This window comes from Pinus tabuliformis, chromosome 6, assembly GCF_031772625.1.
Source record: "Pinus tabuliformis cultivar Carrire ecotype Pingquan chromosome 6, CPIR1, whole genome shotgun sequence".
In the NCBI taxonomy this organism is placed as follows: domain Eukaryota; kingdom Viridiplantae; phylum Streptophyta; class Pinopsida; order Pinales; family Pinaceae; genus Pinus; species Pinus tabuliformis.
In genome coordinates this window covers 144256617-144328705 of record NC_142292.1, presented here as the reverse complement: position 1 = coordinate 144328705, position 72089 = coordinate 144256617, and the positions used below count along the sequence as shown (strand labels likewise).

Sequence of the window (72089 nt, the reverse complement as noted above, 5' to 3'; positions counted from 1 at the left end):
AACAGCTTCTCCAGTAGAGTGAAGACTCAGTCAAAAAAATCCAAGGTATTTATCAAACTAGTTTTTTGAGTTACTCTTGAAGACAGTCAGTTATTTTAGATACACAGTCAAATGGTGAGGTCAAGGAAGAAAGTCTCCAGTCCTCCTAAGGATGTGTCTCCCTCTACTACTAAAATAGAAGACAATCAATTTGAAAGCATTCTATTTGAGGCTCCAAGGTTCAATGGGAACTTTAATATATGGGAAACAAAAATGAGGACTTTCTTACAGTCTCAAGGGATTGAACTTTGGGAATCAGTGATTGATGATAGGAGGATGGATAGAGAATCCAAGGAGTATAATGCAAAAGCAGCAAAGACAATCTTGAATGGGCTACCTGATTCTATAAAGAAGAATCTGGGAAAATATTCATCAGCAAAGGATATATGGGAAAAAATTCATGACCTTCACTCAAAAGGAGCACTTACCATGACCATCAATCAAAAAGGAGATCCTGAACCCATCATAAAAGCTGAAAATGAGAATGATGACATCAGGGTTGAAGCAGACCTAGAAGATGAAAAAAATGAAAAGGAGTGTGTAAAAGAACTCCTCGCTCGACTTATGACTGCTATGGAAGAGATTAACAATTTGAAAAAGGAAAATGAGGCACTTAAGAAGATAGCTCCAATTGGTAACCAAGATCAAACAAGGAAGAAAGTTGACCTCATCAAGATTCAAGTACAAGAAAGGGATGAAGTGCTTGCCAAACTTAAGAAGGAATTTCATCAAAGCAAAAGGAAGCATCATGAAGAAGTCATATCCATGACAAATCAATTGAATAAAGCAAAGAAGAAGGAAAATACCTTGTCAAGTCAACTTGAGCAAAGGCACAAGAGCGTGAACAAACTTGAAGAAGGGATCGGTCAGTACAAGGTATAGCTTTCCTCCCTTAAGTCTCAATTACAAGAAGCCAGGAAACAGGCACAAGAAGCTGAGAAGAGAATGGAGAGCAGTGAAGCAAAGAATAAAGAAATCTTCAAAATGAAGTCAGATATCATCTCCCTTAAAATAGTAGCAGCTGAAGCTACTCGTAGCTAGGAAGAAACTGAGGAACAACTTGCAAAGAAGAATAATGAGTGTGAAAGATTGGAAGAAGAGATTTTCCTCCTCAGAAAAAAGGTTGAAGGGATGAACAAAATCATGAAGAGCTCTCAAGCCTTGGATGACATGCTCAGCTATCATAGATTTCCATCTGATAAATCAGGACTAGGGTATGCAGGTGAACCCTCAAACAAGAATGAAAATGCTTTAAGAAAAAGAGATGTGAAGAAGCCATAAAGAAATTGTGGTGCTCCTAGTTCCAGCAAAGGCAAGGAGAAAAATGAAGGCTACAATAGAATAAATCCTATTCCAAGAAGAATTCTTGCTCCAAATAGAAAACCAGCTCCAAAAAGAAATGTAGATGATGTCAAAGAGGCAAGAGGCAATGATTATCATCAAAGGATCTCAAGGGAGAAAGGCTTCAGAAGTACATCAAGAAAACCTCCAACTCAAAGGTACCAAAATTCATTTTTTGGTTATTGTTATTCTTGTTCAAACTCTGGTCATATGGCAAAATACTGTAAAGCATCTCATAGAGATAGATGTTATAGTCTCCGACAACCTCCAAAAAACAATTTTATAGGAAGAAATCATGAAATCTTATTCATGAACAACGTAGAATGCTTCAATTGTCATAAGATTGGTCATATGGCACGTGATTGTAACTTAACATGGGATCTTACACAAGCTAGAACAGTGCAAAAGAAGAAAGTTACACAAGTATGGAGAAGGAAGGAAATACATTCCGAAAGTCCCTTGAGCTCTTCAGCCAATCTAAGTTTTTTTTAGAAGACTTTGCCAAAAGGAGACGATGCATATAGTTAGGGGGGGCCTGTAATTCTTGATCATTATCGCTGAAGATATTAGCGAACGGGTCCTTATGAAATCCTTGCTGAAATATATTAACAGCCATTCTTTGATGAAGATCCTCTTATAGGGGAGAGATATGGAATTAAATCTGCCATAGGAGCAGAGAAGAAAAGGCTGTAGGATATCTTGGAGATGCAAAGATTAGAAATCTTGCGTGAGGCAGAAAGAAAGAGGATATTACATTATTGGAGTGCCTGAGCACAGTAGTGAGAGCAATGAAAGGAAAGCTGATACGAATAGGTAGAAAGTTTTGACTTTTTTGAGAAAATGTCTGGGTATGACTGATAACCCAGCATTTGAAATTAAAGGGGAGTGTTGAAATTATAATTTCAACTACCGCATACTATTTCTCAAAACCACCGGTCTTCCATCGCACCGCTTTTCACTGAGCGGTGGTTTTCCTCTGAAGGGCAGTGATTACAATTAGCTGCGGACACGTGGACAACAGTTTTGTGAAAATGGTTTTCCCCGAAGCGTAAATTTCAGTTAGAAGGGCCGCGCGATATTGCGAGCAGTCGTCCAATCAATGATCAGCAAATCTATGTTTTGTGGTAGTAGGCACATGTTTCTTGGTTATCAGGAGGACCTTTCGTGCGAGGTTGCAGCCAACAGTACTCTACGGTTAAAACAATAAATATACAGCGATGTTGAAGAATTTAATGAAATGTCTTGTGGTCAGTAAATGTTGGTAAAGTCTTCAATTTTCTTTAATGCACGGGAGTTTTTCATTTTAGGGTAAAAGTAAAACAAACTTTATTATTGTTGTTTTTTTATGGAATGAAAAAGGGAGCAACATTGTGAACTGAAATGCGCAGCAACGCGAGCTTATGAATGAAACTTTTATGCACAGCAGTGTAGAGATTGAAATGTATTTTTTTTGTTCATGATATATGAAATGAGATACACACAGCAGTGTGAATGTAAGTGTTGAGCAAATGAGGGGGAGCTCGCAGCAGTGTGAAGCAGGGTGAATGTAATGTAATGTGCAAGCAATACGCAGTAGCGTGAGCATATTTGTAGTTTGTTGGTGAGAAAACAAAAGGGAATGTGCAACAGCGTGATGGTCATTTTTTGGTTGAGTATGTATGCAATGTAATGTAATACATGCAGCAACGTGTATGTTTTGTTTTTGTTTTTGTTGTGAAAAAAAAGGGGAGACGCAGCAGTGCGTATGGAAGGAAACAGAGACAGAGTTCCTTTTGGTGTAATGCACAGCAGTGCAAATATAGTGCTCCATCTCCGTGGTGGCTTTTAGATTGGCTGTTGTGTGACAATATAATCTGGTCATGTTCAGGGGCTTTCCTGCTTAATGCATTTTATGTATGCATGTGTTCATTTTTGTTGTTTTGTATGTAACGAGAGAGGCCAATACACACCAGAAGTGTGCGAATGAAAAGGGTTGTTGTTTGTTGAAAAAGAAGAGCACAATACGCAGCAGCAGCGTGAAGGGGAAAAACGCACAACAGTGCGAATGTATGTTATTTTGTTGGATGAAATGTAATGCTCCGTAGCAAATATAAAAGAAATTTTTACACAACAATAAATGTATGAAAAATTTACACACAACAGTGTAAAATTTTCAAGAAGAGACAGAGTAATTTTTTTGTGGAACTGAAGCGTTCCCTGGTTGAAATCCCTCTGTTAAGAGGAAGATGCTTTTTTAATAGCAGTTGTGAAATCCCTCTGTGTGAGGAAGATGATTTATGTAATAGTTGGTTTCCTGTTAATGAATAGAAGTTTTTTTTTGTGTTGCTGAAACTCTATTCTCCAGCAAACAATTTTTTTTTGGCTTCCATGTGTAAAAACAAAGTATTATCCTCTGTTCAGTTATTTTGTTTTGGAATTAAACACAAAATTCCCAACAGTGGTATTAGAGATTGTACAGGCTCTTTGAAGGGGTCAAAAAAGCTGAAGGAAGGATTCCTTGCTGTAGCAGCTTCTCCAGCAGAGTGAAGACTGAGTCAAAAAAATCCAAGGCATTTCTCAAACTAGTTTTTTGGGTTACTGTTGAAGACAGACAGTTATTTTAGATACACAGTCAAATGGGGAGGTCAAGGAAGAATGTCTCCAATCCTCCTAAGGATGTGTCTCCCTCTACTACTAAAATATAAGACAATCAATTTGAAAGCATTCTATTTGAGGCTCCAAGGTTCAATGGGAACTTTAATATATGGGAAGCAAAAATGAGGACTTTCTTACATTCTCAAGGGATTGAACTTTGGGAATTAGTGATTGATGATAGGAGGATGGATAGAGAATCCAAGGAGTATAATGCAAAAGCAGCAAAGACAATATTGAATGGGCTACCTGATTCTATAAAGAAGAATCTAGGAAAATATTCATCAACAAAGGATATATGGGACAAACTTCATGACCTTCACTCAAAAGGAGCACTTACCATGACCATCAATCAAAAGGGAGATCCCGGAACCATCATAAAAGCTGAAAATGAGAATGATGACATCAAGGCTGAAGCAGACCTAGAAGATGAAAAGAATGAAAAGGACTTTGTAGAAGAACTCCTCGCTCAACTTATGACTACTATGGAAGAGATTAACAATTTGAAAAAGGAAAATGAGGCACTTAAGAAGATAGCTCCAGTTGGTAACCAAGATCGAACAAGGAAGAAAATTGACCTCATCAAGCTTCAAGTACAAGAAAGGGATGAAGAGCTTGCCAAACTTAAGAAGGAATTTCATCAAAGCAAAAAGAAGCATCATGAAGAAGTCGTATCCATGACAAATAAATTGAATAAAGCAAAGAAGCAGGAAAATACCTTGTCAAGTCAACTTGAACAAAGGCACAAGAGTGTGAACAAACTTGAAGAAGAGATCGGTCAGTACAAGGTAGAGGTTTCCTCCCTTAAGTCTCAATTACAAGAAGCCAGGAAACATGCACAAGAAGCTGAGAAGAGAATGGAGAGCAGTCAAGCAAAGAATAAAGAAATCTTCAAAATGAAGTCAGATATCATCTCCCTTAAAATAGTAGCAGCTGAAGCTACTCGTAGCAAGGAAGAAATTGAGGAACAACTTGCAAAGAAGAATAATGAGTGTGAAAGATTGGAATAAGAGATTTTCCTCCTCAGAAAAAAGGTTGAAGGGATGAAAAAAATCATGAAGAGCTCTCAAGCCTTGGATGACATGCTCAGCTATCACAGATGTCCATCTGGTAAATCAGGACTAGGGTATGTAGGTGAACCCTCAAACAAGAATGAAAATGATTTAAGCAAAAGAGATGTGAAGAAGCCAGAAAGAAATTGTGATGCTCGTAGTTCCAGCAAAGGCAAGGAGAAAAATCAAGGCTACAATAGAAGAAATCCTATTCCAAGAAGAATTCTTGCTCCAAGTAGAAAACCAGCTCCAAAAAGAAATGTAGATGATGTCAAAGAGGCAAGAGGCAATGGTTATCATCAAAGGATCTCAAGGAAGAAAGGCTTCAGAAGTACATCAAGGAAACCTCGAACTCAAAGGTACCAAAGTTCATTTTTTGGTTATTGTTATTCTTGTTCAAACTTTGGTCATATGGCAAAATACTGTAAAGCATCTCATAGAGATAGATGTTATAGTCTCCGACAACCTCTAAGAAATAATTTTATAGGAAGAAATCATGAAATCTTATTCATGAACAACTTAGAATGCTTCAATTGTCATAACATTGGTCATATGGAACATGATTGTAACTTAACATGGGATCTTACAGAAGCTAGAACCATGCAAAAGAAGAAAGTTACACAAGTATGGAGAAGGAAGGAAATACAGTTCAAAAGTCCCTTGAGCTCTTCAGCCAATCTAAGTTTTTTTTAGAAGACTCTGCCAAAAGGAGATGATGCATAAAGTTAGGGGGAGCCTGTAATTCTTGATCATTATCGCTGAAGCTATTAGTGAATGGGTCCTTATGAAATCCTTATTGAACTATATTAACATCCATTCTTTGATGAAGATCCTCTTATAGGGGAGAGATATGGAATTAAATCTACCATAAGAGCAGAGAAGAAAAGGCTGCAGGATAGCTGTGAGATGTAAAGACTGGAAATCTTGCCTGAGGCGGAGAGAGAGAGGATATTACATGATTGGAGTGCCTGAGCACAGTAGTGAGAGCGATGAAGGGAAAGTTGATACGAATAGGTAGAAAATTTTTGAGTTTTTTGAGGAAATGTCTGGGTATGACTGATAACCCAGCAGTTGAAATTAAAGGGGAGTGTTGAAATTATAATTTCAACTGTCGCGTACTATTTCACAAAACCACCGGTCTTCCATCGCACCGCTTTTCACCGAGCGGTGGTTTTCCTCCGAAGGACAGCGATTACAATCAGCTGCGAACACGTGGACAACAGTTTTGTCAAAATGGTTTTCCCAGGAGCGTAAATTTCAGTCAGAAGGGCCGTGCGATATTTCCAGCAGCCGTCCGATCAATGATGGGCAGATCTACAGTTTGTGGTAGCAGGCACATGTCTTCCGTGTGAGGTTGCAGCCAACAGTACTCTACGGTTAAAACAATAAATATACCGCATGCTGAATGATTTAATGAAATGTCCTGTGGTCAGTAAATGTTGGTAAAGTCTTCAATTTTTTTTAATGCACGGGAGTTGTTCATTTTAGGGTAAAAGTAAAACAAATTTTATTATTATTGTTTTTTTATGGAATGAAAAAGGGCGCAGCATTGTGAATTGAAATGCGTAGTAGCGCGAGGTTATGAATGAAACTTTTACGCACAACAATGCAGAGATTGAAATGTATTTTTTTTGTTCATGATATATGAAATGAGATACACACAGTAGTGTAAATGTAAGTGTTGAGCAAATGAGGGGGAGCTCGTAGTAGTGTGAAGTAGGGTGAATTTGATGTAATGTGCAAGCAATATGCAACAGCGTGAGTATGTTTGTAGTTTGTTGGTGAGAAAACAAAAGGGAATGTGCAACAGCGTGACGGTCATTTTTTGGTTGAATATGTATGCAATGTAATGTAATACATGTAGCAGCGTGTATGTTTTGTTTTTGTTTTTGATGTGAAAACAAAGGGGAGACGCAGCAGTGCATATGAAAGGAAACAGAGAGAGAGTTCATTTTGGTGTAATGCACAGCAGTGCAGATATAGTGCTCCATCTCCGTGGTGGCGTTTAGATTGGCTGTTGTGTGACAATATAATTGGGTTTTCCTGCTTAATGCATTTTATGTATGCATGTGTTCATTGTTGTTGTTTTGTATGTAATGAGAGAGGCCAATACGAACCAGAAGTGTGTGAATGAAAAAGGTTGTTGTTTGTTGAAAAAGAAGAGCACAATACGCAGCAGCAGCGTGAAGGGGAAAAACGCACAGCAGTGCGAATGTATGTTATTTTGTTGGATGAAATGTAATGCTCCGCAGCAAATGTAAAAGTAATTTTTACACAACAGTAAATGTATGAAAAATTTACACACAACAGTGTAAAACTTTCAAGAAGAGACAGAGTAATTTTTGTGTGGAACTGAAGCATTCCCTGGTTGGAATCCCTCTTAAGAGGAAGATGCTTTTATAACAAGAGTTGTGAAATCCCTTTGTGTGAGGAAGATGATTTATGTAACAGTTGGTTTCATGTTAATGAATATAAGTTTTTTTTTGTGGTGCTGAAACTCTGTTCTCCAGCAAACAATTTTTTTTGGCTTCCCTCTGTAAAAACAAAGTATTATCCTTTGTTCAATTATTTTGTTTTGGAATTAAACAGAAAATTCCCAACATGTTGCAACTATCCACACGCTAGGAAAGTGCTCATGAGGTCGCGGTTAATAGGTTTCTCGAGTCAACGACTTTCGTTGAAGCTACCACAACTTGCTGTATCATGCCATGACTGATTATCAACGACTCGATGGTAGATCTCCTTCACAAGAACTCGGCGCAAACTCCCTTCTCTGCAACTCACCTTCATTTGCCACAGTTCAACTCTTATGGCAGATCGACCGAAGAGATCCCTTGAAAGACGACTCTCCACTGGTATCACCAACAACTCGGGTCCTCCAAATGATGGAATATCGGTCCACAAAACAGATTGGATCCACAAGATAGATCAAACACAAATCGGCTCTTAGCAGGCATGACCTCCAGCGCTCTACTGCTACACTCGACCTCTCCACGCTCTACTACTACACGAGAAATAGGAAACTGCACCCTCCTCATCGCTTTAGGTTACGCTCATGAGCGTTCAAACGACTCAATGCAGCTACAACTAAATGAACCTATCTTCAATTCGAGGCAGCAGTGTCCACCGGTTACACAACGATCTCCAAGGGCAAGCTTTACGTCAAAAAAATAACAGGCTCCATGCGTCCCTTGAAAGCCATTCACACAGCTGGGACAATTCAACGCAGATCTTGTCGAACAAATACACAAAAACTCTTCAATCCACGACACCTAGCAATAGAAGCGCTCAAGGCAGATCCACTCAACGAACCAAGATCCTCCCGCCAGCACAGGAACTTTCTTTACAGCTCACCTAAGCTCTGATACCAATCTAAAAAATAGAGGACAAGAATTTGGAAATGGTGACTTGCAGCTCTACAGTGAGACACGGCTCACTTTGAGAAGATGCCCACACTCTCTAATACTCACATCAAACCAATATCTTATTACATATATAGAAACATCAAACCAATATCTGATTACATATATAGAAACACAGTAGTGCTCAACAATTTGAACAGTTTCTTGGGAAATAGGATCGAAAGCTAATTAAAAAACACAATCTTAACCAGACACTAACAAATACCAAATAATTCTAATTCTTAGAGTTTCTCCATTATTATGTGAACAATTCTCTCGTGGGACATATCATGGGACCTACCATACTTATTCTACGCCCTAGTTCCTCTGGTCCAGCACTCTTCATTTTGGGAAGAAAGACAAGACTCTTGCTTCCTAAAACCCTAGAATAACTGGGGCCAATTATTTAAGTTTAGCCTACACAATTTCCTTAAATTGAATTTATTACCAGTACATGCAAGGGTAAGAAGATAATTTACACCCGTAGCATCGGTTTTGTAACCCTTAGTTACCATAACCACAGTGATACCATTCTACCTATGTTGGCAATTCCTTTCTTTCAGGACACTTCCAACTTTAGAATTATAGCAAGAGCTCTAATCTTAACGTTCACCCTCCAATTATGGCAAGGGTAAATATTATTTCATATTTTAACAAGTTAGAAAATACATTTACCAAATCTAACATACATATATCCATGAGTGTGACATAACAATATCAAATAATAGATATACAAAGAAATTAATTCAAAGTTAATTATCTAGTCTCCTCATAACAATCCCAAGTTAGAAAATAAATTTACCTGTTCTAACATACATATATCCATGAGTGTGACATATATGATATCAATATAATAGATATACAAAGAAACTAATTCAAAGTAAATTCTCTAGTCTCCTCATAACAATCATCTCTATTTTCCATACATAGTTAATCATTATACAATCTAGAGAAGCTAAATACTTATCTATATTTCCTTCGGTTAAAGTCTTTCACGTTTCCTTCTATTCATGAACTGACCATTACAACCGCCAAGCTCTCTTTCTTTTTGTCAGAAGACAATCAAAGAATTTTTCTCAGATCTCACCTCCTGAACCTTGTATCAGCTCAATTTTCTGGATTCAACGAGTCTTTCTCTCCTATTAGTTAAAATTTCAAAAATAGTGTCTTTTTTCTCCCATAGTATTCCTTTAAAAAATTTACCTCATGAAATTTTTATCCACTCAATGTATTATTCTATGCTGGTTTGCACAACCTACCGTTAAATACTGGCAAAAAATAATGCTTCCTTCGCTTTTTTGGGAATAAATAATTCCAACTATTTCTGAGGAAAGTTTTTTTTTTTTTCTTTTCTGTTTTGGTTCTTAGCTTTTTTGGGAATAAATAATTTCAACTATTATATTTATTCCAAGTATTTTCTAAGCGTTAAATCTGACAACCTTTAGCACATTTCCAAAAATATTGACATATCAAAAATTAATTTCTTCTATCACTAATTAAAATAAATATTTACATTAACATGTCAATGCTAGCTAATAATTAAATGAAAAATCATAAATAATTATCGAAGGTATTACAATAATACTCTATCACTATCAGCTTCCCGTTACAGAAGGTATTACAATAGTTGTCTCAATCACTATCACCTTCCCATTACAGAAGGCCAGCGCAGTTGATGAAGGGTGGTGGTCAGTGAAAATTCAGTGTATTGTTATTTATTTTAAAATTTTATATAATTCATTAATCAGTGACCAGGTCATACATTTGTCAGTGAAATTTTGATTTCAGTATGGTGTATAAATCATTCCCTCACAATGTATCATGTAGATGTTAGAGCATATTATGAGGGAAAGGAATTGAATTCTTATTAAATTTGGAAACAAATATTAAATAAATGAATATAAATTTCTGGTAAGACCTAATTGGATGAAAATGATTGGAATTTTATATAAAATGGTATTTTTGGTCTGCCATTCTGAGAAAAGACTACCTTCATGTCATACTCTTCTCATAGACAATTTCTTCATTCTATCTCATTCCTTTGAATGCAAATAAGAATATCTTATTGCTCCATTGTTACCAAATCGTTTCTTCCACTCTTGCAAGTTTACTAGAGCTACAATCATCTTAAGATAAAATAAATCTCTTTCTTTGATTATCTTCATAATTCAATAGTTATCTTCCTTAAATTCTCAATGGATAAGATAGGAGATATATGTCTATCATAATTTTATTGGACTTGATGAAATGGAGGAATCTATTGATTATTAATATGTCCAAGTAAGTTACATGTGGTTGATCTTAAATCTGTTTTGCAATTTAAGGATACAAAAATATGAACCTCAAGAGTATAAATTGATTAAAATTTGTGAAATTTACTATTCTCATATGATTACAATAATAATAGTTAAAAGCTACTCTTCACTAGAGGCCCATCTCATCTTTTAAAGGAATTAGAGACACATCTAAGACCACTTATGAAAGAAGCTTAAAAACACTTATCTCTTCTATTGATATGGTTCTATGTTGTAGTTGGACATTAATAAGCTGAAAATTGTTAGGTTGCTTTCATGTTTACTAGATAATTTAAATCTGATGTTATTGAAAATAAAATGTGGCATATGCACTCATGCTCCCATGCTCCATCAGGCATCCACTTCACATCTCAATAATCCGCTGATCCGTTGATTGACTATATGGTCTGTTCGTATGGAGGAAAGTTACTTCCATTGCCATGAGTGTGGAGGAGAGTTACTATGCATGCTCGTGGCAGAGAGAATCCATTGTTCGTGAAGTAAAGAGTTGTTGGAAAGTAATGGTTGTTGTTTGATTGAGCGATGAGACACTCTTGGAGTCAGCTAGAAAGTGAGTGTGTATTGACTCTGTGATGTAATCATGATGTGGCTGCATATTAGGTTCCTATAATACTAGTGATTTCACCATTAGTATTTTTTATTGTAGCCCTTAGTGTTATTGTTGTGCCCCTATTGTCCCCATATTATTATTGTGCCCCATAAAAGCCCACTGTTATTATTGTTGTTCCCCTATATTATTATTGTTATGTCGGCTTTGATTATATTGACACCCCTTAGACTCCTATATATAGAAAGGAAGTTTTCTCATTTGTATAATCCAAGAATTATTCATTTGTGTAATGTAAAGGAGGTTTCCCTCTCGAAGAGGCTGATTTTGAACTCATTGATATATCTTTTCTTCTATTTTTTGAGCTGGATACATAACATTTGGCATCAGATCTTTCGATTCTAGGGTTTTGCTACTCCAAATAGGTCATCATGGAATTTTCACTATAACTTTTTTTATATGATGTTTTAGAAGAGGAAATGAAAACCCATTTGAGCCGAAATCCCGATAAACCTCAGTTCCAAATTTCAGATATTTTCTCGCTATATTTTCAGAGATATGATCTAAGAAATTTAAGGTTTTTGCAAGCTCTCGAATTATATCTCAAATAGGTGACCTCGAGAAAATCATCATAACTTTCTCTCTGAGCATCAAATTGAAATTTCGTAAACAGTTGCAGAACGATGACGACCTTTAGTTTTCTATGTATCGGTTTCAGGTCTTAAGGTCGAAAAAAATGACATGTGGCACTTCATACAAGTTCACTCTATTGAACGAGTCTATAAACAGGTCATCGTGGGAGATTTGGCATAAATCTTCCTTGGGGAATCCAACATTGATAAGAATTACGGGGTTGGAAAGAGGACTTAGAGGGCTACTGCAAGATGCAATTTTAGACATTGGAGATTCAAAATTACAGAGTCACAACAGATTCAATATCGAGCTCCTACAAGGTTAAAAAAAGTTTATAGTTTTTTTTTAAATTTTGCATAAGTTTGGTTAGAAAAATTAGTTTTAAGCAATTCAAAGGGCATAGTGAAGCATTATTATGATTAATTTATGCCCCGAATAAACGAAGTGGAAACACCTTGTAAGAGACCTTAATCCTCTAGCATGACTGGTGAAGAAGAGGAAGAAATGCAACATCATATATCAAAATTATGAGACCAAGTGCAACAAAATTCACTCTCACAAAAAGTAACGAAAGCTAAGATGGATAGATTAAAGAAAGACATGGATGCTATGATGGATGGTTTAAGAAAAGGCATGGAAACAAAGATGGATGGAATAGAAGAAAATCTTAAAGGAAAATGGAATATTTGAAGATAGGCATGGAAGCTAAGATAGACGGTATAGAAGAAAAACTTAAAAGCAACATGGAAGATTTGAAGACAGATTTGGCAAATTTGGTAAACGAAATTCTTACTAATGGTGAAAGGGTTGTAAAGGAAACTCATGAGGAGAAAAAAAGAAATGTTAATCATGATTTCATAGACTCTAACGGTGGATTGAAGACCCACCATGTTCCAAAGATCGATAGGAGTAAGTTTTATGGAAAGGATCTTGTAACATAGATACTATAGATGGAGCAATATTTCGATCTCCATAATGTGAAAAACACACAAAAGGTATGCATTGCAACTTTATATTTGGAACCATATCAGTTTGTATGATATCGATAACTTTGCTCTCGTAAACAAATTATCACTTGGGCAATTTTTATGGAAGAAATGATAGCACATTATGAGGATACAAAAAACAACACTTGTTTTAGTCAATTGAAATCTCAAACAAAAGTGTTCAATGATGGAGCACATTGAGGACTTCCAAAAATTGAATATAAGGGTAAAATATATTCTAGAGGAGAATAGGATTGATGTGTTCATAGGGAATTTAATGGATTAATGGCAGAAGTGTCCTCAAACATGTAATTTTATTAATCAAAAAAAATAATTACATAATTGATTTTGCAAGAGTTTACACTTGAACAACCAAACACTCTTGCAATGAGCTATTTATAAGCTCCATGTCCTAACTACCTCTAATTATGGATCACTTATTAAATAACAAGTGTCCATTTACAATAAATTCTATTCAAACCAACTAGCTAACAAATCTCCTAAAATAGAGCCTAAGATACGACACATTTGGAGAGATATATCTAGTTACAACAATATGCTAATTCTAAATGTCTCCATTAAATAATTAAATATTCTAGAATAATAACTATTAATTTAATATCTTAAATTAATAATTATTTTATTCTAATTTTATAACCTATGATAAAATTGTATTTTTGGATCATCTAACATGGATAACATCAAACATGAGGTTCGCCTTTGGGAACTTGATTCATTGCAAAAGGCATTCATGTTGGCAAGAAAAATGGAAAACAAAATTATGGAAACAAGGAAGCCTACTACTCACAACTATAAAGATGGAAGTGTTGTTTCCCATAGCCTTCCACAATCTTCAAGGTTGACACCACAACAATTAGAACAAAAAATAGCAAAAGGGCTTTGTTTCAGTTTTTATAGCAAATACACTAAAGGTCATAACTGTGCTGAGAAGAAATTATTTTACATAGATTGTGAAGAGGAGGAAGAAAAGGAACAATAAATGTCAAAAGAAGAGGATATACACCAAGAAAAAACCCTAGAGAAAGAAAAAATGAATCTGACCATATCTTGTAATACATTGGCCAAAATTACCACTCCCCAAACTATAAAGATAGAAGGACATATCAAGAATAAAAAGGTAATAGTGTTGATTTATTCGGGTAGTACCCATAATTTTATTCATTGTAAGATAGCAAAGGAATAGAATTGCTTCCTATATCGAGCAGCAGAGTGTCAAATGATGGTTGCAAGTGGAGGAACCATAAATTTCTCTGGAAAGTGCCATAATATCAAGTTATCCATGGGATAATATGTATTGAATATCCCATTGATTTCCATTCCAATGGGTGGTGTTGATGTTGTACTAGGAGTCCAATGGCTTCAATCCTTGGGTAAACTAGCTTTTAATTTTCAAGAACTTTTCATGAAATTTTATTGATAAGGAAAGGAAGTTGAATTAAGGGGTATCACGCGGAAACCTGGAAATATAATAAGCTATAATGGAATGACAAATATTCTAAAGAAAGAAGAATGAGGAGTAAGCACAATTATAATCGCTAGAGGTTCCCACATCGAAATCATCTATTTCTCGAGATCTCAAAAAATTCTTAGACAATAATTCCAAGGTATTTGAGACTCTCAAAGGCCTCCCACCTATTCATCATCACGATCATGCTATTCATTTGATTCTAGGAAGTGCTCCAAGCATCAGACCTTACAGATATCCCTATGCCCAAAAGAGTGAAATTGAACATATGCTTGCATAAATGCTATAGGCTGGTATAATTCAACCTAGTCAAAGTTCTTTCTCTGCTCCAGTAGTATTGGTGCACAAGGAGGATGGGTCATGGTGCATGTGTCCAGATTATAGGGAGCTCAATAAACTCAATATTAAAGATAAATTTCCCATTCCTGTCATTGATGAATTGCATGGATCAATTTACTTCACCAAGTTGGATCTTCGTTCAGGATATCATCAAATTAGAATGAAGATTGAAAACATTCCAAAAACAAAATTTAGAACTCATGAGCGTCATTATGAATCTTTGGTCATGCCTTTTGGCCTTACCAATGCACCTTCTACATTTCAAGGTTTGATGAATTTCATTTTCAAACTCATCCTTAGAAAATTTGTCGTAGTATTTTTTGATGATATACTAATCCACAACAAGCCATGGAAGGATCATGTTCAACATGTAGACAGGGTGCTCAAACTATTGGAGGGGAAACAGTTATATGCAAAAAGCGCCAAATGTTTCTTTGAAGTACAAGAGGTGGAATAGCTAGGTCATATTGTATCTCATGAAGGTGTGAAGGTAGAGCCTAGAAGAACTAATGCCATTAAGGAATGGAAAATCCCCACATCCTTAAAACATTATGCGAGCATTTCTCGGGTTGACATTGTATTATCACAATTTTGTTAAGAATTATGGGTGAATAGTAGCACCTCCAACAACATTATTAAAGAAAGATGCATTTTCATGGACTCCATAAGCAACGAAGGCCTTTGAACATCTTAAAGAGGCAATGTGCCAAACACAAGTCTTACCTATGCCATACTTCACAAAACCTTTATTGTGGAATGAGATACCTCAGTAAATGGAAATGGTATTGTTTTAATGCAAGAAGAAAGACCCATTGCTTTCAAAAGTCCTCCAATTAAAGGAAATTTACAAAAAGCTACTTGTGAGAATGAAATGTTGGCAGTACTACATGCACTTAAGAAATGATGACCCTAGCTAATGGGAAGACACTTCAAGGTAAAAAAGGATCATGATAGTCTTAAATATTTTTTAGAACAAAGATTATATTTAGAAGAGCAAAAAAAATGGGTCATAAAGATGTTGGGTTATGACTTTGAAATCATCTACAAAAAAGGAAACGAAAATGTTGTGGCAGATGCACTTTCAAAAAATGATGAGGATGTGGAAGCATTTCATCGCACCATTTCTATTATCCAACCAGATTGGATAAACGAAGTAAGGGATGAACGGAAGAATGACGAAGAAGTGTGGGAACTCATTCCAAAGTTACAACAAGATCCTAGTCCATCTGATACATTTAGTTGGAAAAATGATTCTTTATGGTACAAAGACCACTTATACCTATGTAATAATTCCCAACTCAGTCAAAATATTCTTATGGAATTGCACAACTCTCCCTTACGAGGGCACTCAGGATTTTTAGAAACTTATCACAGGTTTAAGAAGAAATTTTTTCCAGATGAGCTTAAATCAGATATTCAAAAGTTTGTGGCAGAATGTTTGGTTTGCCAACAAAATAAGATGAAAAAATTAAGAACCTAGGTTTATTACAACCTTTATCCATTCCAATCCAACATTGTTAGGAGGATTCAATGGATTTTATCACAGGCTTACCGAAGGAAAGAGTGTAATCATGGTGGTAGTTGATAGAATTACCAAGTATGCACACTTTTGTGCATTATCGCACCCATTTAAAGCCAGTACGGTTTCTACTACATTTATGGAAACAATTCAAAAGCTACATGGAAACCCAAAGATTATTGTAAGCGACAAAGATCCCATTTTCACTGGAAATTTTTGCACAAAATTATTTTATTGTCTTGGTAATCAGCTCATAGCTCATCTTATCATCCTCAATCTGATGGGAAAACTGTGATAATAAACAAATGTTTTGAAGGATATCTGATAAACAAACACAATGGTTCAAATGGTTGCCTCTGCTTGAATGGTGGTATAATACTTCCTTCCATATTGAATAAAAAATGATAATATTTATGGCACTTTATGGATATCATCCACCGTCCATCACATCATATTTAAGAGAAAATTCTAAGGTTCAAGCTGTGGAAGATCACATCGAGCATCAACAACAAGTTCTCCAACTCTTAAAGGATAACCTCACTTTGGCGTAGAATGGAATGAAACAAAAGGCATATCAACATCGCATCGAAAGAAGTTTTGATGTAGGTGATTTGGTATTCCTATGGCTACAAACATATAAACCAATGTCACTCAAGAAAGCTAAGAAGGATAATAAATTATCACCAAACTATTGTGGTCCGTACAAGGGGTTACAAAAGATTGGCACTATGGCATACAAATTGGAGCTTCCTAAGTGCACCCAGTTTTCCATGTTTCTTGCTTAAAGAAGGTTATAGGTGAAAAACTTCCATTTCAAACAATATTTCCAGAACTTGACGAAGAAGTAAAATCATTTGGAACCTGAAGTAGTGACAAAAACAAGAACTCAACAGCTACGAAATCGATCAATTTAAGAGAATCTCATAAATTGGAAGAACTTACCCACTGAAGATTCCACCTCGGAGGGTGAGAATGTTATACAGAAGCGTCCAAAGCTACTCAAGCATTGAGGACAACACTTTTTTTAAGGAGAGGGGCATGTTAGGGCCTTATAATACTAGTGATTCCCCCATTACTATTGTCATTGTATCCCTTATTGTTATTGTTATGCCCCTATTGTCCCCATATTTTTATTATTATGCCCCATAGAAGCCCACTATTGTTATTGTTGTGGCCTTATTTTATTATTGTTATGTGGTATTTGATTATATGGTGACCCCTTAGACTCCTATATATAGAAAGGAGGTTTTGTCATTTGTATCATGTAAGAATTATTCATTTGTTTAACGTAAAGGAGGCTTCCCCCTCAAAGAGGATGATTTTGAAGTCGTTGATCTATCTTTTCTTCTATTTTGTGAGCTGGTTACATAACACTACAAAATTACGTGAATAAAAAGAGGTTCACGGAGAAAAGCGAGCATTGTTGGAAGTTTGTTGTCAACCATTATAGGTACTGACATAGAGTGGTGGATTGTGTGCCACCTGGAACTGTTTTGAAGCTATTTGTGGTAGTGCACAAACCACTGGACACAGAGAATTGTTCATTGTTCGATACCTTGAAGAAATTTTTGGATCAAACCTGTGGTGTGGTAGATTTATAAGCCTGAGGAGAAAGCGACCCATGTGCGAAGAAGTGACTTGGAGAATTTGTAGGTGTTGTGAACAACGTGGAGTTTCCTGGAACAATGTTGAATCAGCATGACGTGAGAAGGCACATTGAAGCATATGATGAGTGTTGTGTGATGGAGAGGTTGTGCAAAATCAGTGATGTGTTGGAAACTGCCGACTGGAATTATGAAAAAAAATTCGTTGTTGAAAAAAGGTTGTAATTGGGTGTTGCACTATTGTCAAAGCAGTGTGTTGACTATTTATTCAAGATGTTGGGAAGGATCATGTGTGTTGAGTGTAAGATTTCTTGCCTTTTCTCTAATATTTATCATCGAGTTGTATGCCAGGCATAATTGTTGGAGAACATTGTGGAATTAATGGAGCACTGGGTCTCCATCGATTTGTTTATGTTTGTGAAAAGGTTACTGATCGAGACCTCTTGTTCTTGTGTTGGGAATTGATATGAGGTGAGGAAGACTTGGTGTGTGTGTGTTAGGTGTTGAAGCTGACTGGAGTTGTAAGTGTGTTCGAGTTTGTGAAAAAGGTCTTGCTAAGTGTGAAGCCGTAAATGAGAGCCAAGTGTTGGAGCCGGGGTTGCTCGGAGAACTCATGGATGAAAGAATTGAAGAACTGAAAGTGATATATGATAATGAAAATTTTCAGGTGAAGATTGGTTCTAAATGTTGCAAGAAAATAAGTTCATAGATAAACTGCTCAATGGAGCATTAGTACAAGTTGAAGATCAAGTTGGTGAGCCACAGGGAATAGAATATAATGTTTTGGCAGAGAAAGATGAAGGAAGGATAACTCTCTTAAAGGAACAGGGTGACAAGAACCAATATGATTCTCTTTATAAATCTAACATTGCTTTTATGTGTACAATTATTTGACAAAAATTGAAGAGAAAAAATTGTGGAGTAGAGGATTTTTTCTTCTCAGTATTACAAATCACTTAAATAATATTACAGTGGAAGCATGACTAATAAATGACTCGAGTGAAACTTGACCTAAACTTAAACTGGACTAAGTGAAACTGAACTGGGACACTTGGAGTGACTGTTTTGACACCTAACAAGTGGTTGGAATTATATTCTCCAACACCCCACCTTAATTGCAACCACATAAAAATTCAATTAAGATGTCTGGCGGTCTATGTCAGAGCTAGGCTTACAATTTAAAAATTTGACTTCAATTATATTTACTTTTCTTCTTCTCTTCTTCGAGATCATGTAGCCTCTGAATTGTTTCAACTTTTTCTCTTTGTTGTATCCTTCAAACCTCAGTTCCTTCATTTGTTGGTGCAGATATTTCATTCTTCTAGATTGTCTAAGCATATCCTAGACTTCTTCAAAAAACGACTTGTATGTGGCCTACTGCCACATGTTATCTTCTCTAGTGGTCTTTTCATCATTAATCTACTGCAACATAATACCATAATACAATTTCATCTTTTCAAGACTCTAATACCTGAAAATTTCATTGATTTTCTCATCATCGATGTTGTCTTCAACATTCATTTCTGTAACTTTTATGCAGAGTTCATCAAGGCATGGTCTTGCAAGCCATGCTTCAAGGAAATTTAACACTTATTCATAATCGTTCTGTGTACCAGCACATTCGAAATCAATGTTAGCATTTTGAAGAACCACATTGGTTATGTTCCTTTTGCTTTGTAATGAGTGCTTCCTTCTGTTGCACTTCCAACTCTTTTTCTGCCTTTGTCTCTATTTTCTCTTTGTGGGCTTCCTTGTTTGCCTCTACCTTTATCTCTGTATTTGTCTTTATCTCTTCCACATCTGTACTAACCTATGTTGATACAAATAGGTTGTCTTCCACTAACTCACGTGGGCTTTTCTCACTAAATAACATAATGTCTATTTGATGTTTTTGTTGCATCACCCACAACCATTCATCATTAGCCAACAATTCTTCATCAAATTTTACATCAACAATATTAATTGTTGGATTCATCATAACATTGATTGCTCCAATGGAAGCTTCATTGTCCTCATCAAGCTTTGTTGCTAAATTCACCAAACTTTCATAAGCAAGATCTGTTATTTAATTCACCAACATTTCATTAGCAAGCTCTGTTGCTGGATTTACCAAATCATCATCCACTTCTGTTGTGCACAGTGGGGTTCGTGAGCATCTACGTTCTGCTTCTCTCTTGCTTCTGCGACTTCTTCATAGACATCATCTACTTGTGGCTGAACATAGTGGGATTCAACAAACTTTTCATCTTCAACTTCAGTGCTCCCCCTGTTACAGGGAAAAGTGTCTACACAGAACTGCTTATCCCACTAAGGTGTGATAGCTACCTTAAAAACAAACAACGTAAAGCTACTTTTGTTTTTCCTTTATGAAGTATAGATGAGAGAAGAACAAAGAAGACCAACCTCTGTCTTGTGGTAATCTCCTGGTTCGATTCTCCTCTCTCTTGATAGTATTTCACTACTTGTTCACTTTCACGCCCAGCTTCACAGAGTACCTGTAAGATCACAGTAGCATAGCACTATACAAGAACATGGATCTATAATCATAAACAATCTAGGATCAGATGTAAATTGACCATACAAATGCAGCAAACATAAGTGACACAAGAGTATGGAGGAAAACTTAAATAGCTTTTATTGATAAACAAGAAAGAGCCAAGGGAGTTACAACCAGTTGTTTTGACCCAACATCATCCTCTCAGGAAAGAAGCCCCTCTTCACGTCATACAAAGCTTAGTTCACCCAACAATTTGATATTGTCTCAAAAAACCAACAACAATTCCTTACAATATGCAAAATTCCAGCCTCTGGATCTCTGGGATGAGGGATCCATATATAAATATATGTAAGGGAGATGAGTCACCTCGTGATTTGATTAGTGTCTTCCCTCTGATAGTTCTTGCTTCCACTTGGAGATTGATGATCGCTTAGTCATCCTTGGTCGAATTCAAAGAGGCAAGTGTCACAGGAGAAGTTTCTGGAAGTTTCCATGCCTCTCCACCTCCCGGAATGACACTGCCATTTGTCACTTCTCACCCATCGCACCCCATATAAGGGATTTTTGAAATGAAACACACCCACACAGTGTGTTTAGGTGAGATGCAACGCACTTTGCTTATGGAGCAGCTGAAATGATCCTGTTTTGACCAGTTCTGAGCAGTTTTTCATGGAGAACTTCTCGGAGAAGATGTAATCAGTTGACCTTCTTCCTTTAGGGGTTAGAACAACACTTTTAGGGACTTAGGAGCCCTTGGTTTATGGAAATTTCATGCTTGGGGTTGTAGTGCCCAAAAATGTATGTAACAGTTTCCCCCTAAAGCATGAGGTCGTTAATCTTTTGATGTCGGGTGAAATGTTTTATTATGAGGATCCGAAGTTCTTTCAAGCTAAGAGGAGACCTGTAATAAGATACAATACAATACATTATCTTCATAATATTTTCATGATCTAGCTGAGGCGGGCATTCCCATGCTCAGCTTTATAAAATCATTTTCATGTACATAGGACAGACAATCGTCTGAGTGTAGACTGATGATTCTGGTAGAGCCATCATCCCTTTGATTGGATGATTATCTGTGTACATTTGATGTCTTTATTTCCCTGAATATATATCGCAGCCCGGATGGATGAAACTAGATACAGGGTCTTCAATCTCGTCCGATCTTCAATCAAAGTACAAGTCTATCCATGTGAGAGATGTTCTGGAGTTGAACATGGAAAGACATCACCTAATTACCAGCCAATGATGTAAGTTGTTAACAGGCGCGAGAGGAATCACCGATAATGATAATGACCCTCAAGGTACTGCAGTACAATTCATGTGGTGTGAATAAAGGACTTGGCGTCGAACACCACGCAAAATCTTTCGGTCAAAGGCTATTGATGTAAACCTGTCGCCGAAAGTGAGAAACTTGCCATTGAGGATGCATGCAAGCTTCAAAGTAGTGAACGGGGTGTTCCTAGATCGACCTCTTGGATAATGAGCTGATGTCGACAAGAAGTGATCTGTCACAGGAGGGCCTTAATGAATCCCACATCAATGACACAGAACGGAGAAAATGATTTTAATGGAGGTGAAAACAATCTGATGACATATGGTTCAGGGTGGCGGTCATGAAAGAATGGAGTATGAATGTATTGTAGCGGGTGAGACACAGGTGAATTCTCTGAATGACTTCTCTTGAACATATCGGCGACATTGACATGATGGATTGGTAGCATTACCCCAAATGTGGATGGTGTGATGGGACCATGGCGATGTGACCGGTGAATGAAACAACCCAACCCGACTTGGATGTGGAGTGAAAGTGTCATGTTCAAGAGTGACTTGCTACCAATAAAGTTTCTTCAAGTTTTCTTTCCAATTTTCCCCAGTCTTTGCTAACCAATACCTCTTTATTTTTGTCAAGCTTGGGGAGGATAAAATGTGCTTGTTCTATGATTTGCCCTTCGGGCAAACCCATCGCTATGCTTTAATGAGCCTAGCGATAGTGAAACTCGTTCTTGTATGCTATGGACAAGTTTGTCACTATTAAGTTTTAACGAGTTTAGCGACAAAGATAACTCGGTCCTTTTCAATTTTAGAGAGTCTAAAAAGGAACGTATGGGAAACTCCAAAATTCCTTTTTCGTCGTCTAATCCCTTGAGTCTGAAAAAGTATAAAACAATACAGAAGGGATGAATTTTCGATAATTTTAACGAGCCGAACAAAACAAGCACTCGATCTTTTTGTGTAATAATCCCTCAGGTCCAAAAAGATTAAAATTTTAGGAGGGATAGCACTTCCGGTCCCTTTAACGAGCTGGAGAGGCCAATGGCTCGGCAATATTTTCATATTTTATGAATTAGTTGAAAAGAGCTTAAAGGAGACTTGTCTTTTTAGGAATGAGTGATAAAATTGGGTAGCAGCTGATTCCAGGTAAGGTTTGGAATGTTCCAATCACGACAGTGTTACAAGGATGGCTAGTGAGATCACTCTTCACAGCTGTTCCTCAAAAAGGGTAAACAATCAAATGGAGGTGAATGATCGGCCAATACAGAGTGGAGGTGATGATGAGAACACAACCAAGGCTTTTAAAGGCTGAAGTACTACATTCACGATGGTTATTTACCGGGAAACAGTTCATTTTTTAATGAGCTTAAACACGGGGGGAAACATTTGCTCATGGCTTATGTTTATTTTTTAATGAGCTTGAACTATGCGCTAAAACTGCTCGATTAATCGAGTCGTATAATAAGAATGTCCCATTTAAAAACGACAATTTTTAGAGTTTTGCCCCACATCCTTTTTTTATGCAAGTTAGGAAACGACCAATCCTACGAGTTTAAAGGGTTAGAGGACCTACAATTTAAAAAATAAATAGTCGCTCCTCGCTTGCATGCCAAAAGGTTTGCATGCCCCCAGGTATAAAATAAAGTCTCAAGGCCACCTTTTGTTCTACCGACAAAACATTTGTTTTATCAGGAAAGGTAATCCTCTTTCAGGTTACCAAAGATTGTTTTATTCACAGCGCAAACAAAACATTTCTGCGGTGATGTCTACCGAAATAGACAAAGGTGAGACAATCCACTCACATAACTTTGACGAGAGAATCTTGTTCCAGTCTAACCGCCTCTTCCAATCACGGACGGGGGTACAGTCTAGTCATATATTTCTCGCGGAAACCTACCCAATACCCGAAGTTTTCCTGTCGAAGCAGACCAGGCTGCATGCCCCCTCGGTTTCAGTCATGTCCCCCGAATCACTCGCGCTCATCAGGTGGACGGACTGGAGATTGATGAGACATTCCTTGTGTGAAAAGACCATTCAAGGATGGTATATGACTATTTGCTATGCGTGATCCGGGGAATGAAAGCTGGTCTACGAGCTTGACCACTCTTCCTTCGTGCAGAAAACACATTACTCTAAAGAGTGATGAGACAATGGCTCCCATGCAATAAATATAGTCTCGTCCAAGGAGTAGATTATAATCCAGGGTTCCTTGAACTACCATTACGTTCATGTGAACAGTTTTCCCTCTCAGTGTTATGGGCATATTGGGAAGGATCCCTAATGGTCGACTAGTTCCTTTGTCAAAGCCTGTTAGATTTCTCATCTCAGGCAAGAGCCATGGTGAACCAAGCGCTTTCCAAGCAGTCGAGGAAAGGATACTCACAGAAGCCCCTTCATCTATGATGGTACCAGCCATAACCATTCTATATACTTGATCAATAATTCAGAATGGTACACTAGCTGGTAAACGGGGTCTACCTAGTTGATTCCAGTCGAAGGAGACAACTAGGTTGCTTGGAGGTGGGACCGAATAGACAGCCGGGTATGATTCTGATGAACTTCCTTCCTACGATAAAGGAATGGGTAAATTTCCCCCATGTTCATCGGAGTCTCTGCTTACAAAAAGAATTTGGACGGTGTCATCCTTATTCTCTTCTGTGATTGTATCACCTGAAGATGGAACCTCTGAAGGCAAGACCGGGTCAACTGTCGTCCGACCTTTTGACTTTTGTATGGTATGGGTTCAGATGGTTTGTCTTCAATGATAGACGCTTCGGCCGACCACCTGGGCGAGTCAGCCGGCTTTTCAACTAGTGATGGACTTAGCAAGAGTTTTTTATATCCAGGAGGAAGTTGTAACGACGAAACCGGACGATCGTCCAAAACTCTTTTAGCCTCGTCTAAGAAGGGACAACGGTGGACGGCATGGTCGCCTGCGCACAGTTTACAAGGAAATCTATATTTTCATTTTTGTCCTGGGGCTTCACTTTCACTAGTCGATGGTGTGTTCTCAACATGATCATCAGAGGTTGATGACACCGGTTTGTGCAAACGAGGAGACCAATCCCTTAAGATCCGAGGGATGCAGGGACAATCTCGATGATAGTGGTCTCCTTTGCAAATGACACATGGCAATTTAGGCCTCGTCGGTGTAGTGTGTCGATTTTCGCTAAACGACGCTTGGTTGCTGCCTTTCGCTTTTGGCTCCTTCTTCTTCTTCTCTTTCTTGTTATTTTCCTTCCTCTTCTCAGGTACTTTATTTTTGGCTTTACCAACCCCATCAAGCAAAGAAGAAGGAGGAGAGGAAGAATTGGAGGAAGTAGAAGGTTGGTGGGTAACTCTGGATTCTTCTAGTTGCTGACTCGATTGTTCAGGAATTGCGGTGTTCTGAACGACAGAGGTTGAGAAGAGCCATACGGGCAAGCCGATTGTCAATCCTGGAAGCGACAATGTGGCCATATGGGGTGCACCAACATCTCCCCAAGAGGAGCAGGGACTAGGATTTCCTCCAAGGGGAATTCCTTGGTTGGTGGGTTCCATTTTCTCAACCTGAGATCAATGTAGGAAAGGGTGATGATTATTCTGTTTAAAATAAATTTTAGACGCTTTGACACAACTTGTTTTTTCAATTTTTAAGAGTCGAGAAAAAACAAAAGATGACTCTAGTCGCCTTCGATTTTTAATGAGCCTGAAGTGACAAGTTCTCAGATGGACCTTTTCCGTTAAGGAGTCTGAAAAGGAACGAAAGGGACTGCTCTGGAAATCTAGGTAGAGGGATTACCAAACCAATCACAAAACTGCAGAATACTTTTTACGGTACGACAGTCAATCTTCCCGAATGCCGTGTTCAATGCATTGCGATCGATAGGGCGGCAGACACGACTTCCTATGGATAAAGGATTAAGCCTGTTGTGGTCTCCCAAAATATACTCGACGGTGCGTGGGAGCACAAGTCCGTACTGGCACTTATCGTCTCAAAGTGGAGGAATCACCCAACCATCAGTGAGAACAACAGTTACTAGGCTTTACGACCCCGAAATACGTCTCTAGCCTAGACTTCTAAATGTTATGCGTTAGGTTCCAAAGCGTTGTTAGATTCACTGAATTTATTTTATAGTTGATCTTGTTTATGAAATTTTCCTTTCAGGTTCACCGCGAGATGTAGATGTGTAATTCCTAAAATGCAATCTAAGATGATAAACAATCTTTTATCTTCTTTGTGCAATGAAAATCCTAGCTACTAAGGAAAGAGAGGCAGTATTCTTTCACAAAGAGCAAAAAGCACACTCTAAATGCACTTTCCTAAATCAAACTAATCAAACAGTCTAAATGCAAATGCACATGCATGTATTTGTTTTCGGCTTTCTTAGTATGTAAATGGTAAAAAGAAAGTTAATGCACAAATCTGAATTACTTTTCAAGCGACAGTTATCAACAAGTTTCTTTTCGAAATAAAAAATGGAGGCAATCACAACACCTTACAATTTGGAAATGAATACTTGTTTTCGACACTAGAAAAATTACAAATTCAGACCAAATACAATAGTAACAGGATAATCGACTATCTACAGCAATCAAAATCTTTCCTATGCCTAAAAACGACACTTGCGATGCTTTCGAATCAAAGGACGATAGTACGATTACGTTACTTTTGCAAAGGAGAACTGAAAATGACCTCACAAACACACAAAAAAAATTACAGTTATTTTTTACAAAGGAGGCAGAATAATAGCAAAGAAAAGGGGTCTCAAACAGAGATATATTGATCACAGGCAGCAAACTTCATGAATAGAACTGGAAAGAATGAACTACAGAAACCAAATCTGAACAATGCCTAGTCTGATCAGCGCACCTGTAACACAGGGAATTTGAAATGCAGTGCACCTACTACACTCAAGAAGTGCACTGAATTTCAGATTCACAGAACAGTACCTGTGCTAGGCCAAAGACGAGACTGTGCTTGGGTTCCGGGTCACAGTTTGCAGTTCAGTTCATGGGTTTTGGCCAAGCAAATGGTAATCAGTAATGCAACAATCAGGGGTAGATCTAAGGAGGATCAAAGAGCTATCACAAAGGGCAATTAGAGAGTTTGTAGATCAGTTGTTTAATATATAAACAAATCCCGGAGATTGACTGAAGTGGCATTTATCTACTTTGCATTTGCATAGAAAATGTAGTTCGAAAGCTACCTGGCTCGACTTCAGGCTCTGTCTGTAAGTTTATAAAATAGACAACAAGGAAGATAAACAAACAAACTAATTCGTCCCCAGTGGAGTCGCCATTTTGTTACAGGGAAAAGTGTCTACAGAGAACTGCTTATCCCACTAAGGTGTGATAGCTACGTTAGAAACAAACAAAGTAAAGCTACTTTCTTTTTTCCTTTATGAAGTATAGATGAGAGAAGAACAAAGAAGACCAACCTCTGTCTTGCGCTAATCTCCTTGTTTGATTCCTCTCTCTCTTGATAGTCTTTCGCTACTTGTTCCCTTGCACGCCCAACTTCACAAAGTACCTGGAAGATCACAGTAGCATAGCATTATAGAAGAACATGGATCTATAATCATAAACAATCTAGGATCAGATGTAGATTGACCATACAAATGCAGCAAACATAAGTGACACAAGAGTATGGAGGAAAACTTGAATATTTTTTGTTGATAAACAAGAAAGAGCCAAGGGAGTTACAACCAATTGTTCTGACCCAGCATCATCCTCTCAGAAAAGAAGCCCCTCTTCATCTCATACAAAGCTTAGATCACCCAACAATCTGATGTTGTCTCAAGAAACCAACAACAATTCCTTACAATATGCAAAATTCCAGCCTCTGGATCTATGGGATGAGGGATCCATATATAGATATCTGTAAGGGAGATGAGTCAGCCTGTGATTTGATTAGTGTCTTCCCTCTGATAGTTCTTGCTTCCACTTGGAGATTGATGATCTCTTACTCATCCTTGGTCGAATTCAGAGAGGCAAGTGTCACAGGAGAAGTTTCTGGAAGTTTCCATGCCTCTCCAACTCGCGAAATGACACTGCCATTTGTCACTTCTCGCCCATCGTACCCCATAGAAGGGCTTTTTGAAATGCAAAGCACCCACACAGTGTGTTTAGGTGAGATGCAACGCACTTTGCCTATGGAGCAGCCGAAATGATCTCGTTTTGACTAGTTCTGAGCAGTTTTTCATGGAGAACTTCTGGGAGAAGCTGTAATCAGTTGACCTTGTTCCTTTAGGGGTTAGAACAACACTTTTAGAGACTTAGGAGCCCTTGGTTTATGGAAATTTCATGCTTGGGGTTGTAGTGCCCAAAAATGTCTATAACACCCCCTTACACCAAAACTCCTCTCAAGGGTGTTACAAGCCTCCTTGGTTGTCTTGGCATCTGAAATTAGGAAAACAATGTCGTCATCTACTGATTCTTTTATACATGTTCATGCAACGGCATCATTTTTCCTCTTCACTTCTGAATCTAAAAATATCTCAAACATATCTCGATGTCACTTTGACTTTCTTAGCCTCTTTGTTTTTCCCATTTCTACTTGGTCTTTGTTTCACATACATATAGAACCATGATTATCCAACACATATTACCTATTACCTGCCATGACTTCCATATTTTTTATAAGAAACAAAACCTCTTCACTATTTCGAGAAAAAAAAAATCTTAAGTAATGATGCAATTACTTTGCATTAACTAAAATGCACTACTTCACTTCCCCTTTTTCTAATAAAATTTAAAAAAAATATTATATATATATTTTTTATAATATCTTTCATTTCACACGGTCTTATAAGAACTTTTATAAGATGTGAAATATCTCAAAAATATATATATTTTATAAAAACCTTTTATAAGTTCTTTTAGTAAAATCTTTCATTAAACCTTTTTTATACTTTTATGAAATGAATTTCTAAAAACATTTTGACCGATTTTTTTAACCGAGGCTTTGATTTTTCACTCAAAACACCTTAGTGCGGTTTAGATATGCCTGAACATTGTATCCGCAATAACTGTACTAGACTCCCATTCACACAGCCGTGGATAATTACATGATCCCTTCCAAAATCTTCGAAACGGATGACCATTCTTAAAAAATATGAAGCCCCTTGTTTTAATTAAAAAAATTGAGACTTTAAAAAAAAAAAACCTTCAAAGAAATCCCCGACCTGAGGTATTTTGACTATTCTGCTCCACTTTACGGCGACTTTTATCCAATGCTCGTGCAAAAGACTTCGTCCTCTGGGAACGCTCTCCTCGATACCTTAGGGCGCCTCGATGCTTTGGAACGTTGCTTAAAAAAACAAATCGCTAAAAAAAAATTATTCTTCGTCGTTTGCGCAGCTTCGATGGGATCTGTTGTGCACAAGTATTTAACGCAGGGGGTGCAGAAATGTTAAAAATTCAACAGATTTTAAGTTTATGATTTTGTCTCCAACTTTTTTATTGGTTGAGCTACCAATATTGCAAGTTGAGCCTTACAACTGTACAGTTGTTGAGGATTTGCTTTTTCATTATTACAAATCACTTAAATAAGATTACATTCAAAACATCACTAATAAATTATTGAAGTAAAATTCTATGTAAATTAGACTAACTAAATTTGAATGGGAACAGTTGAAGTGACAGTTTTGACACCTAACAAGTGGTTGGAATTAGATTCTCCAACAATATTTACAGTGAAGAAAAAACTATAAAATTTGAAGAAATTGCAAGAATTAAGTCCCCAAAACCTTCAACAATGTTGAATACAAAGAAAGTTAAAAGGAGAAGCTCATCACTATATTATAGCAAGAAAGGTGAAGATGAAACTGCACCAACAAGCATGGGACCTTTAGCAATAAGGGAAAAATGAAATATTTTGTTGTAAACCTAACTAACACTTAGACCAGAAAGTAAAACATAAGTCATAATTAAAAAGAGGTGTGATGAAGATGGTGTTAGAACATCTTCATCACTACTGCACTCACCACTTTCCCTGTTGATAAATTTAATTCCCTATTTGTAAATTTAATGTGAGTCTACAGGAATCGGTAAGACATTAATTTCATTAAGTGGAAATCATTATTGATTTACCGTCTTATATATGTATAAATAAATAATCATATTTAGTAATGAAATAATCAATCTCTTTAATAGAGTCTTCAGGACATTGGTAACCTGAACCTGAAAATTCTTGGGTTGCTTTCCTATTTACTAGATAATTTAAACCTGATGTTATTGAAAACAACATGCGACATACACTCATGCTCCCACGCTGGCCACGGGGCATCCAATTCACACCTCAATAATTTCAACTGTTAGAAAACTAATAAACTTAAGGAGCGATTCTGCATGCGGAAAGAACTGAAAAGAATCACTGAAACTTAATGCCCAGGGATACGAATTACCTCCAGCCATTGGTGAAACTGTTGATGCAATCTCCTTCTGAAACACCACGCTCCAGCTGCACAAGCAAAAAGGAAAGAAGACAACTAGTCTGAAGGCACTTCCGAGCTCTGCTATCTCAGCTAGATGGTGTAGAACTGAAGGGGATTGAGATATGAGCTTGGGGACCAAACAGATGAATATATAGCTAAGCTTCCATCAAGCTTCTAATAGCTATTGGTTAGATGTCCCACAAATCAAGGTAGAGATCAGATCAAAGTGATGGACCACTTTAGTAGCTCCCAACTATAAATTTAGTAATTGCAGTTGATTTTCTTAACTTAAGGAAACTACTGTAGTTGGTTTCCATAAGTTAAGAAAAGCTGCAATTCCATAAATCAAAGTAGCTTTTGTGTAAAATCAATGGAGCTTAACAGTCTCCCACTTGGTCCATACTTCCAAACTTAATGTCTCAAAAACCATTGCCAATCTTTATTAAGTAATAGATACATGAATCATGGCGATAAGTCCTCTAATGACGAGTATTATCTTCCATGTATTACTATGCATTTATTCTTATTATAATTTATGTGGCAACAATATCTTAATGAATAAACCTTATGTTTATTCTTGGTCCTTCTTAAATGAATTTTCTCAAATCAACTTAAGGTGCACATAAATATGAGAAAAAACATCACAATAATTAAGAATTTCATTAAAATATCATTGTCCATACAATGAAAAACTTCATAATGGAACCAAGTCCCATATTCAATACATGATCCTTGAATTTAAATGGTGGCATGCCCTTAGTCAAAGGATCAGCGATCATTAACTCAGTGCTGACGTGCTCAATGACCACTTTCTTTCCTTTAACATGTTCCCTTATAGCTAAATACTTAATGTTGATGTGTTTATTTCGACTCCCACTTTTTTAGCCATAAGACCAGCAGCTGAATTATCACAATATATTCTCAATGGCTTAGAGATAGAATCCATAATTCTAAGCCCAGAAATGAAATTCTTAAGCCATACACCATGTAAAGCAGCCTCAAAACAGGATATACGTAAGCATGTAGTCTTTGGTCCCTTGAAGGTACCTCATTACTTTCTTTGCAGCTCTCCAGTGGTCTAAATCTGGATCACTCGGATATCGTCCCAACATTCCCACAACAAATGCAATGTCAGGTCTTGTGCAGACTTGAGCATACATTAGGAATTGCTGATCTCTTAGGTCTAGTAGATCTTCTTAATGTTGTACCATCATCTTCCTGAGAAGTATGTGGTTCAACTTGTTGTTCAAAAGTTCTTGGCAACTCTTGAACTCCTTGATCTACTGGAATATCGTCAGCAGCTTGTGGAAATTCAACAATTGGTTGTTCAACACCAGTTTGTACTTGAGGGGTGCTATGAATAATAACCAATCTTTCACTTGAAGTGGAAGGTTGAGATTCTGAATGATCTTTCTCAGAAACTATGTTTCTGGTTTGATCGCTCCCACTGATCAAGTCATTTTCAAGAAACTTTGCATTTCTTGATTCCACAATGCTAGTGCTCTGAGATGGACAATAAAATCTGTACGTATGTATGATTTCTAATATGTCTGAACTCCTATTGGCACCTTTCTTTGACTTGTTGGTCTGCTTTCCCTTTATGCAGTCCACACAAGTCTCAAGATCAGTAAAATCTAGAGTATTAAGTATTCCTTCATTTACCAATCTTTTAATTCTATCTATGGAGATATGACCTAGTCTCCGGTGCCATAATTTAGAGGAAACTTCATTAATAACACATCTTTTAGTGCCAGTGTGAACATGCATTGAATCATATGTGACATTGTTTTGTAAATTAATGCAGTAAAGACCATTAGACAAAATACCATTCCCACCATAATCAGATTTATAGAATAGAATGAAAGATTTTTCTGAAAAGTTTAAGGAATATCCAAAGGTACAAGCCTTGAAACTGAAATCAAGTTTCTAGAAAAACTTGGAACATAAAAAGTCTTTTCTAACTCCAAAACAAAACAACTACTTAAAGCTAAATAACATGTTCTTATAGCTTCCACATGCGAGCCCATCTTGTTTCCTGATAAGATGCTTTGCTCACTTCCTACTGACTTCCTTAGGTTTTGCAAACCTTTGCATGGAATTCGAAATGTGAATTGTTGATCCAGAATCAATCCACCATGTGTTAATATTAACATTAACCATATCAGATTCATAACAAACAAACGAGATTACTTCCTCAAGTTCGGGAATGTCAGAACGAATTTCAGAGAAATTTGCAGGTTATACTACTGCATCAAAATAAAGAATCACATTCACATGCTTATGTTGAGGCTTAATAAACTTTCATGTTCTACCAATGTAAAACATGCTAAAAAGAATTGAATCAAATGACATGAAAATTTCCCGTGGGTTAAATTTTCAATTCAAACAGATTCAATAAAACTTTATGAACTTTCATGTTTTACCAATGTAAAACATGCTAAAAAGAATTGAATCAAATGACATAAAAATTGCATGTGGGCTAAATTTTTAATTCAAACAGATTCAATAAAACTTTATGATAAAACTTATTAATTCATAACTCCTGTGGGTAGGTTATGAAATTTTATCCTAATTAATCACATAAATATAATAAAAATTCCTGTGGGATAAAATTTATTATATTCAGTGTAATTAATTACAATTTAATGTCTAAATAATCTTTATGTGATCTTGCCAATCAATATATAATTTTATTTAATTAAAGATGATGTGGCTATTCTCTAATTAATTAAAATCATATGGATAACTAGACATTATTTTGTTGCATAAACAAAACTTAATCAAAGAGAAAAATAATGTTTACTGAAAGGAGTAAGTCAAAATGACATTTTAATAAACTCCATAAAACTGTAATAATTCTCCAGCAAAATCAAAAGCAGTCAGCCTTACCGAAAATGACTACAAATTGATTGTTCAATTTATAGACTTAGCCCGGAGATTGACTGAATCAGCTTTGATCTACTTTTCATTTGCATAGCAAATGCAGTTCGAAGACTAGCTGGCTTAACTTCAGGCTCCGTCCTTAAGTTTATAAAACAACAAAATAGACCAGCAAACAAGCTATTTTGCTCACAAGATCTGAACCATGATTTATATCAACAACAACCTTTATTCACACACAAATATTGTTCCTTCAATCCATAAAAAAGGAAACATATTTACTGATTTGTTGTGATATTATTTAAATGAAAATAATATAAATGAATAAATTATTTTCAATGATCAATTAATGAATTTGCTTGAAAATGAATATAATGTGGTTTAACTTTCCGATTCTAAAATGGATAATATCCCATTTCATTTTCAAGAATCTAATCCAACTGATCATTCAATTCATTCAGATGGGCTGCATATAATCAAGCATATAACGCTTCATTGTCAAACATCAGCTGATGCATCAGACACTAGCAAACATGTGCAACAGTGATTGGAAGATGCACGTCTTGGACAAAATGATGAGAAAGTGCTTAAAGTCAATCAGCAGTGAAATCGCCATGAGCAACGTTGTTGCTGAGTGCATATAAACCTAACACATTATATGTGTATACATCTACACATATAAGCTACAAGCATGAGAAAATACAAGAGAAAACCAACGTTTCATGATACAAAACGAAGCAAAAGCAAACACAAATGAGGCAGCTACTACTCCAACATGTGCAACATGCACAGCCGAAAAATAGTTCGACACTTCCTTGATTTACATTGTGGAAACGCTTTATAACTAACACCAAAAACCAATTCATACAAACATAATCAAAAGTATCATAATTTTCAATAACCAACCCACGGCAGTGCCTTACAGTCAATAGCCTTATGTTCGTCAAGTCTTACGCATTCCATTATTTTAACTTTCAATAACCAGGACAGTTCTCTGTACTCATTCATAGTACACAATTCAATTCAAGTTCTAGTTCTTCAGCTCATTAAATAAAAAAAATCTATAAAGAGAATCATTGAAAGGCCTCATGTTGAGGAAAAAATTCGAACACAAATCTATTGCAGCATTCTTTCCCTCTTACTGAACCATACAAAAACAGGAGCATGCTTGAACAGGCTTTTCAAGCAATCAAGAATTCAATTCTTATTAAGCCATAAATAAACGCAAGACAAAAGGGTTTCAAAATTAATTTCGGTCACAGAATGCCCTATTTACCAAAATTAACTTGGTTTGATTCTTTGGATTCAAGACTTTCACCCGATCCATTTTAAAACAACACAAGTCTTCTACCGCCAGCATCCGTTTTTTCAAGCAAAACGATATAATTCAAATTTCAAACCGTGATAGTTAATACTCGATTGACATACACATTAAGAGGGCAAAAATCCAATAAATAAATACAAATACAAAGAGCCTGCATCTTGCATACCTCAATAACGATGGCACCTGTAAAAATTAAACCCTGAAATCCTACTCTGCTCCGGAACAAGAAATCATCCTATTTTCAAATGGAGGACTTGCACATACAAACAACATATATATCCATCGTCATCAGTTATATAGGCACGCACCATGAGATCGGAATCTCTGCCCGTACTTGTATCGATATATATCTAACATATATACACTTGAATGCAATTAAAATTTTTTAATTGCACCATTAATTAAAAAAAATTGAAGTTCCCGTGTTGGGAAAATTTTTATACGATTCTAAGCTGCGAGCTCGATCACTACCCGCCTCATTCGAATTCAAATCTCGGGTATAAAGCATAATTTCGGTCCCACACAGCCACTAAAATCGCATGAATAATCAATCGGTCTTCCAAAAACATTTCACCCTATAGCCAAATGCGAGATATGTCCAATGCAATTCCATGTGTATAACAGACCATATCTCATCAGCATGCTTTGTCTACTTTGACAAAATAGACTGATTGTTTCCCAAAATTCATGGCTGATAGGCACGCTCTTTTTATGATGTATGTGCATATCAATATAAGAAAATTGCGTGAAGAAAGTGAAGGTTCGAAACTAACTCCACCATTAAAACAATAAGGGGAGATGAAGAACAGCAGTGGAGAAAGCATCGAAGCAGCAGAAACAACACCAGCGAATGAAATGAAACGAAGCAATGCAAAACTGACGATGAGATTCAGTCGAATAAATGAAAATAAAAATCACTTCAAAATATTCGAATCCACACCAAGGCAGAGGTAAACTCCGCTCTGATACCAACCGTTAGAGAACTAATAAACTTAAACAGCGATTCTGCATGTGGAAAAAACTAAAAAGAATCACTGAAACTTAATGCCCAGGGATACGAATTACCTCCAGCCATTGGTGAAACTGTTGATGCAATTTCCTTCTGAAACACCACGCTCCAGCTGCACAAGCAAAAAGGAAAGAAGACAACTAGTCTGAAGGCACTTTCGAGCTCTGCTATCTCAGCTAGATGGTGTAGAACTGAAGGGGATTGAGATATGAGCTTGGGGACCAAATAGATGAATATATAGCTAAGCTTCCATCAAGCTTCCATCAAGCTTCTAATAGCTATTGGTTAGATGTCCCACAAATCAAGGTAGAGATCAGATCAAAGTGATGGACCACTTTAGTAGCTCCCAATTATAAATTTAGTAATTGCAGTTGATTTTCTTAACTTAAGGAAACTACTGCAGTTGGTTTCCATACGTTAAGAAAAGCTGCAATTCCATAAATCAAGGTAGCTTTTGTGTAAAATCAATGGAGCTTAACATCATCATCAGTTAAGTGGAATATTCATTGCGAATGGACCCGGGCTTCCAACCACACCCGACAGAATAATATTGTCACTTCTTGCAGAATTTGTTAACAGAACCATCAAAACTCATACGCATGCCCTATTAACAAAGATTTATTCTCTACATTCAGCATTGACGACAAACAAATACACGTGAATTGACACCATTAAACATTGGAATTCAAAACATCTCATTTCCACTTTCAATTACATGAAAATAAGGTTGATTGCACCTGAGCCAATGACTGGTATGATTCAGTGGTTTTCGCTCTTCTTTCCCGCACTTTGGCAATTCAGTGGTTTGGGCTCTTTTTTCCTGCACTTTTACACTGGCTGGGATGGATTTCCTAAGGGAGTGATTGCACAAAAAGGGAATGCCTGAGCCTATGTTGTGAATAACTGAGAGGAAGAGACCCACTGGTTGACTAGGTGCTAGTTGAGATGCCTAGAGATATTTGCTCGGTGGATTCAAAAGCTTGCTTGAGAGCCTACCACTAGGAGGTAAATCACTCCTATGCGGCCATTTTTTTGGACACAATCTGATAGAATATAAGTGCTCGTGTCTATTTTGTATTGTTATTGTTTAAATCTCTGGGTTCTATTTTGAAAATAATTTCTGTGCATCAATTTGTCTAGATTCTCTCATGAAAATGAAAGTAGACATGAGTCGATCTGCTACTCATGTGTGTTAAATGGATATTATCTTCCTTTTTTTGTTAAATTCATTTGATGGTATACATTTTATGTAAAGGCTGAGCATAGCCATCAATGAATATGTTGTTTTTAAAACGGAATCCCTATTGATGCATAGCATCTAAAAATCCGCATCTAGTTTGCATTAACAGTTGATTTGGGTGCAGCGGAACGCGATTTCCATTCCCATTTGGAATCCTCATTGGGTAATGAGGTGCATTTTAAGATATGATGAAGTGATACCCAGGTACCAGCTTGGGGAACATGGTGGCACACTAGTGACTACATATGAATAAAGTTATTATATTGGATGCAAATCCAACCAATTGTACAATGGTAGAACTAATACAAGACCATTTTCATGCCAACTTGTTGAAACATTTGAACTTCCCAACCCGCAAACATTTTGACGTTCTGTAATTCATTGAAGTCGAGATCACTACACTTTTATCGGTTTCTTGTTCAACATATTGCTTGAGTTTTCGAATCTCATTTTCACAACTCTCGGTGGATGTACCCTTCTCATGATGGTGATCACGTTTGCTTGCTTTTTCTTTCTGCATAACCTATGAGGTTCTTATTCAACATATTGCTTGAGTTTTCGAATCTCATTTTCAAAACTCTCGGTGGATGTACCCTTCTCATGATGGTGATCACGTTTGCTTGCTTTTTCTTTCTGCATAACCTATGAGGAGATTCAGGTAAAGAGAACGTTTGCGATTGTTGGAAATTTCTGGTAATTTCAAACACAAAAGAACAGAGAACAATTTTCTCAGAGCTTCTCAACCAAAATAAACTTGTATTCATTAATCAAAAAACAACTGATACAAATATATTCTTCCTCTACCTGAGGGATTACACAAGAACATTTCAACAAAAATTACTGTCTCCTTTTGAAAAGATTTACACTGCTGTGTGTAAATTTTTCATTTACATTTACTGCTGTGAATAAGAAAATCCTTAGATAGATTTACTGCTGTAAAGAAAAAAAAATTTCATCATACGCTCCTCCGTATTACAAAAAAATCTCCACCATAAAAGAAATGGGATTACATACACAGTTCTAGTTTGGCACTGCTGTGCGTTTTCACCCTTGCATTACAATGCGAAGTCAACAAAAAAACATACGCTTCTTGCTTCCCTTATGTTCCATATGCAAAAGAACCACACAAAAAACATGACATGCATATGTTTTTACATGTCCCGTAAAAACAAAACTAATAAAATTAAATACTTACCTACTTTTACCAATCTCAGTACATTTCCTAATTACTTCGGAATGGGGAAAAATTTAATTCAGTGAGGTTTACATACGGTTTTATCAGACATACGGAGGTCAAACAAAAACATGTGCCCTCACTCTCTTGAATTTCCAACCGTTGATCTTGCCCTCATTGATCGAACGACTGACGACAATATCAGGAGGCCCTTCCTTGTTGAACTTTACTGTCCGGGAAATGGGTGGTTTACAAAAGTCAACTCAGACACGTGTCGTTTGGTCGGAGTGATCAGAGCCCTCCTGACAAATACCACAATCGGAAACAATCGGAAAAAGGTGGTGCAATATAAAACTGGTGGTTTGCTAAACAGCGTTGCAATAAATACGTAGTTGAAATTATTAATATTTCAACACTCCCCTTTAATTTCAACTGTTTGGTTACCAGTCATACCCAAATATTTCCTCAAAAATTCAAAACTTTTCTGGTTCAATGGCTTGGTCAATATGTCTGCAACCTGCTCCTAAGTCTTGCAATGTTGTAAAATAATTTCGCCATTGCTTACCAATTCCCTGATGTAGTGAAACCTTGTGTCGATGTGTTTCGTTCTCTTATGAAACACAGAATTCTTGGATAATGCAATAGCTGAACTATTGTCACAAAAAATCACCGTTTCTTTTACCTGCTCTTGGCATAATATCCTCAACATCCTTCTCATCCAAAGTACTTGACATGCTGCTGTTGTAGTTGCCACATACTCTGCTTCTGCTATAGACAATGCTACAACAGGTTGTTTCTTAGAAGCCGATGAAATGGCTCTTGAACCCATGTGAAAAACTTAACCTGATGTGTTTCTCCGATCATCTACACTTCCAGCCCAATCACTATCAGTGTATCCAATTAAATCTGAATCTTTAGGCCTCTCCATGAATCTGAAAATTAAACTAACAGCATGCATTATATCTTGCCTAGTTGTAGTCAAATACATGAGGCTACCAACTATGCTCTTGTACAAACTAGGATCAAAATCCTTGCTGCTGTCCTCTTTGCTGAGTTTTAATCCCATGACTGTGGGAGTGATTGCTTCCTTGCTGTCCTGCATATTAAATCTTTCCAATACTTCATTAACATATTTTTCTTGTGAGATAAAAATCACATTTTCATTTTGATCTATTTCTATTCCTAAGAAGTATCTCAGCAAACCCATGTCAGTCATTTCAAATTCTTCTTTGATGACTCCTTTGAAATTTTCAATGAAATATTCATCATTACCTATGAAGATAACATCATCAACATATAACACAACAATTAGAATTTTACCATCCTTTTCTTTGATGTAGAGGGTGGGTTCTCCCTCACACTTCTCAAATCCATTTTCCAGTAAATATGAATGTATCCTACTGTACCATGCTCTTAGTGCTTGCTTCAGCCCATAAAGAGCTTTCTTCAATCTGCACACTTTGTGCTCTTGGCCTTTCTTTTCATAGCCTAGAGGTTGTTCAATGTAAACCTCTTCCATTAACACTCCATTTAGGAATGTTGACTTCACATCCATTTGGTAAACTTTCCACTTGTTTTGTGCTGCTATGGATAGCACTGCTTTCACTGTTTCCATTCTAGCAACCGATGAAAAAGTTTCCTCATAGTATCTCCCATACTGTTGCTTATATCCTTTGGCAACAGGTCTTGTCTTGTGTCTTTCTATTTTGCCTTCAGCATTACTTTTGGTCTTGTAGACCCATTTAACTCCAATGACTTCTTTACCTTTTGGTAGTTCAACCAAATCCCATGTCTTATTTCTTTCTATGGCATTGATCTCCTCATCCATAGCTTCTATCCATTTCCTATCCTTAATTGCTTCTTCGAAATTAATAGGGTCATCAACATGACAATATAAAGCAAATAAAGAGTTCATACCTTCATCATAAATGTCATTTAAATTTCTGAATTTCTTACCTCTTTCATTTGGTGTATAAGTGCTTGAAGAAGCACTTGAATTTCCTCCTTGTGGTGTGCTTGGAGAAGCACTTTCATTTCTCCTCAAGGGTGTCTCTTGCTGTCCTTGTGTTGGCGCTGCTATTTGGGGATGTATTTCAACCATCTCCTCATCATCTTCATCATGAGACAAACAGTTTTTAACATTCACTGTTTTCTCTATGCTTCCATCCCAAGCTTCCTCCTCAATGAACTAAACATCTCTACTCACAAAAAACTTCTTGGTAGATGGGATATACAACCTGTAAGCTTTGGATTCCTCACTGTATCCAATGAAAATACATTTCTCCCCTTTGCTGTCCAACTTCTTCCTTAGCTGATCTGCAATGTGTGCATAAGCTGCACATCCAAAAACTTTCATGTGGGTGACTCCTTGCTTCCTCTTATTCCATGCTTCTTCCGACACTTTGTTCATCACTGCTTTTGTAGGACACCTATTCAAAATATATATTGCACAGTGTACAACTTCAGCCCAATAATCATTTGGCAAATGCTTTGCCTTCGACATGCTACTCGCCATATCCATAATTGCCTGTTCTTCCTTTCAGCAACTCCATTTTGCTGTGGGGTGTACCTTGCTGTAAATTGCTTATGAATTCCATTTTCTCTACAAAACCATAGGAATTCCTTGGAGATATACTCACCTCCTCTGTCAGTTCTTAGAACTTTGATATGCAACCCGCTTTGGTTTTCTAAAAGTGCTTTGATATTGTGAAATTTTTCAAACACTTCACTTTTGTTCTTTAGAAAATAAACCCAAGTTTTTCTAGTAAAATCATCAATGAATGTTAGAAAATATTGGTTGCCTGCTAGTGATGGAGTTTGCATTAGTCCACATAAATCTGAGTGGACAATTTCTAAAGGTGCTTTTGCCCTGATGCTTTTCCCGGTTGGAAAACTTTCTCTGTGTTGTTTCCCCAAGATACAATCTTCACAAAGGCTGTCTGGTTTCTCTATCAATGGTAATCCTCTTACCATTCCTTTTCTACTCAACAAGTTAAGACCTCCAAAGTTGAGATATCCAAATCTCAAGTGCCACAACCAATTTTCATCCTTTGGTACGCTTTGGAAAGCCTCTTGGGTAACTGCTGCAATTACTTCTTTGTTTTTCAAAGCTGCCCTTATTCTGAGAGGGAACATCCCGTTCCTTGTCATCTTTACTTCAACAATGCATCATTTGCTGGGTGCTCTATCCATGATGGTGCATACATCATTCACAAAGAAAACATTGTAACCCTTTTGAACAAGTTGTCCAATACTTAAGAGGTTACACTTCATTCTAGGAACATAATAGACATCTTCTATGGTTTTCATTTCACCTTTCTTTGTAAATATTTTTACTTCTCCTTTTCCCATAACATAAATTTTACTATCAGTCCCAAGTGTGACTTGTGATTTCACATTTTGATCTAAAGCAGAAAATAGGGCTATGTTTCCTGTCATATGGTTGCTGCAACTGGAGTCTAGAAACCATATATCATCACTGTTTGTTTCAGCTATGTTACAAGCTAAAAGCACATTATCTTGGCTGATATTTTCTCTAGTGATATTTGCACTAGATCTATTATTCATATCATGCTTCTTCTTCCTACATTCATTTGCATAATGCCCATATTCTTTACAATAATAACATTGGACATTGGATTTTTCATACCTTTGTCATTGAGCATGATGTTGTCCACTTTGTTGGTTGCTACCTTGGCCTTGGTTCTAATTTGGATTATTGCCTCTCCCTTGAACATTTGTTGGACTGTTTCTTCCACCTCTGTTTTGGCTTCTGCCTCTTCCTCTCTTGTTTCCTCTGCCTTGACCTCTTCCTCTTCCAAAGGACATCTGTGTCTTGAAGGCTTTCTCTACAGATGAGTTTTCATTTCTACTCAACCTCTGCTCATGTGTTATCAGTGATACATGAAGTTCATCAACTGAAAAGTTTGTGAGATCCTTTGTCTCTTCTATGGCGGTGACAATCACATCAAAATTTGAGGGTAGGACTCTCAACAGTTTCTCCACAATCCTCCTTTCTTCAAGAATTTCTCCATGAGATCTTATTTGTGTGACCAGACTAATCACATGTGTGAAGAATGAGTCAATATTGTCTGACTCCTTCATGCACAGATTTTCAAAATCTCTCCTCAGCAACTGTAGTTTTGTTGTCTTCACTTTCTCCATGCCTTGATAGGCTGTCTTGAGAGTTTGACATGCTTCTTTATATGTCTTGGCTGCTGCTATCCTTGGAAACAAACTCTCATGCACTGCTTGATACAAAAATACAAGGGATTTTGAATCCTTCTTCTTATTTCTCTTCAACAGATCTTTCTTTGTCTGAGTTAATCTATTAAACTCATCTTCATCTCCTGGTTCTTCAAACCCATATTCAACAAGTTCCCATAAATCTTGTGAGGCAAACATGGCTCTCATGGTTATTGCCCAATAGTCATAGTTTTTCCCATTAAACTGTGGGAGCTAAGTATTAAAAATACCCATGCTAGTGCTGGTGCTGGAGCCAACCATTCCTTGCACTCTCAGCTATGCTTCAAATATTTGACTGTGTATTTAAAAATCACTGACTGTCTTCAACAGAAACACAAAAAAAACTTTGAGAAATACCTCGATCCTTTCTTGACTGAGTCTTCACTCTACTGGAGAAGCTGCTGCAGCAAAAAATTCTTCCCTTCAGCTTCTTTGACACCTTCAAAGAGCCTGGACAAGCTCTGATACCATGTTGGAAATTTCCGGTAATTTCAAACACAAAAGAACAGAGAACAATGCTCTGTTTTCTCCACAGGATCTTTAACACAGGGAAGCAAAAAAAAGAATCTGAGCAGAGCAGAGTTTCTCAACGAAACTAAACTTGTATTCATTAATCAAACAACAGCTAATACAAATATATTCTTCCTCTGCATGAGGGATTACACCAAGAACATTTCAACAAAAAATACTCTGTCTCATTTTGAAAAGATTTACACTGCTGTGTGTAAATTTTTCATTTACATTTACTGCTGTGAACAAGAAAATGCTTACATAGATTTACTGTTGTAAAGAAAAAAATTTCCATCATACGCTCCTACGTATTACAAAAAAACCTCCAGCATAAAAGAAAAGGGATTACATACACAGTTCTAGTTTCGCACTGTTGTGCGTTTTCACCCTTGCATTACAATGCGAAGTCACAAAAAAACATACGTTGCTTGCTTCCCTTATGTTTCATATGCAAAAGAACCACACAAAAAACATGACATACATACGTTTTTACATGTCCCGTAAAAACAAAACTAATAAAATTAAATACTTACCTGCTTTTACCAATCTCAGTACATTTCCTAATTACTTCAGCATGGGGAAAAATTAATTCAGTTAGGTTTACATACGGTTTTATCAGACATACGGAGGTCAAACAAAATCATGTGCCCTCACTCTCTTGAATTTCCAACCGTTGATCTTGCTCTTATTGATCGAACGGCTAACGGAAATATTGGGAGGCCCTTCCTTGCTGAACTTTACGGTCCGAGGAATGGGTGTTTTTCAAAAGTCAACTCAGACACGTGTCGTTTGGTCAGAGTGATCAGAGCCCACCTGATAAATACCACAATCGACAAAAGGTGGTGCGATATAAAACTGGTGGTTTTGCTAAACAACGCTGCAATAAATGCGCAGTTTAAATTATTAATATTTCAACAGCGATGTCGAAGGGAGATCTAAAATTTGAAGCATCCATATCTAACTTACAGGTGCCTTGGTGAATGCCAGGCTGATGCAGTATGACAAAAATTCTCCTTCAGAGATAAGATATCCGATCTCACAGTGGTTCTACCAGTGATTAATATTGCAGTGATTGGTGTAGCAGTTAGAAATAATTAATTACTACTTGTCTATGGTTGTAATTATCCATTTGAGGAGTTTGTTCCTACATAATAGGAATTTAGCTTCTCCTAGTTTAGTGTGTGGTTGAGAGAATCTCTCAACCACACTACTGTACGTCTAAGATAGAATTCCTATCTTGGGACTATTACTTGTATAAATATGTGTGCAATTTCCTCATTCATAATATAGAATATATTGTTGTGTGCTATTTTATCTTGGTATCGAAGCTTCAGAGATCGTAAGGGACCTCTGGCCCTTCCTGGGCATAGAGAAATAAAGAGATTGGTTTTCCAATCCATTTTTTATATTTGTCCATCACTGTGGTGCTGCGATATTTAACATCGTCTTGTGTAAATCGAGGCCATGCTGCAGGTTTATGAATCAGAGGAATCTACTGTGCTCCGTAAACAGTCAAGACACTGTGAGTTCAGAGATCTGTTTGAGATCTGTTGGCATTGTTAAAGAGCCAACGCCTGTTGGAGAAAAATTCTGCCGCAGAAAGTAGCACTGGCTACCCTAATGAGACCACGAAGAAAACGGTACCAGTTTTCAGATCGGTTCTGCCCTTAATGGCACGGCTGTTAACAAATAGATGCTTATTCTGGGGCGCATTCTACTTGGTGCGGCTTTGGATTTTCCAATCAGTTTTGGGTGTGCGAGGGCCAGTGATGGCCGGTTGCGATGACAACAGATCTTTGTCGACGACCTTGGCCATGACCTGGAGAACCTGGGCTTACGATTCCGTTGCCCGATCTGGAGCAGACGATTCGTGGCTTCTTCCAAGATGAGGCCGATGGATAAAGGCGAACCATTAGAAAGTTCCATTGGATGAGTCGCGACACATGATATAATGCAATTTGTTCCCCTGCGGAATTTTCCGAGTGAAGAAATAATTGCGCAATCACTGTTAGTTGAACGGCCCATGCAATTTTTGAGTTATATGAAGAGCTGAGCTGAACTGTTAGCTGGTTTGGTCGAAAATCCCTATTCTTGTCGAGGGTTCGAGTCGCCAGCGGCTATCCTTGGATGCCCAGTTGGATATCTCAGCGGTAATCCCAGCCCTCTTCAGCAGGTTCGATCATGTGACCAAGCTTGCTCTCAGGTGCGATCGCAGAATGGTAAGTATAAAAGACGAGGGCTTGATTAAAATTGGAATTCATTGTAAGAGCCTTAAAAAGTTGAAATTGAAGGCCTGTAGGGAGTTATCTGATGTGGGTATCGAGGATTTTGCTAAGGTGTCTACTAGTCTGAAAAAAATTGTCGTGTGGGTCTTGTCCTTTTGGGGCAAAGGGGATGAATGTTGTTCTTAAGTATTGTGTCGGGTTAGAGGAGTTGTCTGTTAAGTGGTTGAGGGGTTTGGCCGATGGGAGTGTCGATTTTATCGGCTCCGGGTGTGCGATGTTGAAGAGTATTTTCCTGAAGGAACTTTTTAACGGGCAGTATTTTGGACCCCTGATTGTTGGATCGAAGAACCTGCATACCCTCAAGCTATTTCGATGTTCAGGGGATTGGGATAAGCTGCTTGAGGTGATCATTGATCATGTGAGTGGATTGTTTGAGGTGCATCTCGAGAGGTTGTAGGTAAGCAATCGGGGCTTGATGGTCGTTTCGAGGTGCATAGGATTGGAGGTCTTGCATTTGGTGAAGTCTCCGGAGTGCACGAACATCGGGCTTGCGGCGATCGCTAACAACTGAAAAAATCTAAGGAAGTTGCATATATATGGTTGGAAAACTAATCGGATAGGCGATGAGGGGCTTATTGCCGTGGGAAAAAGTGTCAAAATTTGCAGGAGTTGGTGTTGATTCACTTGAATCTGACTGCAACGAGCTTGAGTCCTCTGGCTTCCAATTGCTAGGTCTTGGAGAGGTTGGCTCTCTGTGGCAGTGAGACGATAAGGGATACGGAGATCTCTTGTATCGCTGTGAAATGTCTTTCTTTGAAGAAGCTATGCATCAAGGGTTGTCCAGTTTCGGATGATAGGCTCGAGTCCTTGGTCAGTGGGTGTCCAAAGTTGGTGAAGGTGAAGGTGAAGAAATGCAGAGGGGTTACTTGGGAGGGCGCCTCGTCTTCTCCTGTGGTACATGCCTTAAAACACGAAGAAAACGATGTGAATTTGGGCTGAGATTACAGCCTAAGCCTTCCGGATGAATCCCTGACTTGCATCTTTTGCACTCTGAGCTCCGGCAACCGACAGCGATGCTCTCTGATGTGCTACATCTTTTGACATAACTGATCAGGAATAGTGTTCCTTTTTGTACTGGTTTCTTTCATGTACAGAAAGAATATTTATGCGGCACTGCAAATATTTTATAGTCTGGCATAATATTCTCATTTAAACTACTTCCCTTGACGCAAAACTAGTAGGAATATATGATGGACAATGTATTCATTACCAATTTTTGTAAAGATTTCTTGTGCCAAGATGTGGACCATATTCTTACACGGTAGATTATGAACAAAATCAATAGCGGAAACAGCATCCGCTCTGTCATAGCAGTTCCATCCCAAGGGGGATATGTTGGCTATAGCTAGAGGAGGTAGCAAACAACGATCAGAATCGAGTTCCGGGAGTTCGGATTGAGCTTGAATGCGAGGAATGAAAAAGTCCTTAGAGCTAGAATGGTGGTCAATATTGCACTTGGGCTTTAGAATTTATCAGACTGCAAAGATACAGAAATTTGATGCTTTGTTAATGTGAAAGTTATTTATTTTATTTCTAGGAATTATGGATAAAATTATTGTGCCTTATTGAGCTTAGCTAACTCAATGTAGGCAAAGTTATTTTGTTAGAATTTGCAACTCTAATGAATGGCATGTTAAGCATGGAGTTCCAAGAAGTTATTTGAACAGACAAGGATGCCCAAGATGTGAACAATGAATAGATGAGGTAAAGCAGCAGCGACAACGTTTATGGTGGACAACAAAGTAGATGTTTGTTTGAATTAGTGTGGTTTGTGGAATAGACTCCCTAGCATGTTATAAGCAAGTATAATTGTTGTAATGGTCATTGTATGTACCCAGAAACTCCAAAATGTCGAACGAAATGTAAGTTTTAAAGGCATCTGAAAGTTCGTGGTGATCTTAAAACCACATTGTAATGGTTTATGGTCAGCCTGAAACCATCTTATGTCACTGTAATGTGATGGTTGGTGGTGAGCTAGAAACCATCTATAGAATCTTTGTGGCTAAAGTGCTTGCCTTTGTGGCAAAATCGCCTCTGTGGCTTGAGGTGCCTTTGTGGCTGCGTGTACACGAGAGCTTTGTGCTCAATTGAGCAGGTGGACTGAAGAACACCTGGCTCGAACTCAGATGATTTTTTAATTTTCTGAGTAGAAGGGGATTGGCGCACTTTTTGCGCTGACAGTCGTGCCAGGATGCGCAACTGGCGCGTCTGTTAGGCCATTAATCGCGCTGGTGCGGAATTTTGCGGAATTTTACGGAAAAATCGTGCCAAGAGTTTCCTATTTCATATGGGCGCGGGTTTTTCGCTCGGGATCGCGCCAATTCACCTTCAAGGGGATCTACGGGAATCCTCATCTTCGTTTGACAATTTGCGAGAGGAGGTAGATCGGAGAAGCTGCGGATCTGTCTGAGGGAGGCAGATAGTACTTTGGAGGTTCTGTACATGCTATTCGCCTGATGGTGGTGGATTTGACTATCATGACAAGTAGTCATTAAGGGGGGGTTAGAAATAATTAATTCCTACATGTCTATGGTTGTAATTCTCCATTTGAGGAGTTTGTTCCTACATAATAGGAATTTAGTTTCTCCTAGTTTAGTGTGTGGTTGAGAGAATCTCTCAACCACACTACTGTATGTCTAAGATAGAATTCTTATCTTAAGACTATTACTTGTATAAATATGTGTGCAATTTCCTCATTCATAATATAGAATATATTGCTGTGTGCTATTTCATCTATAGCACTCATGCGATTGCCCCGATCTGAAATACAACATCCTTTACAAAAATATTTTTCCTTCCAAAATGGCCTATCATCCACCCACACATGCAATACAAGACCAATGATGGCCTCAGCAATGATGACATTCATAAGAGATTCTTGTAGAATATGAAATGACTTATTTCCAGCCAATTAGAAGCCAACAGTACTATGAAGAAAAATACATATAAAAAAAACAGATAAAAGAAATAAAAACACAGTTATTGTGTGAGCTAAAAAATGCTGGAAATATCATATATTAATTGAACCATTAACTACATTCTTAAATAGTAAAATTATTACTAAAATGTTTATCAATCAACTCTGAAATAAATCTATTGGCATTAAAGTGAATTTCCAACACTACTACAGCTAACAATTTTCTTCCTTAATTTTGCACAGAACAAAAAATAGAAATTTACGTAACTAATTAAGCATTATTCCCAACACTCCCCCTTAATGATTAATGATGATTTACTATCTTACCTCATAGTGCCAAAAACTGATCTTTTGCAACTGCTTTGGTGAAGATATCTGCTAGTTGATGCTGAGTATTTATATGCTTCAATTCAATATCCTTCTTCTGCAGCAAATCTCTAATGAAGTGATATTTCAGGTCAAAATGCTTTGTCCTGCTGTGATGAACTGGATTCTTTGCTATCTTGATGGCACTTACATTATCACAATAAATAACTGTAGGCTGAATATTTTTTTCTCCAATTTCTTCCAAAATTTTTCTGAGCCAAAGAAATTGTCTACCTGCTGAGGTAACTGCAACATACTCCGCTTCTGTGGATGAGAGGGCAACAATTCTTTGTTTTTTTGAGCTCCATGTAATCAAACCAGAACCAAAAGAGAAATAATTTCCAGATGTGGACTTACGGTCATCAAGACTACCTCCCCAATTTGAATCACTAAATCCAGCAAGATTGAACTTTTCAGAAGAGTAGTAATGAATAGCAAAATTTAGAGTGCCTTTCACATACCTTAAAATCCTCTTGGTTACCTTCATATGTATTTCAGATGAATTTTTCATATATCTTGAAACAAGTGAAACTGAATATGTAATATCAGGGCTTGTGTGGGTTAGAAATATCAAGCTCCCCACAATACTTCTGTAATTTTTCTCATCAACTAAATCAACACCATCATCTCTACATAACACCTCTCCATGAGCACTTGGAGTCGGGGATCAATTACAATCAAGCATATCAAATTTATTTAGCATATCCTGTGCATACTTTGTCTGACAAATGAAAATCTCATCTTTACTTTGATAAACCTCCATTCCTAGAAAATATTTCATGATGCCTAGATCTTTCATCTCAAATTCATTCATCATAGCAACTTTGAATTTATCATTCATCTTAGAACTACTACCCATATACAATAGATCATCAACATACAATCTTATGATTAGAATATCAATACCTTCTTGTTTGTAGTAAAGTGTAGGATCATTCTTACTTCTCTTGAAGCCATTTTCCTAAAAGTATCCATCAATCCTTGCATACCACGCTCTTGGTGCTTGCTTAAGGCCATACAAAGCCTTACACTTAAAAACCTTGTGCCTGATCCACATATACTTCCTCTTCTAAATACCCATTCAAGAAGGCACTTTTCACATCCATATGATGTATGCTCCACTTTTTATGAGCTTCTAATGAAATCAAAATTCTAATGGACTCTTGTCTTGCTACTGGTGCAAATGTCTCTTCATAATCAATTCCATACTTTTGTGTGAATCCTTTAGCAACTAATCTTGCTTTGTATCTTTCAACACTCCCATCACTATTAAATTTAGTCTTATAGATCCATTTGGTGCCAATCTTTTTATTGTCATGTGGAAGCTCTGTCAACTTCCAAATGTCATTCCTTTGAATGGAATCCATCTCTTCTTGCATGGCTTGCATCCAAACCTCATTAGTACATGCATCTTCAAAGAATGATTGTTCAAATTCAGCCTTGGCTAATAAAGCAAAATTGAATATCTCACCTATTGGGCTTTCCTCATGTGCTTGATTTGCACTCCTCTCATAAATATCACTCAATTTTCTTACCTTCCTTGTAGAGCTTGGAGAAGAAGTTGGACTTGAACTTGATGTTGAAGAAATTGATGAAGGGCTGCTTGGTGGAGTTAAGCCACTAGTTACAGAAACATTAGTTGGCTGCTCATGATCATTATCAACAATTATATCATCATTCAAAATAGATTTTGTCTTCTCAACATGGCCTTTTTGATGACCATAAACTCCCCCTTTATAAAAAATTACATCTCTTGAGACAATAAGATTTTTATTTAGAGGATTATACAATTTATAAGCCTTGCTTGTCTCACCATACGCAATAAAAATACATAACTCACTCTTTGCATCTAACTTTTTTCTGTTTTGATCAGGGACATGCCCATAAGCCAAACAATCAAAAACTTTGAAATGATTAACATTAGGCCTCTTTCCATACCAAGCTTCATAAGTAGTCATATTTTCCAGTTCACTGGTGGGGTTACGGTTGGGGATTTACACTGTTGTAGCAACTGCATCTCCCCAATAAGAGTTTCTTAATCCCTTAGTTTGTAGCATGCATCTTTCCATTTCAACCACAGTACGGTTTTTTCTTTCAGCTATGCCATTCTGCTGGGGTCTGTATGTTGTAGTATGCTTCTTCCTAATGCCATTCATATAACAATAACTCTGGAAAGCTTTTGAGCAGAATTATCCTCCACGGTCAGTCCACAAACATTTGATTTTGCACCATCTCTCATTTTCTACAAGGGATTTGAACTTCTTGAATGTATCCAGGGCTTCACTTTTGGCCTTCAAAAAATATACCCAACAATTTCATGAGTAATCATCAATGAAAGTGATGAAATATGATGACTTACCCAAACTCTTAGTCTGCATAGGACCACATATGGCTGAATGAACAAGTTGAAGTGGGTGATGAGCCCTCCATGCACTACGCTTTGGAAACCTTTCCCTTGCATGCTTTCCTTTAGCACATCCTTCACAAACCTCCTTATGCTCTTCTACCTTGGGCAAACCAGAAACTAATGCATGTGAGTTTAGAAACTTCAAACTCTGAAAATTTAAATGTCCATACCTGAGATGCCATAACCAACTTGAATCCGCATAAGCCATATTTGCAAGATTGCTATTATGTTCATCAAACATCAAGGGAAACATTCTATTTCTTGTCATAGGCACAACAATGATCACCCCATTTCCCTTATTCTTATCATAGATAGTACATGTGTTATTTTCAAAGACTACTTTATAATTTTTCTCACATAGCTCCCAACGCTCAACAAATTATGCTTCAATTGTGGATTATAATAAATGTCATGAATACTCTCTATACTTTCTTTTGTTTGGACCTCCATAGCTCCTTTCGCAGCAACCTCCAATGATTTATCATCACCAAGCTGGATCTTGGACTTGAAACTTCCATCCTTTGTTGAAAACAACTTCTCATTCCCTGTCATATGGTTAGAGCATCCAGAATCTAGGTACCAAACATCATTACTAGTATTTTCACCTTTTGCATAAGATAAAAATAAGTGATCTGGAGGATACTCATCACTTTCTTGAGCATATCTAGCATTTTTACCTTATTTCAATCTGCATTCTCTTTCAAAGTGACCATACCTGTTACATTAGTAACATTGAACATTTCTCTTATCAAATCTACCTCTACCTCTTCCTTTGAAACTACCTCTTCCACTTGAACCACCTCTTCCTCTTGAATAATTTTGGCTTTGCCATTTACCTTGACCTTGATGGCTTTTGGTACTGCTGCTACTTGCATCTTCATTCTTTGTAATTTGTTATTTAGAGGAAAAAGCTTTCTCTACACCTTCAAAATTTTCCGTCAATCTTTCTTCGTGAAACATCAAAGATCCAACCAATTCATCAAATTGTAGTTTTGTCAAATCCTTACTTTCTTCCATGATTATTGCAAAATGATTCCATTTATGTGTTAAAGATCTCAATACCTTTTTAATTAAAACTTCATTACTTATAATTTCTCCAAGTGTAGCTATTATTGACCACATCTTTGACTCTCACACAATAGTCACTGACACTTTCAGCTTCTTGCATCTTCAAATTCTCGAACTCTCGCTTCAATGTCTGAAGCTTGACCACCTTAACTTGATCACTACCTTGGTAAGCTTCTTGTAGAGTCTCCAAGGCAGCTTTGGCAGTTTTTGCTCCTGATATTCTTGGAAATAAGCTCTTATCAAGAGCTATCTAAATGTGAAACAAAGCTTGAGCATTTTTCTTCTCTTCCTTTCTTGTTGTTCTTTCATTGGCTGTAAGAGCATTCCAATCAGCTGGCTCCTCATATCCTCATTCAACAATCTCCCACAAATCTTTTCCAATAAAAAAGGTTGGCATCTTAATGCACCACTAATCATAATCGTTCCCATCAAATTCTTGAACTAGCATCTGGTCATAATTCGACATGATTAACTTTGGCGAAATTCCAACAATACAACTTTAACCCAAAACAATTTTACCTACTCTGATACCACTTGTAGAATATGAAATGACTTATTTCCAGCCAACTAGAAGCCAAAAGTACTATGAAGAAAAATACATATAAAAAAAAGATAAAACAAATATAAACACAGCTAAAAAATGCAGCAAATCTCATATATTAATTGAACCATTAACTACATTCTTAAATAGTAAAATTATTACTAAAATGTTTATCAATCAACTCTGAAATAAATCTATTGGCATTACAGCTAATTTCCAGCACTCCTACAGCTAACAATTTGCTAGGTTAATTTTGCCCAGAACAAAAATAGCAATTTACATAACTAATTAAGCATTATTCCCAACAATTCTGGTACAACTCTAGAATCGTGTACAAACTAAAAATCATATGTAATATATGTGAGAGAACCACACATCATGAATTTATTGCATTAAGAAAAAGTTGGCATCCCTCCAACTCATCTAAATTATGACTTCTAATGACGTTTTTCGCTTCTCTATTGGTTAGGTACATTCCTTGATTTGACAATAAATCTCTCACTCGATTGTACTCTATATAAAAGAGTAAAGGTCATTGTTATGAATCTGGGTTAAAGATAGACTTCTTCAAAATGTATGGTATATAAATCATTGAAGATGTCGTCACTATACATAGATGTTAAAGCATATTATGAGAAAAAGGAATTGAAATTCATCAAATTTGGAAACAAATACTAAATTAATAAATATAAAATAAGTTCCTATTAAGATTCATTTGGGTGAAAATAATTGAAATTTTATATAAAATGGTATTTTTGGTTAGCAAGGCTGAGGAGAAAGTAACGCAATGTGATGTTTTTTACACCGAAAACTTCTTCATTCCTTGTGCTTCTTATGATATTGCAAATAAGAACATCTTATGCCTCCATTGTTAGCAAAGCATTTTCGTGTATTGCTTGCAAGTTTACTGGAGTTACTACCATTTTAAGGTAAAATAGGTCTCCTTCTTTAATTACGTCCATAAATTATGGATATCCTGCTTTGCATGATATTCTCAATAAAGAGGATAGAAGATATGCCTATCAAGATTTCATTGGACTTGATGGCCTGGGGAAATCGAACGATTACTAATATATCTATGTAAACTGCATGGGATGAGCTTAAATTTTTTGCAAACACTCAAAGCTTTTGCAATTTAAAAATACATAAAATATGAATTTTAAAAGTATAAACTAATTGTAAAATTTACTCTCCTTGTAAAGTCATCCTTTTACCCTACACTCATCTTTTTATTTTAAAATAGTTAGAAACACATTCAAAAATACATAAAATATGAATTTTGAAAGTATAAATTAATTGTAAAATTTACTAACCTTGTAAAGTCATCCTTTTACCCTAGACTCATCTTTTTATTTTAAAATAGCTAGAAACATATCCAAGACCATTCATGAGGAAGGTTTAAAAAAACTTCTAATTTTTTTTTTTTTTTTTCCTTTTCTTTTAATAACAAAAAGTATCATCAAGAAGGACTGGGATGAAATTACAATCATAGGAGTTCACAAGCATCTTCGAATTATAGTCGTTGGGTGTCCAAAATAATCTTCGAATACAAAAAGAATCATCGAGAATGACTCTGATGGAATTACATTCAGAGGAATTCACAAGCATCTTTGAATTATATTCATTGGTTGTCCAAAATAATCTTCGAATTTTATTGATTGGGTTGATGTTGATTAAGGAGCGGATATTGATTAAATTAATATTTTATAAAATTTAGGTTATTTTTATGTGAATTAATAAGTTAAATAAGATGAATTAAATTGAATGTTAAATTTTATAATTATTTTAAATAAGTTAAAAATAAATATTAATAATTTTTTTTTAAATAATAATGTAAAATTTTATTATATATTGGTGGTAAGAAGGGGAGAGATGCTTTATGGTTTAGAGGAAGTTAAAGTTGGAGAGTATTTATGGTGTTAGGATGTATGACAAACAACCAAGTTGAAGCTTATGCCTTCCACCACTTGATTCAGTTAGCTAAAGAAAACTAAGTAGCGTCTCTCACTATTTTGGGAAACTCCCTCCCCGTTATTAGCAATTAGAAAGTCTTCTAAAAGAAATTAGGAATGTAGGGTTCTCTTCAATAGCATATTTCTATGTTATTTATGATATCAATAAATTAAAATGGGGAGATTTCAAAATCAAAGGCCTAATCAGGCCCTCTCCTATTCTTAGAGCTAAATAAATAGACATTGAAAAATTGTAAAGGATTGTATTATCAACTAGTTATAATATGATTTGGAACCCTTTATAGAAATTTGTAGTTTTATTGGATAAAATGACTCAAGAATTTTAGCTATAAAATTTATCATATATAGCTCTTTAATAATTTTTGATTTGATATAAATTTTAATTTGATATTTTATAAATTTAATAATGATATAAAACAAATTATCTAATAAATTTAATAATAATATAAAATAATTTACATAAAAAATATTATAGTTATATAAATTTAATAATAATATAAAATAAATTACATAAAAAATATTATAGTTATATAAATTCAATAATGCTATAAAATAAATTACATAAAAAATATTATAGTTATATAAATTCAATAATGCTATAAAATAAATTACATAAAAAATATTATAGTTATATAAATTTAATATTTGATAAATTTAGATAAGTTTAAACAATCGATGTAAGTAAAAGTGACAAGTTTGTTAAAAATATGGGAAATAATTCAAATTTTTGAATTAGAATTTATTTAAAAGTTAGTGATATAATTTTATAAATATATATGAATGAGAATAATTGCAAATCTCAGATAACTTAATTTAATTGAATGAATATGAAAAAAACTCTTTTTAACCAAATCTATAAAAATGTAAAATAATTTAAAATTAAACACAACACCTCATTTTCATAATTTATTTCGAAGGGAAAATTTCTATTATATATGATTCAATCTTGGAGTGCACTGATATTATTATTGCATTTAACTTTCACGTGGCCTTTGTACGATGATATTATTTTTGTTTCATTTCTTCAACTATAAATATGGAAAAGACCTTTATTGTGAAATTAATAATTACAATAATTCTACCTAGTCATAGAGTGAAAGACACAATGCTGCATAAGTAAGCACCATGCTACACCGATGCCAATGGGAACAAACATGTAAAAACCGTAATATTGGAACATGAAAAATCAAGTACCCGGTAATGAAGAAATATCGCTCGTGCAGGGCTGGAATTTGACGGGCAAAATGCCCGTCATAACGCATTTTGACCGTATTTTACGTTTAAAATTTAAAAGAAACTGTTTTTTGCGATGGGTTTTGAAAGTTATAAAACTTATTTTTGACGGTTTATTTTTTAACGAAAATTTCATTACTACCCTCTCAAACCCCTGAAAACATGTATGGCAGCAGTTCTGGAATTTGATCGCATGTATTTACTTGTAATATATTTTATTGACTTATCAATAATTAAGTCTTGTAATATTTGGTATTTGGAATTTGTGTCATAATATTTGTTTTTATGAAAATAAATTAAGTTCATATTATTTAAAGTTATAGGTGAATATTTGATGATCAATAATTAATTAAGTGTTGTAATATTTGGAATTTACATTAATATATTTGTTTTTATTTAAATAAATTAAGTTTATGTTATTTATATTAATTTCATGTATTGTGTTGATTTTATTAAAAATTCAGCTTTTAGGTTAATTCCATGTGATTATGATGGTGGATAGGAATGTCAAAAATAGTTTTGGTCAATTTCAAAGTCTTTGAGATGGAAATTTATTTTTGGGAAGTTGTATTGGTTCATATTAGTGAAAGAAATCCATTTGTTTTTACTGAAATTGCAACATTTAAATTATCTAATAGAAATCCAAATTGAGAATATTGAAATAGGAGCAGAATGGTTGCAATAACAATTATTTGGGCGTGAGTAAAATAGATTTCTAGATATACCCATAATTTTTGTATCATGTCTTTGGAAGAATAACTCATAAGTGGAATTTGGATGATATGGGAATTGTGAATCCCATCCATGAGTAAAACAACATTCATAATTCAACAAATCATTTAGTTATGGTTATGTTTTTTTTCTTTTTTTATTATAAATCTGTGAGAAAAATTAACATAGTTGTCTGATTGAATTTTTTTTTTTTAATTAAAGCTTTATTAATGAAGGGTCAATTTTTTATCAAAACAGACAAAATTTTAAACATGAATTTGTTTGACCGGTACCATAAAAACCCAAAACATCAAAAATAAATTGTTTGACGAGTAATGAAGAATCCATTCTTCTCACTTTCGCTCTTTTTGTCTTGGAGTTGGATCGCAAGTCCTCTACAATCCCCAAGTCCTTCATTCCAATGTTCCGTCGCCACCGCATCTTCTCTTCCTCTTCTGACTCACGCTCATCGATCCAGTCTCTGACTTTGAAGCGAGGGCAAAGGGAAAGTTAACCACAGCCTTGGTTCCGTGGATTCTGAAAGCAGCACGGTTGTATGCGAGGGCAGCCTCTTCGGCGGTGTTGAAAGTGCCCAGCCAAACCCTGCACCCCTTATTGGCGGAATCTCTTATTTCTGATGTGAATTTTCCCCACGGCCGTCGCCTGACTCCTCTGTAGCGATTCCCCTTGCTCTGATTCATCTCCCCATTCTCCACATTCTGTGCCTGTGGCGTCACAGACGAAGAAGAGGAGGAGAAGTGGTGTTGTCGTTTTGTAAATTCATTGTATTTTGGCAAGGAAACCTGGCGGTGGCGGCGGCGGCCGAGGAAAAATAATCCAAGCCTTCGCTGGTGGTTTTGGGAAGAGAATCCCAGCTGCCGCTGCTGGTGGGGGAGAAAGCGGGAGATGGACTTATGATATCAGTATCGTCCTCCACTTCCAGCAAATGGTGGCGAATGAAGTCCAACATGTTAGTGTTCATTATCGCCCTTTCAACGTCCATGGTGGTCTCTCTCTGGCCACAGCTTGAAGACAAGTCTTTCTGTGTAAACTCCTCCTCTTCTAACATTGAAGAGTGGTGGTCCGTGGACAATGGTGAAGATGAAGCCCAGGAGAGTAGGCTGTATATATAACATATCTATACTACCAGGAAATGGTGGAAAATCGACTCCCGGACATTGTTTATTGTCAACCCTTAAATGTCTATCGTGGTCTTAATCACTGTCACGCTCAAATGAAGGTTCACAGATTTGCCAAGGCTGCCGGCGGTGTTGGTGGGGATACAAATCCAGTATATTATTATATATATTTTAAATTATATAATATAGAATAAAATAACATTTACAGATGTTCGAGTTTCATCCGGCAACTCTAACCCTGGCCATGCGATCTGTTTTCGTTGACGCTCTCCCTCGTTCAATTTTAGCCGTCGTCAAGATGCAAAGGTGGTGAAATTACACGAGGCAATTTAATATTTTGAAAAGACACGTGTGTAGAAAAATATATAAGCATTGTCAATGTACGGTTTAGAGGAATCAAAGGTAGTCTCATTCACGTGATTAATCCATCAGAGTGACATCAGGTTTTCGCCCAATTCAAACACGCCTTGTTGAGGTCCTCACTTTCTTCAACTCATTTTGTTATCTTAATACAGAAAAGTAATTCGCACTATGGATATACCGTCAAATTTTGAATACCGCCAATCAAGTTTGAACTTTCTTGAGAAATACTAGTTGCACATGATATAATGACACATCGTGAAAGTGACATTATGTAAATAGATTTCAGCTTTGATGGATAGCGTTTTAATAAACGCAAAAAAGAGTTAAAATTTAAGGGTGGTCATATGTCCGGACGAGTTGACATCATTTTTAAGTTGGAATATCAGTTCACAATTTTACCATAAATGTAGAGATTCATTTATAATGGTGAGATTTGTTTTAGTGGCGAGGATTAGATTGTTAAGTGTAATTTTTATCCTAAAGCATTTATGTTATTGAGAAGTCATAAGTTTAAATTTTTCAATATTATTGGCATTAAGCTTTATTGTTGAGTACCTATAAAGTTAATGTAATAAACTTATACTCTCTCAACAATGAATTTTTAGTAATATTATTGTTAATTGTATTGCATAGATACACTCTTCTTTCTTACCAAAGTAAAGTGCAAGTAGATTTGTTAGGATATTTCAACACAGAGGAAATAGTTAAGTATAAGTTGGTCTAGTGTAGAGTTAAGTAAAGTGTGTTTCTTTACTATGTACATTTGTAACTTACAATGTGATGGTCACAATATGTTCTAGACATGAAGTGATCCAACGGTTCATTCTCTCCTCAGTATTATCGATAGTTGATCCGTTGCTTCACACCTTATTGGTCCATGATCTCTATTTAAAGAGCATGGAGGGTCATTTGTAAGGTAACCGTTCATGAGAGAAGCTTATGTAAATTTTTATTCTTTTATTAATAAATTGCCGTGGCTACGTTGAATGAAGCTGTAGACTGTTTCCCTCTTTGAGGGTTTTAACCACATCAAGAATACTGGTGTATTGATCTGTGATCTATTTGTGAGCGGTGTCCTTTGGTGTTCTGTCTTAGGAACTTACCTTGTAAATTCCTACATGGTATCAGAGCTATTTGAGGGTTGCATCTTTGGTGGTCCAAATGTGAAGCCGGTATAACTGCATCTGACTGTCATTTCTTAGATCTATTGTTTCTGACTACTTTTGGGCCAAGAGGACTACTCTATTGTGTTAGGAGCATCTGTTCCAGTGAGAAACCCCTTTCGTTTCACGTGAAAAGGTTTCCAGTACCCCTAGCTATGTTATTTTTAAGATCTCGAGGTATATAGTTTTTTTGCAGTTTTAGTTATTCATCTCTATATTTATTTCAGTTTATTTAGTTCTTTATTTTTTATTACCGGATATATACTTTTCATTTCTGCGTATGTTCTTTGTCTTGTGACTCTGTGCGATCTAGGCAAATCAGAAAAAAAGAAGAATTTTTTTCATGCGTATGCCCTTTTTCGCCACACCTTAGTGTGATCTCGGAAAATCAGAAACATTGAGGAAAATATTTAGTTTCTAGTGAAAGCTAACTTCAAGCCATAAGGTTTGGTTTCTTTGCATGTCCATGTTGGGTTGTGTGGTTTTTTATTTTGTAAAGAAAAATAACTTTTTCAAGTAAGCATGCACCCCAAAGCTTCAATGTGAAAAAAAAAATAAAACCTTCGTATTTTCCAAAAATTACTAACCTTTTAAACTAGTTCACTTGGTCCAAAGTTACTTTATTAGAATAGAGGTCTTGGGTTCAAGTCTTTCATTTTGTTGAGTTATTTAGTGAGTATCTCATAAAGTACCATTGTAAAAGTGACTTTCACTTATTTATAAAAGTGGGTCACATAAAATCCATTTTCAAGTGATCTAGTCAAATTAAGTTTGGAAATGAGGGGATTTTCTTTTTTAATATAACATTATCATTCACTTCCACGTATTCACACACTTCGTCGGCATCTTCAACAACTTTTCTTCAAAAAGCCATAACTTCTTCATCCAGAAGCTGTTTTCATAGCCATTTTTTAAAATCAATTTAATGTTTCGAGATCTTTCCATTGGAACACTTTGTTTCAACATCTACAACTTTAGTTTCTATTAAAAGGCAAAGTCCATGCCAAGTTATTTTCGACAGCACCAACTACTTCAAATGGTGGTGCTACATTGTGGATTTACATAGAGGTAAAGGTCTTTATAGAGTAGCATCGGGCCAAGAAACTAAACCTAAAGATGAAGATAAGGTAGCCAAATGGAAAAATAGGAAAGATCAAGCACGTGGGTTGATAGGGATGTCTCTTTCTCCAGAACTCAGATTCCATATCGCAAAACTTGATACCCCTAATGAAGCAATGAAACAACTCACTAAAGTTTTTGGAATTAAAAATGAAATTAGAGCCCATCAACTCGAAAATGAGTTTCTTACGTTCGACCCGAATAATTTTTCTTTCATTGAAGATTTTTTGTCCAAGTTTAAAACACTTAGACCTCTCTTGGAAGGTGTTGTTAAGAAAGAAGATGGTAGTCTTATCTATTCCATTCTTACTAAGTTGGGACCAACTTACTCTCTATTTGTTTCCACATTCCGTTCTACTAGAGAAGCATTTATTTCTCAAGGACAAGACTACAAGTCCCCCTCTTTTGATGCCTTTTGTGATTCTTTAATAAGAGAACAAGAAAAAATCTTACATCTTGGTCTTCTTAATCTTGGAAACTCTTCTAAGAAAGCCTTAGCCACCTAGAAGCAACCAAATTAAAAGAATCCTAAGAAGCAGTATCCTAAAAAGAATGGTCCTAAACCAAACAAGGGTCCTAAGCAATTTCAGTCTAAAACTGAAAAGCATTTCAACATAATGATAAAGAAAATAAAGACAAAGGGAAGAAGAAAACTGATAGACATTGCCATTGTTGTAATCGAGAAGGCCACTTAGAATCCAAATGCTTTAAGGAGATGGAAGCCTTGGAAGAAGTAAATACGAAGCATAACATCTATTTGGAGCACTCCTCAACTTCAACTTCGTCTTCAGAAATTACACTTTTTTCATGTGGTTATCAAGCATCTTGGTTTGGCTATGCACTAAACGCATCTTCTTCTTCTCATTCTCATGAGTGGCTCATTAATTCCGGAGCTTCTTATCACATGACCAAAAACAAAGCCATGTTTTCTTTTTTAAATGGTTGTAACACCAAAAATATATATGTTGGTGATGATAGATATCTTAGTGTTGTAGGGACTGGAACTGTTCATCTAGACAATGGTCAATTTAATGATGTATTATCTGTTCCAACCTTATCCTGCAACCTTCTATCTATATACCAGATAACTCATTCAGGTGAAGGTAAAATCGTTGAATTTTCACCTCATGATGTTCTAATTAAGGACCTAAGAGATCCTAGACATAATTTAGCTAGTCACATTGCTGATGATTCTACAAGGTTGTATAATTTTAACAACATTGGGTCATCAAATCTTCCCTCGGTATTTGTTACTCATAATGATGAAGTGAGAAAACTTTGGCATGAGCGATTTGGTCACTTAAACTATCGCTCCCTTCAGAATCTATGTAAAGAAAATATGGTGACAGGTCTTCTTATGGTATCTTGCAGAGATGGTGTTTGTTCCGGATGTCTACTGTGAAAACATCATCAGGATAGTTCTGAAAAACGTGCCTCTTGGCATGACTCAACCCCTTTACAATTTGTGCATAGTGATTTATGTGGTCCACTTCTAGTTGTTTCATTCTTTGGCTACAAGTATTTCTTAACTTTCGTTGATGATTTCTCCAGATGCACTTGGGTATACTTCTTAAAACTCAAGAGTGAAGTATTCAACATGTTCTTAGCCTTTAAAGCCTTTGTTGAGAAACAATATGGACATCAAATTCTTAAGCTAAGATCTGATAATGGCGGAGAATATGTTAACAACAAATTGATCAACTTTTGCACTGAGCATGGAATTCAAATGCAACATACTCTCCCATATACTCCACAACAAAATGGTGTAGCTAAAAGGAAGAATCACTCCTTAAAGAAAATGGCTAATTGTGTGCTTCAATCTAAAGGACTTAGTTTTAATTTTTGGGCAGAAGCAATTAACTGTGCAAATTACATAGTAAATCACACTCCTACTAAAGTTTTAAAGAATATCACTCCAAAAGAAGCATGGAGCTCAATTAAACCAAATGTAAGTCACTTTTGTGTTTTTGGAAGTGAAGCATGGGCCCATATTCTAGATATGAAACATAACGCTTTAGAACCTAAGAGTGAAAAATGTATTTTTGTTAGATATTCTGAAGATGTCAAAGGATATAGACTTATTCCACTTAAGTCCAAAAATGTTATCATTAGAAGAGATGTAAAGTTTGCTGAAAATATATCGACCGACGAACCTAGTTCGACGTATGTGCCACCTCTTTCTATCCCTTCTACTTCTAAAAATATTTCTTCTTCAGATGATGACAATGAGGATGACAATCCTCCCCCACCTTCTCCCATTTTTATTATTAAAGTAAAGGATAATTCAATCCTTATATGAAATGCTAAGAGTATAGACTCTTAGAAGCCCCACTCCATAAAAAAGTGACACAAAACACACAACTTTAGAATTATTCAAATACTAAAGTTGCACAACCATCATAGTCCACTCTTCCAAAAATGAGTCTACAATAACCCATCCCTCTTGAACGACCATTGGTCTCCTTTAGCAGAAATGAACCTACTAAGAATCACCCCATGACAAAGCCTTTTCATTTCTCAACCAACTAATAGACATTCTTTTAGAAATAGGCTTGAATGAGCCTCCACTTTATGTTCTTACACATTTCATGAGTAATACCATAACAATAAACAAAGGATCAACTCTCAAAAATAAATAACTAAATAACCTCACATATGGATAACAGATTCATTTGGAGATATATAATGATAGGAATTCACAACAAAAATCTTCTCCACTAAAATATGTGTTATCCATCATACTCATTGATACATATTTAATCATCCAAGCAATAGAAATCTAATTTACATCAAAAAATCCATAACAAAACAATAATATGCTCGCACAAATTCAATGACACATGCTCGAGTGTTTACTTGGAAACTCGAAGGTAAAAATCACCATCCCAGTTCTCAGTCTTTTGCTCTCTCCCTTTTGTTTATTCATTTCTACATAGTATTGACATTGGTTGAATGGTTATATATAAGTTTACAAGTTCATTGGGTCACTTCTTTAAAGACCATTGAAACTTCAACCATTGCAACTATCTCATTTCTCTTGAGATCTTCTCTCTTCTTGAAAGGACAAACACCTTTTCTTAATCACGAATGGTGTATTCATTCTTCTTCATTGAACTATTCATTTTCATCTATGAAATGTTTTTTCCATGTGTTAGCTCAAGATACTAGTTCACATGTCTTTTAGTCTTTAACTATTGCATTATCATTTATAGCTTGAGACTAATCTCTTCCTAGCCATTTTTCCTTTATAGCGTGACCTTCCAAATGACACTAAATAACACTTAAAATGCCCTTTATATTCCCTTTTATAAGTGTGGAAAAATTTCGTATTGACCTTCTCTATTTTCTCACTTTCAATATTGCAACATTCATTTGTGAATTTCCATAACCAATACTAATACATGATTTGTGGTAAAACATTCTTTAATGCGCACAATAGCTTCTATAGCCATTGTCACATTTTGTAGAAACTGTCAAGTCTTATAGTGACTTGTTCCAACATCCATTGTTTATATAACAAACACACTTTATTCCTAGGGTTGTTGTACTCCACACTATTCGTCATTCTAGATATGCCTATTATGAATCAGGCACCTTAAAAGTGATAAGAATTCAATAATTAAAGTCCACTTTGAGGGGGAACTTCTTTTTAGAATGCAAATAATGCATTATAAAACATTTGATGACCCTAAGATTAGGTTTCCTTCGTATATATATAAGAGACAAAGTGTACAATTATAATTAAAAGGTATAATTAAAGGTTCTAGCTTATGTAATGATATAGTTGATCTAGATTAGGTCATTATATTATTTTTCATCCATATTTATGCTTTTAGAGTGGAAAAAACTGAATGGATCAAATTATAGGAATTGTTTCATATATGGGACCGAGTTTGGAGAATTAATGTTTGGAACCTTTTAAGGCTAGTCTGAGATTTAAATGAAATTTTATATGGATAAATGTTTCACACTTGAGTGCTCGATCTTGTGATATTTTCATATCCTTGAATAACTTTCCAATAATGTAAGAATTACATTTGGAGTTCAGATACAAATAGTATGCCTCTTGGAAGTTGTCCTATCATGATTGACTGCCATAATTCAATAGGATTCCATGCCAACACATATTACTTTAATGAAAAATGGGATAAATATGCAGGAACTATCAAGAAGACTCTAGAAATGTCAAATTTGTGAATCTAGTTAAGAGTTGAAGGAGTCAAAATTGACCCCCTGGTTTCCTATTGAGCTATGTTATAACCAACTCATAATAAGGGAAAGGGGTTCCATTATATTCGAGTGCATGTTTCTCCATGGTAGAGAAGAGTAGATGAGAGAGAGAGAGAGAGAAAGAGAGAGAGCATTTGTATTATTTATTAGCCCACATGCCACAAGTATCAAGCAACTCCATAGAGAGATCCTTCTCCTATGTATTTTCATTATTTCCACTCTGGATAAGAGAGAGAGAGGGAGAGAGAGAGAGCGAGCGAGAGAGAGAGAGCATTTGTATTATGTATGAGCCCACATGCCACAAGTATCAAGCAACTCCATAGAGATCCTTCTCCTATGTATTTTCATTATTTCCACTTTGGATAAAAGAGAGCAAAGCAACCTCACATTTCAACAGAGTGTTCTCTCGAAAGGGTTTCCCAAAGCATGTCTTTATTTTCATTGTCACTCGTGTGCATTTGAATTTTATTGTTCTTTATTTTCCACATTTTATCCATTGCATGCATAAATAAAAAATCAAGAATAGAAATGAATTAACCATTCTTAGTTTAGATTTTTTTAGTTTATTTTAATAGATCCATTGTGACAATTGTCTAAAGGAATATCCAGTATACTTTATAAATGGAATTGGTATCAAAGAAGGTTCCTTTGGGTATTTGTGGGAAGTTGAATGGGATCATATTTGTTTAAGAATAAATTCATAAAATGATAGGCATGGAAAATGAATCAATTTATAATAACCCTTAATATTTGGTAGAGGAGAGGTTTGCATGGATATAAGAATAACTCAGATATAAATCATAGTGTGAACCTTCTCATGGTGGCCCTAACTAATCTTGGGTTAATTAGATAAGATGGGTGTTCCAACTTAGAGGTTAGAATGGAGGGAAAATAAGGGTATTAAGGAGAACCAAGGAAGGAGTCTAGGAAATCCAAGAAAAGAGTAGTTGAGTTTAAGTGTCATGAACCATTCACACTCTCTCTTTAAGATGGAAACAAAGGTGGGCATCAAACCTTATCAAGTTCATATCAATGATTTGAAATTAAATAATTTGTTATGGAAATAAGAGGTTTATTTTATTTTTCACCAAATAGATGAGAAACAAAAAAAAATCATTTTCTTGTCTGAAATTAGAGGGTCATTTGGTGACTTAGCTCAAAAGGCATGCATACACCCTTAGTAATGAAGTATATCATTTTATAACTAAACGGGAACTTTTTTTAACTCTCATAAATTCCTAATTCTACCCTAAGATATGTTGAGGACCAGTGGATCTGGTGGCATTGTTCTAGGTAGAGACTAGGATAGATTTCATAGGAGTATACCATGAAATTTACGAAGATGGAAATAGTGTTGGGTGTGTCTCCCAAGAACCTAGATATACTCCTCAAGTATCTTGGGGTTCTACACAACCATCTTCTAAAACAATTGATGATGTTCAAACCTAGAATGATGGATGATGCCTATGTGTGGGTGCAGGGCATAGAAAACACAGTCTTGAATCAAGGGGAATCAAGAGCTTCAAGGGAAATCAAGAGGTTCAAAGAATAAGGGATACTAGTAAGCTTCCAAGGAGAGGAAGAAGAAGTGGAAAGTGGAAAAGGACAAGAATACAATATCCAAAGAACACAAGTGTAAGGATGTTGTAGCAACCACTAAAATAATTGTAATATTGATTTCCACACAAAGGCGTAGTGTTAGGAATTACATCCAGAGCTTAACCTACAAAACTGAAAGAAGGATGTGAAGAAGAAAATTATCATAACCAAATATTGTACCAATAAGGTGGAAATCAACTTGGACATGTATGAGAATGTATCCTACACATCAATTCAAAAGAAAAAAATTAATGATTTTTCCCACTTAATATGACAAGCAAACCTCATAGTTGTGGGCATGGTTGACACACTTAGATTATAGGTTCAGGACCCTTCTATCCCATATCCATTAGGATGGATCAATGAGGAGGTAGAAACAAAGATAACTAATAGGTTCAAATTAAATTTTCTATCAATTATGATTTTATTGATGAAGCAAATTTGGATGTAAGAACACTTGATGTGTGTGGAGATGTACTTGGGAGTCCATATTTGTACATGAAATATGTAATCGTTATGCATATGACCAACCAATACCACCTTGGAAAGGATGGAAAATCCTTCATCATCAATGTGCTCAAGGGAAAGTAAAAAATTTCATAAGTAGATAGGTTGCTATATGCATATACAGGAGTGTTCCAAGAGGCTAAAGGGATATCGGTCAAGAGGATAATGGAGCATGTGATCTAATTTTTGTTGGAATCTCCATTTCCAAATATTAGACTATATAATGAATTTTTTCTAGAATAAAACGTGGTGAAAAAGCAACTACAATAACTACTAGAGTAGGGTGTTATTCAATCAAGTACCCCACCATGTGGGTCACCCATCATAATTTTTAAAGTAAGGGTGGGACTTGGAGAATGTGCATTGATAATAGGATATTAAAAAAAATAGGCTCAAGAATAATTTCCCCATTGCTAGGAAAGATGTCCCAACAACCTAGTTGCAACAAATAGAATCATTGTATATTTTTACTTGTAGATTCAACAAATTATGTGATGTACTAAAACACAAGAAAAGAATCCATCATACTCCTCAGCAGAAACCAAACTTGATCGATGAAAACACTGAGAAGAAAAGGAAGAATTTTTCTATGGAAAACAACTGCTCAAAATCCTGACTATCTATATTTCATTAAAAAGAATATCTGAGAATAAAATACAATGCTTGCTCAACCCCGAACAATTACTACACAAGTACAATCTATCTCTCTGGTTCACAAACCAGCTCAAGCCAAATTTTAGCAAAATATTCTTCTTGCTAAGCCCCTACTTCCTTGCGAAATTCCTGGGAGAATTAATCCAAATTTAATTGGGAAATTCTCCATCCATGACTATGCAATCCATCTATAGGCCCTTAGCTTATTGCATGCAATATCTGTAAAATTCAAAAAATTATACGACTAATAGTACACTGTCCCTGAAATCTATCTCAACTGGGTCTTCCTCTAAATTGACATGCATGATTTATTTATGGGTATATCTTTAGTTAACTTGTGTTGAAGTTAAGATGAAGTGGTGCTCGTCCCCACTACTAGACCTCCTGGTGGTTCTCCAACTGTTTGAACTAGTTTAACTGACTTTAACTTAGCTAGACTGAATTGATTAATTACAACTCAATCAGAACTCAACCCGGGCCCCTAAAATTCAGGGATCACTCTACATGACTCTATATGGACTCCCAACACGAATTTCCTATGCCAACTAAGTCAACTTAACATAGTTAACTATTACAAATTGCTATGAGAATAGAATTATGATTTAATTCTTAATTTAATTTGTCAATAGAATTTCAATTTAATTCCTAACTTAATTCAAGGAAAACTTAAATTAGGATTTCTTGCTTCTATTTTTAACACTTCCTCTTAACAATAAAGGGATTATCTGCTACCCAATCCTGCTTCTGTGAAGCTAGAATTTGCATCTTAACAAGGCCTTTGTCAAAATATCTACATCCTGCTCCTCTATGGGAATGTACTCCAACACCATAATTCTCCTCTGCACATAATCTCAAAAATGATGACACTATATATCAATATGCTTTGACTGATCATGAAAAACTGGATTCTCATAGAGTTTGATACAACTTTGATTGTCACAATAAATCACTATTGGATCCATCTGTTGAACAAAAAAACCAACAAGAATCTTTGTCATCCAGACAGCCTCACAAGATGCTTGGATAGTAGCCATGTACTTTTCTTTTGTTGAACTAAGTGTAACTAATCTCTATTTTCTATTGTACCAAGAAACAACTGCAGACCCAACACTCAAGATCCCACCTGATGTGCTCTTCTCGTCGGATGGACTCGCTACCAAATCTTCATTGATGAAGCTTTGACGCTTCTATCTGTTTGTATCAAAGACCATATTGAGTAGTGTCTCTGAGGTATCTCAACACATGTTTGGCTACCTTACAATAAAATATGGTTGGATTAACCATAGCTTGATTAAGCTGGATAACTACATAGCACATATTCAGTTGTGTCTTCACCAAATACATGAGTGAACCCACAAGCTTCCTATAAATAGTACCCTCCACTACTTCAATAGAAGTAGCATCCTCCTTCCTCCAATTAATAGCTAGAGGAGTTTCCATGGGTTTACTGCTCTCCATGTGGAACTTATTCAATATATCAGTGGCATACTTTCCCTAAGAGACAAATAGGTCCTCATTACTTTTCCATACTTCCATACCCAGGAAGTAGTGCATGAGCCCCACATCCTTCATTTTGAACTCTCTTGCAAGGTAATATTTTCAATACTTGATCATCTTATCATCCCCTTCCAGAATAAAATCGTCGACATATAAAACAATAATCAACAATTTACCTTCAAGGACAATATGGTAAAGGTTCACATCTGCTTGAGTTTTGGTGAAGCCAAACCCAATGAAATAGCTATGGATCCTCATGTACCAAGCATGGGGTGCTTGATTCATCCATATAACGCTCGCTTGAGTTTTCACACATGTGACTCTTGGTTGAAGGTCTCAAATCCTTTAGGATGCTCAATATACACCTCTTCCTCAAGCATGTCATTGAGGAATGATATATTTACATCCATCTGATGTATCTTCCAACCCATTTGTGATAACAATGCTAGAATGGATATGATGGATGAGTACCTTGCAACAAGAGAAAAATTCTCATTGTAATTAATCCCCTCCACCTGAGAAAACCCTTTGTCCACAAACCTACCCTTGTGTTTCTCCACACTACCGTCCACTGCTTTATTTACCTTGTAAAGCCATCTGGAACTTACCACCAACTTGTCTGCGGGTCTTCGGACCACTTTCCAAACACTGTTCCTGATAATCAAGTCATACTTCTCAACCATGGCATCAACCCAAACTAGTTGTTGCACTACTTCCTCAAAAGAGGATGGCTCAATATTGACACATTCTCTCATCATAGCCATGTAGCCAGTGTACATCTTCGGTGATCTCCTCCGCCTACACTATAATGTGGGTGCTGCCACATTCTCTCTAGTATCAAGAAATAACCTATCAACCTCTTTTGTGTGCTTTCTTCCATCTTTGGAAGAATCTGCATGAGTGGGTGGTTCCACCCTCTACTCCTCAGTGTGTGGCTGCTCCACATCATCCCAATGTTCCTCCTTTGGAGATAAAAGCTACTCAACCACATGTAGCTAAAGCTCCATGTTAATGGAACATATCATATCCTTCTCTTCATGGAATTTTATATCTTCGTGAACCATTGTCATCCTGTTGGTTGGAAGGTACACTCGATAGCTGTGAGGTGTATCAGTGTACCCGAAAAATATGCCCAACTCTACTATTGGTTCTAGCTTCTTACGTCCATCTTTGGTTACGTGGAAGTAGACTCATGAACCAAAAAGCCTAAAGTGTGCCACATTTGGTTTATTCCCTAAAAATGTCTCTTCCAGTGTACCCATCTTGAGAATTCGATGAGGGATTCTTTTATACAAATAAACAATTGTGTTGCATGCTTCATCCCACAAGGGTAGTGGTAGGCCCTGATCATGAAACATTGCCCACGTTGCTCCTACAATACTTTGGTTATTCCTTTCATCCACCCCAATTTTCCATGGGTTATGAGGTGTTGTCAACTCCCGTCGAATGCCTTATGATGCACAAACGTTTTTGAGCTCATTCGACACATACTTTCCATCGCTATCATTCATGAGAGATTAAAATTTCTTGCGAGTATCTTTCTCGGCCAATGCTTTAAATTCACAAAACTTTGAAAAATTCTTATCATTCTTCTGCATAAAGAAGATCCAACACTTACGGGAAAATTCATTAAAAAAATTTCATAATAATACCTATGCTTGGTCATGGATTCTGTCAAGAACGGTCCACACAGATTTGATTGAACTTGATCGAGGATTGCTTGTGCTCAACTGTCTTTTTTAGGAGAGGAATTCTTGGTGTGCTTACCCAATGTACACTCTTTGCATGTGTCATCCTGCTCTAGTGTACACTTGGGAAGATGGATAGAAATTTGCTGCACAATCTTCAAAGCACCATGATGTAAGTGAACCAACCTCCTATTCCACAACTCACTGATGTCTCGGCTCTGCACCTTCTCTTCCTTATTGATCAAGGAAATGAAATCTTCTAAATCCAACTTATAGAGCTTCTTTACTTGAACACCTATCCTCTTCACATATCCTATGGCTTTCTGATGAAGGAACGCCTTTCCCTTACTAAATATCACATCATAGTCTCTATCCTCCAACACGGGAATAGATACCAGGCTATTATTCAAACCAGGAACATATGTAGCATCTCGTAAAGTGAGGGGATATCCTAACTCCCTCTGAAAGTTAATTGTACCTATACCGGTTGCGTTATACCTCCCATCACCACCCATCTTGATATGCATCTGGAGATCCTTCTCCTCCAAGTTACTAGAAAGCTCTTTGTTACTGGTCATGTGGAAAGAATATCCATTGTCTAGGTAACACACACTACCCATTATCAATGACACCATACAAGCGATGAGGGTAAAATTCAGTTCAAAATATGAAGCAAGAGCCTCACCTATCGCTCCTCTTGAGGGCTTCTTATCGGCTTTCTTGAGCAGACACTTTGGGAAAAATGTCCCAGCTCATGGAAGTGAAAGAACTTGACTTTTGACATGTCCTTCTTCTTGCTACCCTGACAAGAATCATATTTGGAATTGGATTGCTTCCCCTTCCCTTTATCTATGTTACTAGCTAAGGCACAATTTTCCCCATCATCATGCTTTGATGAGGATTTGTCTTTAGTGTTCCACCAAATATCTGCATATACCAAGTCGGACCACAATCAATCCCACTCTAGTAGATTCCCCCTCCCATTACCTAAGTCCTAGTAACTATGCCAACTCTTGGGAAGTCCTAAAAGTGCTAGCTCACTAGATCTTCCTCTACAACAGTAATCTTGACACTTCCAAGATAATCCCGAAATTGGGTGAACTTGTTCAAGTACTTCAAAACTGAGTCACCTTTCTCCATCTTTATATTTATGATTTTGTCCTTTAGTGCCAACTTCTTATGGTCACTTCTATTTTGAAACAGGGTCTTCAATGCCTTCGACATTGCAAATGGAGTTTCCTTACCATCGATATTTGAGACAATGTGATCTCGAGCTCCTTCTAGGATAATCCTCCTTGCATTTGACGCACACTTTCTCCATTCAGCGAGATGCTGAGGGTTTCAAAATATCATTATCAATGAATGCATTCATCATGTTGTCTTCTAGTACTACCTCCATACAATCGTTCCAAGCTATGTAATTCGAGCTGCCCTCTAGGGCATACTCAAGTCTCAAGCCGTAGAATGACATACTATTGACTCTAAAGTATGAACTTGCAAATTCGATTTCACCTGCACAACAACCTCAAATTCTCCTATTTTATAATGTCTTCAACTTCAATACCATGTTGATTTTTACTTATATATTCAACAACATCTGTGATATACTAAAACAAAAGACAAAAATCTACCCTACTCTTCAATGAAAACCAAAATTTGTCAATGAAAACAATAAGCAGATAAGGAGGAATTTCAATTGCAAATAACACAATATTTTTATGGGCAAAGCAACTTCTCAAAACCCCCACTATCTATATTGCATTAGCCAGAACACCTCAGAATAAAATACAATGCTTTTTCAACCCCGAACAATTCCTGCATAGATAAAATCTATCTCTCTACTTCACAAACCAACTAAAACCGACTTTTAGCCAAATTTCCTACCTGCCAAGCACCTACTTCACTGAGCAATTATTGGGAGAATTAGCCCATATTTAATTGGAAAATTCTCCACCCATGTGTTATAGACATTTTTGGGCACTGCAACCCCAATCATACATGTCCATAAGCCAAGGGCTTCTAAGTCCCTAAAAGTGTTGCTTCACACCCCAAAGGAGCAAGGTCAGTTGATTACATCATCTCCCAGAAGTTCTCCATGGAACACTGCTCAGAAGTGGTCAAAGCTGGACCATAGAGACTGCTCAGTGCTAAGGGTGCGATGCATC

At 36.3% G+C, this 72089-nt stretch overlaps 1 protein-coding gene and 1 pseudogene across 1 annotated transcript; one reads left to right on the top strand and one right to left on the bottom strand.

Moving 5' to 3' along the window:
- Positions 1–43928: 43928 nt before the first annotated feature.
- On the top strand, positions 43929–45688 carry LOC149257780 (F-box protein At1g47056 pseudogene; annotated as a pseudogene).
- Positions 45689–56378: 10690 nt separating this feature from the next.
- Positions 56379–56666, bottom strand: LOC149257779 (pathogenesis-related genes transcriptional activator PTI5-like). Its single transcript, XM_089388164.1, has one exon. It carries the CDS (start codon positions 56664–56666, stop codon positions 56379–56381), a length of 288 nt encoding a protein of 95 aa, XP_089244290.1.
- Positions 56667–72089: the final 15423 nt, after the last annotated feature.

Excerpts from the sequence above, each read along its gene's own strand:
- LOC149257779 (XM_089388164.1), bottom strand. The coding sequence starts at position 56,666 with ATGAATCAGAGCAAGGGGAATCGCTACAGAGGAGTCAGGCGACGGCCG.